At 35.4% G+C, this 60,948-nt stretch overlaps 2 protein-coding genes across 4 annotated transcripts; one reads left to right on the top strand and one right to left on the bottom strand.

Moving 5' to 3' along the window:
- Positions 1 to 251: 251 nt before the first annotated feature.
- LOC104897151 (cysteine-rich receptor-like protein kinase 8) lies at positions 252 to 38,912 on the top strand. 3 transcript variants are annotated; one of them, XM_019250379.3, is made up of 7 exons: positions 252 to 1,102; positions 11,706 to 11,837; positions 14,473 to 14,594; positions 28,415 to 28,625; positions 32,366 to 32,597; positions 38,206 to 38,356; positions 38,452 to 38,912. In XM_019250379.3, exons 1-7 carry the CDS (start codon positions 313 to 315, stop codon positions 38,761 to 38,763), a joined length of 1,950 nt encoding a protein of 649 aa, XP_019105924.2. In that variant the 5' UTR covers positions 252 to 312; the 3' UTR covers positions 38,764 to 38,912. The 3 variants fall into 3 exon arrangements, with proteins under 3 accessions (XP_019105924.2, XP_010682279.2, XP_010682278.2); XM_010683976.4 differs by having other exon boundaries at positions 254 to 1,102; positions 32,360 to 32,597; XM_010683977.4 differs by lacking the exon at positions 11,706 to 11,837 and having other exon boundaries at positions 253 to 1,102; positions 32,360 to 32,597.
- Positions 38,913 to 46,133: 7,221 nt separating this feature from the next.
- LOC104897153 (hypothetical protein) lies at positions 46,134 to 57,499 on the bottom strand. Its single transcript, XM_010683978.4, has 3 exons — positions 56,194 to 57,499; positions 54,404 to 54,838; positions 46,134 to 46,474 (listed from the first exon to the last, which is right to left on the bottom strand). Exons 1-3 carry the CDS (start codon positions 57,324 to 57,326, stop codon positions 46,450 to 46,452), a joined length of 1,593 nt encoding a protein of 530 aa, XP_010682280.2. The 5' UTR covers positions 57,327 to 57,499; the 3' UTR covers positions 46,134 to 46,449.
- Positions 57,500 to 60,948: the final 3,449 nt, after the last annotated feature.

Below are 60,948 nucleotides of genomic sequence, written 5' to 3'. Positions count from 1 at the left end.
ATAATAATTTAAGTTGTTCATTGAACATGAAACTCTAATTTTCGCTTACCCAAGCTTATTATATTTAAATATATGAATAACTCTATTTTTTTTATAAAAATTGATGACATGACAATCCTATGTGGAGTGTTTTATGTTTCCGAAAAGTTCCTCCTTTATATATATATATATATTGATTGATTGATGAATATTGATTGGTTGATATTGATTGATTGATTATGTTGAAAATGTCAAGAGGTCGTCAGGAAGGTACAAACCACTACGTGAATACAAAGTTCACCACTAGTACATTACCTCAAAAAGATATACAAAATGAAAAAGTTCACTAATTATCTGCAGTTCATCATGTTGCCTTTCTTGATTATGCTACTATGTTTGCTTGATACTACAGCTTCTCTTCCAGTAACAATAAACTACAATGATTCCGATTGCTACAACTCCTCCACTTACGCTCTTCATAGCTCATACGAAACCAATCTCAAACATCTTCTCTCCACTTTACTATCCCAAATTTCGATCCCCAAACATATTTTCTCTACACACATACAAGGGTCACAAACTCAAGATCCTGCTTACGGCCTTGCCTTGTGCCGAGGTGACCTGAATTCTCAGGACTGCCACAATTGTGTTCAGACGGCGAGCAAGCAATTGAAAAATTCTTGTCCAAGGGCAACACAAGCTATATTGTGGAAGGAACATTGTATGATTCGTTACTCAAACAACTCCTTTTTCGGCGCTTTACAAGAAATTCCAAACAGGGTGCGATACAACGAGAACCGTGTGATCGACATAGACCGTTGGCCTAAATTTCTCCAGGATGCATTAAAAGAGGTTATATCTATGGCAGCCTCTAACTACACCGGCAACATGTTGGCCGCTAAGGAGGCGATGTTTTTGCCCATGAACAAGACTTTGTATATTTTGGCTCAATGTACACCTGATTTGAGCATGGAGAATTGCTCCAAGTGTCTTACTATAGCTCAATCTAAGTTTGTTAACATGTTGCAAAATGGAGAAGTTGTGCTGATGCCTAGTTGTAACCTTAGGTACGAGATTTATAAGTTCGATTACGTATTGCAAACGGTGGCTCCTACTCCTACAGGTACTTCTATAGTTCTATGATATGTGCTGATTGCTTAACTCCTAAGATGATAGTGAATATAAACCAAAATGTTTAGATGTAGACATGTAGTAAGTAAGAATTAGTTTCAATGAAGAAAAAATTAGTTTCAGTCAGTAAGATGGAGTTGTACTAAGTAGTAAATTCAGTTTTGATCAGTAAAAATTGATTGATATAGAAAAACACAACCGTAAATATGATATGTGAAAAAAATTATTTTCTATTATTTTTTAATGAGTAAAATATACTCCATCCGTTTTTTAATAGGTACTCCCTCTGTTTCACAATATAAAGCATGCACGATGTTCAAGGCTGAACTTTGACCGTTAATTACTCTTAATTTATGTTGATAAAAAATTTAAAAAGATAATATTATTATAGTATTTTTCAAAACGAATCCAACGCTATAGTTTTTATAATTTTTATTTATCGTATTTGAGAGATATTTGTGGTCAAAGAAAATTTTCGTAAAGCGTGAATGCCTTATATTTTGAAATAGAGGGAGTATAACATCTAACTCTTCACACTTGTCGAGACACAAGTTTGACCCGTAATATCTCTAATTATATAATTGTAAAAACTATAAAAATTACATATTTCAAATATATAAAGAGACTTATCCAACAAAATACCACATAACTATATTTTTTCATATATATAAATAACAATTAATAGTCAAAGTAAATTGTATGAATAGTGTCAAAAAATCAACATATTACATCGAAAAAAGAACAGATGGAATATAGTTTTAATCCTTAAGAATTAGTTTCAACCACTAAATTTTAGTCCTTAGCAATAAATTTAATTAAAATTTATAAGTAAAAGTAAGATGACAAGAACACTACAGAGAAGGGCAATGGAAATATTAAGTTGGAACTGTCAAGGGCTTGGCAACCCTCGCACAGTTAACACCCTCCGTGAGTGGTGTTGGAGAGATAGGCCGAATTTAGTTTTTTTGATGGAGACGATGATCGATAAAAATGTGTTGGAAAAAGCTCGGAATAAGTGTGGCTATGAGGCGGGTGTTTGTATCGGAAGCATTGGTTTGTCTGGTGGCATGGGTTTCTGGTGGAAGGATTTAAATATGAGGGTGTAATCCTTTTCGTCTCACCACTTTGCAGCGGATGTGTGTGATGAGAACAACAACCCGATGTGGCGTGCATTTGGTATATACGATTGGCCTGAGGCTGTCCACAAGCATCTTACTTGGCAACTTATGATTCAGCTGTGTACGGAAACATCTCTTCCAGTGGTGATGTTTGGGGATTTTAACGAGATTGTGAGTATGAATGAGAAGTGGGGAGGGGCTGTTAGGGGGGAGAGGCAAATGGATGGCTTTAGGGATGCGTTGGATAGGTGTAATGTGATGGATCTTGGTTTCAAGGGGAGCATTTTCACTTGGCAAAGGGGAAAATCTATGGAAACGTTAGTTCGGGAGCGGCTTGATCGGTTCGTAGCTAACCAAGATCGGTGCTCAATGTTTGCTTACTCGGATGTTATACACTTGCCTATATATAAATTGGATCGTTGTCCGATATTGCTGAAGTTTGGGAAGGAGCGCACAAGATATAGAAAGGGCAAATTATTCAAGTTCGAAGCTATGTGGCTTTCGGATAATAAGTGCGAGCAAGTGGTGTCAAATGGGTGGAAGGATGGTGTTGATGAACACATTACAACTTGTGTTGCTAGTGTGGCGGGTTCATTATCAAGATGGGCAAGCGAGACTTTTGGTAACGTGCAAAAAAGAATTATTGCTGCCGAAAGATTACTTCATAACCTGTAGGAAAAACCTCCGGATGGTGCTGCCCTTGCCCAGTGCCAACATGTTGCAGATGAGCTTGATGAATTGTATCGGTTGAAAGAGTCTCATTGGTATGCGCGAGCTAGAACAAATGAACTGAGATATGGTGATAAAAGCACCCAATATTTCCATCATAAGGCCAGCCAGAGAAGAAAAAGAAATGAAATCAAGGGGTTATACAATGAAGCGGGAAAATGGAAGACGCCAAACGAGGAGTTGGAAGGTATCATTTGTGATTATTTTGATGATCTGTTTGGTAGCAGTAACCCGAGTGGCTTTGAAGAAGCTACAACAGGCCTAGAGTCTCGTGTTTCCAATGAAATAAACAGGGATTTGCTTCGGGAACCAAGTGGAGAAGAAATTCGTGATGCGCTTTTCCAGATGCATCCAAACAAAGCTCCTGGCATCGATGGTGTGCACGCTATTTTTTTTCAAAAGTTTTGGCATGTTGTGGGCCCGGATATTATTAGTTTTGTCAAAATTGGTGGCGGGAGGATGTTGATCTAAAAGAGGTTAATCAGACATGTATTGTTCTCATTCCTAAGGTCTCGATGCCAACAAAAATGTCAGAGTTCCGTCCTATCTGTTTATGCAATGTTTTGTACAAAATCATCTCAAAAACTCTGGCTATTAAACTGAAGGGGTGTCTGGGAGATTTAATTTCTGTCAACCAGAGTGCATTTGTGCCAAAAAGATTGATAACAGATAATGCTCTTATTGCTTTTGAGATTTTCCATTACATGAAACGGAAGGGAGAAGGGAAGGATGGTACTGTTGCTTTGAAATTGGACATGAGTAAGGCTTACGACAGGGTTGAGTGGAATTTTTTAGAACATGTGATGTTGGAATTTAGGTTTGATGCTCGATGGACACAGAAAATAATGGAGTGCTTGCATAGTGTGTCTTTTTCTTTTAAGATAAATAACATCGTGGCCTGCAACCGTATTCCAAGTCGCGGACTCCGACAAGGTGACCCCATTTCACCTTATTTATTTCTGTTATGTGCTGATGCTTTTTCTACGTTGATTTCTAAGGCGGCATGGGAGCATGCCATCCACGGAGTAAAAATTTTTCATGGTGCCCCGAGGATTTCTCAACTTTTCTTTACTGATGACAGCATACTGTTTGCTAGACCAAATTTGCAAGAAAGCTCTGTGGTTGCTGATATTATCAGTAAATATGAGAGAGCTTCCGACCAAAAAGTCAAATCTTAGCAAAACTAAAGTAGCTTTTAGCAAAAAAGTGTCTGTAGAGAGGAGAAAGGAAATTGTGGATACTATTGAGGTGCGAGAGGTGGACAAACATGAGAAGTATTTGGGCCTTCCGACGATTATAGGAAGATCTAAGAAAAGTGTGTTTGCTTGTCTAAAGGCTACAATTTGGAAAAAATTGCAAGGGTGGAAAGAAAAATTCCTCTCTCGTCCGGGAAAGGAGATTCTGATAAAAGCAGTAGCACAAGCAATCCCGACATACATGATGAGTATCTTTCGGTTTCCGGATGGTTTATTGGATGAAATACACTCACTATTGGCAAAATTTTAGTGGGGAAACTCGAATACAGGTGGTAAACTTCATTGGCACGGTTTGGCTTCTCTTTGTTTACCAAAGAGCATGGGAGGAATGGGGTTTTGGGGATCTCAAATGTTTCAATCAAGCCCTGTTGGCAAAACAAGGGTGGAGGCTCTATAGAGACACAAACTCCCTACTCCATCAAGTTCTTAAAGCTCGCTATTTTAAACATAGTGACTTTGTCCATTGCGTTGAGGGGGTATGACCCCAGTTATTCATGGAGGAGTATTTGGGGGAGCCAAATATGTATTACTTGAAGGTTTGAAATGGTGTGTTGGTAATGGGACAAATATAAGAGTGTGGGATGATGCCTGGTTGCCAGGGGATGGTACTCAACGTGTGCCAACTTCGAGAATGGACAGTGATCTTGACATGCGTGTAATGGACCTGATTGATTTTGAAAATAGTGGGTGGAATGCTGTTGTTGAAAATTCGTGTTTTCTGCCTGAAGATGCTGCACTAATTTATAATATTCCGTTGTCAAAATTTTGGCCCAGGGATAGTAGATATTGGTGGCCCCAATCTGACGACATGTTTTCTAGTTAAGTCAGCATACTGGCTAGGCATGCTTGGGCATACACGCACTTGGAAACTCAACAATGGTCAACATGAGAATGATTTGTGGCGTTCGGTTTGGTCTATTAATGGTCCGCCCAAATTGAAACACTTTGTTTGGCGAGCCTGTAAGGGTAGTCTTGCTGGCAAAGAACGCCTATGTTACAGACACATAACTGCAGATAATTTGTGTCAAATATGTGGGAAGGCTGAAACCATACTCCATTCTCTTGAGGGTAAGCATGCTGCAAGTATATGGCAATATAGCGAGTTTGCTGGGTTTATATATATTTGGTGGACCTTCTTCCTCTTTTGCTGATTTTTTATTGTGGCTGGTGGGAAAATTAACTAAGCCTGAATTACGCAAATTCCTAACTCTTGCGTGGGTTGCCTGGCATTGTAGAAACAAAGCAATTTTTAAAGCTACTCCTCCGTCTATTCATGTTGCCACTGGATTCTGTAAGATGGTTGAGGATTACATCACCTACAACAATAATGTGTGCAAAAAGACATCTGCTCTCTCACCTCTTTCATCTGCAACATGGGGTAAACCCCCTTCTGGTTTGGCGAAAGTGAATGCCGATGCTTATATAAGCGCTGATAATGGTGTGGGGTTGGGAGTGATTGTCCGTGGCAGTGATGGTAGACTCATTGCAGCTGCAGCTATGCGCCTAGGAGTATCATGGGATGCTAGAACAGGTGAAGCTGCAGCAGTACGTTATGGCGTGATGGTGGCTCGCAGATTGGGTCTCTCTAAGGTGTGGCTTGGATGTGATGCTTTGATGGTAGCCTCGACTATCTCGTATTAAGTTGAGGGAGTATCCCCTATTTTTCTCCTGTTGAAAGATACTATTGCTCTGAGTAAGGCTTTTGTTAGTTTTAAATGTAGTCATGTTAGGAGAGCGGGAAATATCGTTACTCATTGGATGACAAGATGGAATGTTGGCCTCAATGAGGAATTTCTGTGTACGAACTCTTTTCCCCAAATTATCACAACTTTGGTGGAGCTTGACTTAGTTTGATAAAACGGTTTCTCGCATTACCCCTCAAAAAAAGAACACTACAGAGAAAAGTTTACACATTTATTATAGTACATGATAGTTAAGTGGTCAAAGTATCTTTCACGGTTTTAAGAGATTTTTTGGGATCGATTTTCACCCTTCACTTTGATATTCCATTTACTCCCTCAACTTGTTAAAGTTTCTCTTTATCATATGGCATATATATATTCTCTTTGTAAAATAAAAAAAAAATTGTCTACCTAGTGAATAATCTACTCATTAGAGATAATAATTAGTGGAATCCTATTTAACAGAACTAATTAATTTTTAACGATCTTACTATTTAATGTAGTAATAACAATACAAGGAGAGTAAAAAAAGGACCTTTTTGTTTATCTTAATAGGTTTTAAAATTTGTTTATGAGATAATGTAAAATTAAGTGGGTCTAACAAATTAGGTAATTTACCTTTACCAAATATGAATAAAATAAAGGATTTTTTAACAAAAATAATACAAACTTTTGCCCGTCGTCCTCTTCTAATAATACAAACTTTTGATTATTTTTTAATAATATAAACTTTTGATCAAAATTCCTCCAGTAAGGCAATACCGATTGTTAACTTGCTGTCGGAGGTAACAAGTTGAGGTGGTTCAGGTGGGTGGAGGGTTGGGGAGGATGGAGAAAGATCATTTTGTAATTTTTTTGACCTATTTTTACCGGTTCCAAGTCAACTTGACCTACTAGAGGAATTTTGATCTAATGTTTGTATTAATAAAAAAATAATCAAAATTTTGTATTATTGTAAGAGAACGGGAAAGAATTTGTATTATTGTAGTTAAAAAAATTAGTAAAAGAGGGGGTGTGTGAATAATGCAAAAGTCAAAATATTGCACTTAAAAAGAAATTCAAAAACATATATATCAACTTTTTATAATTTTTACAAATACATAATTAGAAATAATAATTGTTAAAGTTGTAAACTGGTATTTTTGGCAAGCGTAATAGTCAAATTGTTGCACTTATTTAGAAACAAAGGAAGTATAAGAGTAGCTATATATACCAATAAGAATGAATGACGTTTATAACTACAAATTATTAGCACAAAACTACTCTCCCAGTTTCAAATGTTATTCTAATTTTCCTAAGTACTACCTCCGTCTCCTAAAGAGCTTCCTTGTTACTGTTACTACAAATACCAATGAGAATTAATTTGTGTTGGGTGTGGGGTGGGTAAAGTAGGAGAGAGAAAGGGATTAAGATAAATAAAAAAATAAAAAGAGGTTAAAGTAGGAGAGAGAAAGGAAGTAAAATTGAATTAATAATGTAATGGTGGACCATATGATAGGGACATGAGAAGGTAAAAAGGGGAAAAAAATTTCCAAATAAGGAATAAAGTAAAAGAGGAAAGATCTTTTGGAAACGCACTTAAACGAAAAGAGGGAAGATCTTTAGGAAACGGAGGGAGTAACAGTTAGAATATCGTGTCTTATCTTGGATTAGTCCTTATGATAAATTTCACCTGGCCAAACACAAATATACACGGGAGGCAGGCCCGGCCTGGGGCGGGGCTGACGGGGCTCCTGCCCAGGGCCCATAAATTGAAACTGGATAAGTATTTAATTCAGAGATAAAAATGCAAATATCAAGCTTGGCAAATATGGTAGTTATTTATGTGAGGCATTGAAATGCTGAATACACGCGGGTTCGAATCCTAATTCATAGCTTTCTTTCATTTTATTTCTTTTTCCTTTTATTTGGATGATAGAGTATATTTTTTTTCAATATCCCGCTTTTATTTGTCCAATTATCAATTTATCTAGTTTATTACATATTACTCCATCTGTCTCACAATAGTTTGAACACTTTTGTTTTTTGTTTGTTCCTTTTTATTTTTGAACACTTTTATTTTTGGCATGGTCCTACTATTATTATGTGATTTTTCTCTTTTTCAATAAAAAAATACCCACCAACTCCTATCACATCTATTTTTTGATATAAGAATACCATTTGATAACCACACTACAACTTATCACATTAAACAAAGTGACGCAACAAGTGTTCAAATTTTTCTAGGATGGAGAGAGTATTATATATTATATTAATCATATATATGAAAAAAAAAAATTTGAAGAAATAGTTTCTGATAAATATGAGTTAGTCAATTCTAAATTAGTTTTTATCCTATAACGTGCATATTTTACTAAATTTCTTATACATTAGGGGGCCCTTTTTTCATATATTGCCCTGGGCCCAATAATATGCAGGAACGGTCCTGACGGGAGGTAAGTCTAACCATATATAGCTCGGCAAGAGAGTGAAGGGTAGCCTAGTGGTTAGAGCTTCCTTTTTGGTTCCACGAGGTTTTGGGATCGATTCTCACCCTTGACAAGTTGGGATCCCCTTCATCCCCCAACTCGTCAAGGTTTCATATATCCTAAAAGCCATTAGCAATATAGACTTATGCTAGTATCCTTCCTCATTCTTTAACGTGGAATTATATATATATATATGTATATATATATATATGTATATGTATATATATATATACATATACATATATATATATATATATATATATGTATATAACATATATATATATATTATACATATACATATATATATATATACATATACATATATATATATACATATACATATATATATAATACATATACATATATAATATATACATATACATATATATATATATATATATATATACAATATATATATACATATACATATATATATATACATATACATATTATATATTATACATATACATATATATTTATATATAATATAATATATATATAATATATATATATATATTATTAATATATATATATATATATATAATTCAAAGCAAAAATATTGCCACATGTACTCCCCCTTCCCCCATACAATAACATGACATATTTATCTATACAAATATATTAAAAGGCGTGCGTAATAATGTATGCACGCCAAGTGGTACCTCTGTTACTCCACTAGAATTGTCCAATGTGTACGTAAGTCATGTTAATTAACAAAAGTAAAATTAGGCTGCAACAAGATTTGAACCCATGACCTCTTGCTATTATACGTGACACAATTACCATCTCAACCAACTTTTAATCATGCTTTAAGTGTCCATATTATTATAATTGTACTTTTTTAAATGTTGAGTTTTCCTTAGTATATTTTAGTGGGAGTGGAAAAAAATGCATATCAAGTCGGAAACACAATACCAACCCGGGGCAACGCCCGGGCCCAAATACTAGTTAAATAATAAAAATGTGCGTTATATGCCTCGAACCATTTGAGATATAAGTGCACTAATCAACTACTCTACAATCTCATGTTAGTCTTTATGAGAAAAAAATATATTTGAAGACAATATATTTCTATGTTTAAGATAATTAAATACAAATGTATATATTAATACTCATCAAGTTAATGTTAGTAATAGCATGTCCTACTCTTAACACTACTATACCATTTCATTGCATCGGTTGTATTCTTACACATCAACCTACGCTAAAAAAGAGATTGTATTATATTTTTTATATTTAATTATATATTTATATATATATGTACTCTCTTCAAACCGAGGTTATATTGATGGATAATTCATATTTTAATTTAATATGCAGAAAATTTAAAAAAAAACTCGAAGATCAATTAATTTCCTAAGCACAATACAATGCGTGTAACTCTTTTTTCTACTTTTCTCAAGTGTTTGATTTAAGAATTCAAATTCACATTGATAAATGATTAGGGGCATAACCCTAGCCAACAATTAGTTTAACTCTAAAAACCTAACACCTCGGGTAAGGTAGAGGAAAGAGAATGGGTTGAGATTAGGGATGGTAACTAGTCATATCTAAATATGGTTTTCATGTATCCAAATTCAGATCTATTTTCAGAGACAAAATTCGAATTTGAATCAGACCCAGGCACAATGTAGACATATTTTTATTGCATGCATGGTATGAGCGCAGATTTGACTATTATCTTATTGCAGATTTGGTTGGTGGTGTTGGATGGAGGAGAGAGAGATAAAAGGAAGTAGTGAAAGTGAGTTAGGGTTTCATTTAATCAATTGATTTGATATATTTTTTATTTAATTTTAAATATTAAAACTAGCTTTTAAAATAAAAGAACGGGTCTAAGAATTTGGGTCCGGGTCCTAGCATCATATCCTGCTCCGCATTCTGACCACAAGATCCGAATCTAGCCTGAATCCATCGTATTTATATATAATGTTGGGATCCATATGCTAAAATACGAATTCAAATTTACGAATTTGGGTAGCGTCGAACATTTATTGTCATCCCTAAACTTGAGTGTAAGATGTATTGTGAGAGCAAATGACACATGTATTTCAGATCACAAATAGGGACAAATATTCAGTTTCAATTATTGTACTATGCAAAGATACAACTACTTTAGCAAGGGAATGATCATTCGGTAGCAAATCCTCATTTATATGAATCAAATATGCTATTAAATTTTCCAAGTAACTAAATTGTATATTGAGGATCACGGACTAATTTTACAAAGGTATATTCTTTTAATATTAATAGTTTTTTGTCAGAAACAACCTTTTAAAAGTATCATTTTGTCATAAATAACCTTATAAATTTTTTTTTGTGAAAAACAACCTTTAAACTCAATTTTTTTGTAAGATCAGACCTGGTGCCTATTTTCCGACATTGACTGGATTTTCCGGCCTTGACTTTTTTTTTACCCCCTCCCTCTCTTTTTTTTTACTTGATATTAACTTTCTCTCCAATTTCTTTCTTATAACCCCACCTTATATAACTACTTCTTCCCTCCTCCAAACTTAACCACTTCTTCTCTCTCTTCCACATTAACCCCAAATTCGAAAATTTCCCAAAAATAATCCCTAAATTTTCTGTATTTTAGGGTTCTCAATTGGTAAGTTTATGATTTTTCATCTCAATTAATTTCTTCTTGTTCATAATATTTAGGGTTATCTTTTCAATTGAATTAGGGCTTATCTTATCAATTGATCGAATTAGGACATTCCTTTAAACTTAATCTGTAATTTTCTTCGTTTTAGTGCTATGATGAAATGCGGTTGTTGATTTTGCATTTGTGTTTTACTTCTGTAATTATTGTGAGTTTCATGTTTGTGAAAGTGTTTGCTTAAGTTAGGAGATTTTAACAGTTAAGAGAGAGAGAGAGAGAGAGAGAATTACAGAAGAAAAAGAGAAATAATTTACTGAAGAGAGAGAAATTGCAGCCGGGATTTTTAAATTCTCTTACTTGCTGTTGCAGAGTAGCATTCAATTGCAGCCCAAGCCTTCAATGCTTCCACAGTTCCAAAGAGAGGAGAGAGAAAAATAGGATGGGTTGGTTTTGAAATAGGGTAGGTTATAAGAATGGAATTGGAGGAAAAGTTAATACCAAGTAAAATAAAAAAGAGGGAGGGGGGTAAAAAAAAAAGTCAAGGCCGGAAAATCCCAGTCAATGCCGGAAAATAGGCACCAGGTCTGATCTTACAAAAAAAATTGAGTTTAAATGTTGTTTTTCACAACAAAAAATTTATAAGATTGTTTCTCACAAAATGACATTTTTAGAAGGTTGTTTCTGACAAAAAACTCTATTAGCTTTAATTCTTGACACTCATTTATTATATGCCTGCGCAGGAAAGAAGTCTGTAACCAAATTGGTCATTGCAATCACTGTGCCATTAGCTATCTTGGGGATGCTAATTGTCTTAGGCACTTATCTCTTTAAAAAGAAAGCAAAGAAATCCCCTTCTCTGGACGTGAAAAATGGTAATAATTCAACTCTCATTGCATAAAATATTTTGCCTTGGATTTATGTAATCACAATCTAACTTTGAGCGTAATAACAGATGATAAACTAATTAATGTAATGATGATTATTTTAAATGATCTACAAAAATAGTCTCATACTGATTTTTTTTTTGGCCCATTTTCGAAAACTCGTGATAAGATGAATTTCCTCTTAGATGTCCTCTCATAGGACCACTCACCCAGAGGTCCAACAAGCTCCAAACCATATAAATAAGTTGTAAATTCAAATAATATTTATACAGATAAATTTTGTTGGAGTTAAGGCTTGAAAAAGCCTTGGCTTCTTTTGTTGTTTGTCCCACATTGCTTGTGGGAGAGAATGTCTCCTTGTTTATTTATTCCCTCCCTCCTTCCTACTATTGGGTTAGTACTTGAGATGCTTTTGTGGTTGGATGTCATGTTTAGTTTGGGCTTGCTATCACACACGCGCGCGCCGCCCGGGACTGCGCGTGTGTGACCGTTGGACCATGGGCTTTGGGCTTTGGGGAATAAACTTAACTAAAGTTTTGGACCCGGGACTGCGTGTGTGTGACCGTTGGAATTCTGTAACGTTTTGACCGTTACAGGATTGATGGCAATCCCTTGTGATCTGGCCATTTATTGTCGTCCGTTTTTCTGGCCTGATTCTCTCCTATAAATCAGTGCCTCTGCTCAGTTTATGAGATACACACAAAAACAAACACTCTCTTCCTTCTCTTTTCTTCTTCTTCTTTCTTTTTCTGGGTTTCGTGCTTTTCTCCAAAGCTTAGTATGCTAGTGGTGGCAGTCTAGGCTACTGTGTTAACCTTGGGGAGCGTTCCGGCCAAGATCGATTACCACCGTTGTCGAACCGTAATTGCTTTCAAGTCAGTGGTCTCCTACCACGGCACAGTCTTGAAAGATTTCTCTTCTGCCATTGCGCAATCGGTTTCTAACAAATTTGAATTAACTCCAATTAATTTTAATAAGTTATATATATTATACAAAGCTTTGGTAAGTCATCAATATGTTTAGATAAGAGCCAATTAATATAAATCATAGAAAATTTATAAGATTTATAAGCTAAGTTCCCACACACAATAATAATGTAATAATAGTTATTACTATTATCATTACTAATAGTAAAACAACAAGATATATTAGTTTTTTTTTGTTGACCATCAAAAAGATAATTAACAAATCATCATGTAAGGCTATTGTATTTATAAATTTCATTGTTATTATTAACTAAATAAATATTATTATTTCCCTTAATAATAAAAAATTCATTACAGTTTCAACAATTCTTAATAAGTTATGATAACTTTAGTTGAGTTTTAGACCCTGTTCTTTTCAACTTATTTTAAAGATAAGATAAGATCAGATTAAATCAGATCAAATAAGATAAGATAAGATCAGATTAAATCAGATAAAATAAGATAAGATAAGATCAGATAAAATAAAATAAGATAAAGAAATGTTCAACTTATTTTCACTCATTTTAGAAAAAGATAAGATAAGATAAGATTAGATCACATAAGTTCAGATAAAATAAGATAAAACAAAATAAGTTGAATCAAAGAGAAATTTGAGATAAGGTAGGCAACACAAAATAGTCAAATCATATTCAATTAAACAGTAGACATGAAGGTATTATCATTACCATTATATATTTATTTACTTAACATGCTATAAATATTAGAGTTTTTTGTCAGAAACAACCTTTTAAAAGTGGCATTCTATGACAAACAGCCTTATAATTTTTTTTTTTTTAGAACAACCTTTAAGCTCTATTTTCTTGTCAGATCAAACCTGTCAACCATTTCCCGAAAATGATTGATTTTTCCGGCATTGACTTTCTTAACCCCTCTTCCCTATCTTTTATTGTGTTTTGGAGTTTCATTTCCCTCCATATATAACCTTTTTTCCCTCTCTTCCACACTTAACCACTCTTTTCCAGACCCGAATCCAAACTTTTCCAAAGAAATCCCCTCAATCAAGATCTTTAATTGGTAACTTTAGGATTCTTGATTCCTAAATCTTCTTTGCTGCTATGTTTTATAGTCTCACGTCTCAATTCATAAAATTTATTTAACACAATTAGGGCTTTTCTTTTTAATTAATTATGGCATCTTGCAAACTTAATTTATGGTTTTCAAAATAATATGCATGGTGAATTATGATTTTCAAGAGAGAAATGAACCGTACGAGAAGAGAGAGTAATGAATTACTAGAAAGGGGAGGGGAGATTTAATGTTTCTTACTTGTTGTTGCAGACAATATTAATTATTGTCGAATGAGAGACTTCAATGATGTTCTTTAATGCTAAGGAAGTGTAAGAGAGTAGAAATAGAATAATTTACTTAGGTTTGAAAGAGGGTAGTTCTGTAAGACATAAACTGGAGGGAAAATGAGGAGATTAGGGGATAAAAAAAAGTCAATGTTACGTTGGAAAAATCCAGTTAATGTCGGAAAATGGTTGATTTGACAAGAAAATAGAGTTTAAAGGTTGTTTATCACAAAGACAAATTTATAAGGTTGTTTCTCACAAAATTTTCTAAAAGATTGTTTTTGAAAAAAAAAACTCTAATTATTATTATCATGGAGTGGTCTCATGAAATTTATGTTGCTATAGTGCTTGATGATTTAGCAACTGAGGAATCCTTGATGTTCGAACTGGGTGTACTTGAAGCGGCCACTAATAACTTTTCAGATGATCAAAAGCTTGGGCAAGGCGGATTTGGAGCTGTTTATAAGGTAAATTCATGAATTTTTCTTTTTATATATATATAAAGTGTAAAAAGTATACATGTTTAGTTTTGAAAAAATGCGAAAAAGTCCGTCCCATCCATCTCATTTATACGAAAACTCCTCATCCTTCGTATTTGACATTTTTCTTATTTAATCCTAGATCTCTCTTTCTTTCTCTTTGTAATAGTGTATATTTGCCTCATATCTACACTATCACTATTAGATAATGTCATAGCAATATTTGGTTTCAAACTTTTTTGATGAAACCTCACTCAAAAAAAATTATTTGATGAAAAAAATACTATATAACTACTAATTAAATTGTTTAATTGTTGATTAAACAAAATCAAGATTGAAGCCTTAAGGGATTAGCTGGCTATAAGTCTAATCAGTTTTCTTATAATATCATTATAATTCATGCTTAAGAGTTTTTTTGTAACCTTTGTTCCAAAATAGAGGGTTGTCCATTTATATTTCCAATATTAAAATTTTATCAACTTTTACCATATTATTTCATTAATAAATGACTAAAATGGTTATTACTCAAATCATCTCAGATCTTTGTGTATTTTCAAAATGCAGAGTTTTAAAATTTGTGCTAAGTGTTATAATTATATTAAGTAAAAGTTTAGATGTATCTTGGAGATCCTGTAACGAATAAATGCATCTATTTCCTCCGTCCCAATTTATCAATACTTGTTTCTCATTATGTACAAGAATTAAGGAAATCATTATATGCTTTAATTTGTGGAGTAGTACTTTCATTGAAAAGATAAAGATTTGCATTGGAAATTATAAATATTCAATGTGGCAATAACTTTTCATGTAAAAAGTAAGGATAAATATTAAATGTAAATTAAGTGGCTACAATTTTCCATGTAAATTGAGTTCAAAATAGAAATAAAATTTGTTTGCTAATGATACTTCAGAATAAAGTACAATTTCAAAAATAGAAGCAAGAAGAACATTTTAAGACACCCAATAAAATCGACATTAAAATCGACACTCAAAGAAAACTACCAAAAATACCAAAAATAAATTACAAAAGGAATGTCAACATTAAAATCGACACTACCAAAAATAAATTTACAACACTCACTCACAAATCACTTAAAAAAAGAAACTTTACAAATCACCCATACAATTGAGAAAATCACGTTATAAAAATCACGCAAATCACTCAAATAATCAGGAAACTTTATTAAAAGTTAAAATTAGTATACAAACTAAAACTAGCTAATAACCTAGAACGTCAATACATACAAAAACATTTACAAAAATTTACTTACAAATCACTATTCTCAAGAACCATTCACAATTAATGGTGGGTCATGATAAAAAATAGAGGTGTATTTGTAGTGAAATCAGAATTTAGAAGTTAGACAAGGAAAAAAATTATTTACTTTTTTATATTGTTACTATATATAATGAAACTTTTACATATATTTGGACCTATTTTTTTCTATTATATAATAGCGATTAATTATCAAGGTAAAAAGGTTTATGTAAAATATCTTAGATTAAGTATATTCAAGAAAAGTACAACATATCTCTATTATATAGAAGGGGGAACTATGGTGTCCCCGAATGAAGAGACTATGTTACCCCTTCCCATTCTAAATTACAAATTCACTTAAAATAAAGGGGCTTCAAAAATATCAAAAATAATTATAACAATCACTCACAAGTCAACTAAAATCATAAAATTGCATAATTTACGTTATGCAAATCACTAAAATGAGGAAACTTTACAAAAACTTAAAAATTCACTTACAAACTACAACCTATGAAAAAATTGACTTGAAATCAAAGTGTCTACTTTCTTTACAATTTATGAAGTTTGTACTTAATTCAAAAATCAACTAAAAAATTATAATATTAGAAATCATAATAAATTCAATAAAATTTCTATTTTGTTCATAGAATTTAACTTTGAAAAGTAAAAAAAAAAAAAAAACAAAAAAGAATGGTGAGAGACTTAAGTGACAGAAACTAAACCAATCAAATTTTGCAACTAAAAACAATTATACTTCGTATGTCTAATTAATGTTCAAATTTTGACTCTTATGCTGAAGAAAATCGAGCTTCTTTTTCGAAAAAAAATTCAAGCACGCATCGCGTGCAAAATATTCTAGTATATATATAAGTAAAGGGGGGGGGGGATGGTGTCCCTCAATTAAATGACTATAATACCTTATTTTTTTAATTACATCAATTTTGTTTAAATTTTTAAAATAATAATGGATAGTCAGTCAATCAATATATTTGCCATTTAAAACAACTAAAATTAGAATAAATTAAAAATTAGGTTTAAAAAAAAGAAAGACTAAAAAGTTTGCAAATAAAAAAACAAAGATAATAAATTATCAAAATCTTCCATTAAAAGGAAACATTATCAAAATAAAAAAAAATCAACAATATACTTCCATAATATTATAGTAATGTAAAGAAATGGTCATTTTATTGGATTTATATAATTTCAATTTGTGTAAGTCAATTACATATAGATAAAGGTCAGATCAAGACAATGTACTACATTTGAATTTTAGCTATACTAACAATGATAGGTAAATAAATGTTAGAATTGAATTGTTCACTACTAAAAAGAAAAGCACAAAAAATGTGAAGGTAATCTTTGCAATTATGGAGAACATAACTTTGAATCAAATTTGGGAATTAAAAAAGCAAAAAATAAAGAAAAGAAAGATTCTTTTTTCATTTGATTTCCACAAAGATAAATATATTTGTAATTATGAACTAATTTTCTAATCAAATTAGATAAACTTGACAAAAGAGGTGATTATGCAATAATTTTATGGACATCTTTTTGTACAATGTTGAAAATATTAATTAGAAGTGCATGATTTCTTTAACTACGTTGGTTCCGTTCTATTCAACTTATTTTGCTTATCTGATCAATTGATCTGAACTTATTTCTGCTGAAAATAACTTCTAATAAGTTGAAAAAAACAGAGTCTTTAAGCCCTTATTATGTTCAAGTTATTTTAACTTATTTAACATAAGATAAGATAAACTAAGTTAAGATAAGATAAGATAAATAAGATGTTCTGTTCAATTAAACTTATCTTCACTCATTTCAGAAAAAAAAAATAAGATCAGATCAAATAAGATAAGATAAGATAAGTTGAATCAAACGAATCCTAAGTAGGCAATGAGAAAAAGTTGAATAATTGAAAATCCATTTTGTAATTTGGCATCATTCACATACTTTATTTTGACCAGCATATGAAATTCATACGTAAAGAATAATTTAATCATTTTGTATCTTGTTAGATTCATCTTAGCACTATTTTCAAATGTCAAGTATTTAGAAAATTTACTTTTGTTATTAAAGATACTAATAGTCAAAATTTTCTATTGGTAAGTGTAATAATAAAACTGTGTAGATTAAATAGAAATATTGGTAGTATTATGGAAGGAATAAATATTGTAACTTTAAATTTTGTTTATAGAAATTAAATAGGAATATTGGGAAATATTTTTAAGAGGGTTACATGTGTCCTTTGAGGTGGTTGTTTATTTTATTTTATTTTTGAAAGAGAAATTTCATTAATTGAAGGCCAAACGGCATCTACAATAGGTATTAAAGTAAGACGAGATACAATTAAACAAGACTAAATCAAATTCGTCTTCGAAGAAACTACAATGAACCAGATCAAACAATACAACACAGTCCTCTTGTATTTGCTGAATCAAGCAGCTATTGATGAGGAAGTCTATCATTCTGATATATTTTGGGAAGACCATTCTTGATCGAGTTAGGTTGACCGCATCTGAGATTCCAATACCTTCATGTTGAGTCTCGAACTTCAACGAATGAGAATAATTTCTCATACATAAAAATAAAAGAACCATACTCACAACTCCCATAGGGGAGAAAGAGATTTCCAGAACAGAAACTAAAAACCCCATAACAGGGTTTGAGAAAATCTCATAAAGAGATACTAATTTGTTGAACAAAACAAGAAAATAAATTAAAAACTGTAAATAAAAGGGGAAAAGAGGCTTACCATGGACGAAAACATCCATGACAGCCCCTAATTGATGAAGAAGGGGTAGGAGAGGCTAGGGTTTGAGAGAGAGAAAAAGAGAGGCGAGGCTAGGGTTTTTGAGGTGATTGTTTATAATCACTCATTTCGTTCTCGTTTATTCAACTTGTATTTCCTATTGGAAAATTTCATATTATTCTTTCTATTTCGAATATTCCTATATAAAACCTAAATTTTAGACGTAATTAAATAACCTCATACAAATTTTTTAATTCTAGCTTTGTCTTAGGTTATAGTTGGGTGGGTACCTTTTATTTAATGTTTTCATTGATTCACTCTCTTTCCTCGTCATATTACTTTCTCTCTCTCTATTTTTTCCTTCTGAAAAACTTCTCTCTCTCCTCAATTTCATCAAGCTTTTAACAACTTGTCTATCTTATACCCCCTAATTGTGTTCCTCCCTAATCTACACTAGTGCCTCGCCGGACCGACCGCCGTGTCGCACCTCGCCTCTCACTGCCACTTGCTTGCATAACCCTGCCCCTATTCTTCTCTCGCTCGCTACACTCTTTGGCTCCGTTTGATAAGGCGTAAAACATTTTCCTGAAAAACTATTTTTCTCTATTTTCAATTTTACATTGTTTGGTGTGCAAAAGGGTGTTAAACCATTTTTCATAGGAGTAAAATTGTTCTTCCAATAATGGAAAATCATTTTCCCTTTAAAATGGATGGAAAACCATTTTCCTTCCTTTTTCTTATCTCTCTTGTACACTCCTCTCAGTACCTCCTTACTTTTCCTTTCATTTTCCTTTCTTTTCATCATTTTTCTCACATGAAACCAAACAACGGAAAACTAATTTTGAAATTGTGTTTTCCATTGTGAATTGTTTTCTATGAAAATCATTTTATAGTGAAAATGTTTTACACCCAACCAAACAGAGCCTTTATCTCTCTCGTTTCTTCCTTTTGTCGTTGCACCTACGAGTCAACAAAAGTCGAAACAGAGTAAGTCTATTTTCAAAATCATGAGGATATGGGCCATCTTTTTTCATAAATAGGAGGTTGAAACAATTTAAATCTTATGGCAAGAGGAATCTTGCAAAATCAGAATCAAAGGATTTTTGTCAATTTAATGAATTTTGCTGACCGAAACCAATTAAAACTAACTTTTGTCAACCGAAACTAACGATAGAAGACTCGGAGGATTTTTTATTTACTTTTTGGTTGAAGAATAAATAGAGGAGGAAGAAGACCGTTCGGCACTTTCACAGAAAGTAGAGGAAGGAGAAAGATGTGATTTTCAAGGGTTTTATTGTTTTCTCTCCCTTCAAAGATGTACTGTGATATTTTTTTTTAAGTGTGGAATCTAAGCAAACTTTAAATCTATATAAATATACTAAAATTTTAACCACTAGGCTAAGTCGTATTTAGTATTATTATCATAAAGTATTATATTAATAAATGAAATTTTTTCTTATTACCCGGGGCATAGCCCGGGCCTAATAACTAGTGTTGTATTGATTCCTCGCCTGATTCCAAATCAGAAAGAACAAAAGATTCCGCAAGGAGTATTATATAAATCCAACATGGATATAACAGAATAACTATTTTTTAGGCCCTATGTGTGTTAGAGCGTAAGGAAAATTTTTATTTATTAATATTTTACTTTAAAATATGCTAACGACAAATATTATGATGCGAAATTGAACTCCTCTCACGTGTGTGTTTAGAAGAACCAATAACACAATGCAGCGGAAAACGAACGAACAATGGATATAGACTTTTAGTCGAAAGAAAAGCTCTTAAAACTAAAAGAATTGTTGATAAACACAAACTCAATGAAGAATGGTTTTAGGTAGTATGAACTATAAGCTAAAAGACTCCTCTTAAGCTTCTAATTCGGTTTTAGCTAAGGAAGTGAATCTCCACTCTCAACCTTAACTAAGGGCGGTTTAATCTAGGAAGTGAATCTCCACTCTCTTCTTAGATTAAGGGTTTTAATTAACAAAATAAGTGAATCACTCTCTAATCTTGTTAATTGGTTTGAAATACTTGTAGTTTTACCTCCCAAGTAGTTCGTGCAAAGGATAGAACATAAAACACTCGGTTTTAAGTCTTTAAACACGACGGTTTGTAAACTTTGTTTTTCAACTCAATAATCTCTGATTTTTCATTGATGCTTAAGTTACATAATATAGTACATAAATAAAAACACTTACTACAGCAAAAACTAAGCTAATACATACTAAGGGGATTAAACAAAGCAAAAAACTCCTAAAGATCCCCTAAAGGCTGATGTAGCCTTCTCCTTTGCTTCCCTTGGATGTGAAGCTTCATTTAGAGGTCCAATGGGGTGGTTTCCTTCACTTGAAGACTCCTCCTTTCAAGGGAACTCATCATTGCTGCAGCTCACCTACTTGGACATCCAACTTGGCACAAATACATCCTAAGCTAAGTAATAGAATAACCGAAATACATGGGAAGTGTTACAAAAACTGATTTTAGGAGCTAAGTGTTTAACTATTACAATTAGTGCAAGTAAAGAAGTTTAGGACTAAACTAACACTAATTAAACATAAGCACCTCAAGCACACACCTCCCTAACTCCCTTGGGCAGCTGCTTGCTTCTTCACTTAGTTTCCATCCTTTGTTACTTAGCATGATCAAACTAGCACTAATCTTTAACCCATGAAGCTCTCCTTTGTTGTAATTAAGATTAGTACTTTAATAAAACTTGTAACACTTGATCCTATACCAAGATATAAGCCATATCCAACGGATCTTGTTAGTAGATATAGAATAGGTGATACTACATCTAGAATAAGAATGATCATCTTAGCCATCCTTAATAGTCTTGGTACTCTCCTATATCGTACCATTCTCCCTTTCTTCAAAAGAATTCGACCTCGAATTCTGTTGTTGGAGCTTGAAGGTTGTGCATAGTCTTCCTTGTTCACCTCCATGCTCTTTAGAATTGGTGTTACATCATTTTGTGGTGTTAGGGTGGTGGTAGTTGTTCTATAACAACAACATCCAATAAGACTTCCCTCAAATCAGGATATTCTACCTCCACTCCCTCATTTGTATTTGCATCCAATTCACACACATTTGTATGTTCTTCTTCTTGATCAACACTAACTTCACTTTCTCCTTCTGATTGATGCTTCTCCATTAATAGAGACACCTTCTCCTTGTGAAGTTTTTGTTTCTTATCTTCTTGCATTTGTTCCATTAATAGAGACACCTTTTGAGTAGCTTCTTGCATTCGTACAAAAGCTTCAACTAGTGCATCCATATTAACAACAATACAACTTATAGAAGGTCACAATGAACTACTATGACAATGAATACAAACGAAAGAAAGAAAAAAAATTCTGCCTAGAAACTGCCCAGAATTGGACTATAACTTCGAATTTCAAAACCTAATCAAATCAACTCCAAATTGAATGAAATTTTGTGAGAACGTACATCTATATGTCCCCAACCCTCTACAAAAATTTCACATGAAAACTACAAGACAATTGATTTCAGTTTCAATTTTCGTACAACTGATCCAGATTAATCCGGTTTTGGACCACTTAAGAAAAACGCACTGATTATGCTATCAAATGATCACCAAAAGTTATGAAATTTTACAGACACAAACTAGACATAAAAATAACCACTTTCAAAAAAAGAATCACCCAAAAACACGATCTGAGATGTGAGAACCTCGCGTTCAAAGTTACCTCAAAAATCTGTCTCTTACGGGTTGCTTCTTCTACTTCTTTTTTTTTTTGTTTTCTTCTTCTCCAAGAACGTCTAAGTACCAAGAGGACTTAGATGCCTTAGCTCTGATACCACTTGATGCGAAATTGAACTCCTCTCACGTGTGTGTTTAGAAGAACCAATAACACAATGCAGCGGAAAACGAACGAACAATGGATATAGACTTTTAGTCGAAAGAAAAGCTCTTAAAACTAAAAGAATTGTTTGATAAACACAACTCAATGAAGAATGTGTTTAGGATAGTATGAACTATAAGCTAAAAGACTCCTCTTTAAGCTTCTAATTCGGTTTTAGCTAAGGAAGTGAATCTCCACTCTCAACCTTAACTAAGGGTCGGTTTTAATCTAGGAAGTGAATCTCCACTCTCTTCTTAGATTAAGGGTTTTAATTAACAAAATAAGTGAATCACTCTCTAATCTTGTTAATTGGTTTGAAATACTTGTAGTTTTACCTCCCAAGTAGTTCGTGCAAAGGATAGAACATAAAACACTCGGTTTTAAGTCTTTAAACACGACGGTTTGTAAACTTTGTTTTTCAACTCAATAATCTCTCCTTTTCATTCATGCTTAAGTTACATATATATAGTACATAAATAAAACACTTACTACAGCAAAAACTAAGCTAATACATACTAAGGGGATTAAACAAAGCAAAAAACTCCTAAAGATCCCCTAAAGGCTGATGTAGCCTTCTCCTTTGCTTCCCTTGGATGTGAAGCTTCATTTAGAGGTCCAATGGGGTGGTTTCCTTCACTTGAAGACTCCTCCTTTCAAGGGAACTCATCATTGCTGCAGCTCACCTACTTGGACATCCAACTTGGCACAAATACATCCTAAGCTAAGTAATAGAATAACCGAAATACATGGGAAGTGTTACAAAAACTGATTTTAGGAGCTAAGTGTTTAACTATTACAATTAGTGCAAGTAAAGCAAGTTTAGGACTAAACTAACACTAATTAAACATAAGCACCTCAAGCACACACCTCCCTAACTCCCTTGGGCAGCTGCTTGCTTCTTCACTTAGTTTCTCCTCCTTTGTTACTTAGCATGATCAAACTAGCACTAATCTTTAACCCATGAAGCTCTCCTTTGTTGTAATTAAGATTAGTACTTTAATAAAACTTGTAACACTTGATCCTATACCAAGATATAAGCCATATCCAACGGATCTTGTTAGGTAGAATAGGTGATACTACATCTAGAATAAGAATGATCATGTTAGCCATCCTTAATAGTCTTGGTACTCTCCTATATCGTACCATATTACGACATTAAGTATTATACAATGCAATTTCTATTTTTTAATATGTGGCTTACATGGAGTATACTTTACTTAGGTTGTATTATAATTTGCTCTAATCTGAACTCCTGGATATGTAATTAGATCTCCATAGAACTCGTTCTTTAAAGCTTATTTTTAAAAAAATTAAGAAATGACATGCTTGGTAGCACTCCCTATGCTCTCCATGCTTAGTTGACGCTAGGGGTGTTAACGAGCCGAACTGAGACCGAACATACTCAGGCTCGGCTCGGCTCGAGAATGAATGAGTTCGAGCTCGAGCCGAGCTCGAAACGAACAAAACCAGGCTCGGCTCGGCTCGTGAAATTAAATTTTTAAAAATTGAAAGAATATTTAGCTTAACATTAACCAAGACTTTAGATATAGCCCAATGTTTTGCCAAACTTTTTATAAGTATGGATGTCAGGCTAATTTTCATTAAATAATGCAAGCCCAACCACCATACATTGTACTCCTATCTATACCTCATATATAATACAAGAGGTCCCTTATTATTCTTGTTTTCTCCCCAATGTGGGACTTTTAAAATCACAACAAAGGAACTTACTTAGGCTCTATAGCGAGCAGCGAGAAAAAGAAGAGATGGGTGCTTTAGATTTTTCTATCATGCGCCTTTTATATTTGGAGATGTGAAGTTTTGCTTTTGCCTCACCGATGTGGGACTTATAAACCTTAACTAAATAAGTTCAACATTATGTTTTGTCAAACTCTTTATAAGTATGGATGTTAGGCTAATTTTCATTGAATATGACAAGCCCAACAACCATACATTGTACTTCTATCTATGCATGCCCATATAATACAAAAGACCCCTTGTTACTCTTGCTTCCTCCCCAATGTGGGACTTTCAAAATCCTAACAAAGGGACCCACTTAGGCTCTACAACGGGTACAAGAAGAGATGGGTGTGGTTGTTTTCCACATCATGCACATTTCATGTTTGGAGATGTGAAGTTTTGCTTTTGCCTCACCGATGTGGGACTTATAAAACTTAACTAAATAATTCACAAACACTGTGCATTATTCCTCATATTCCCAATGGGTAGAAGAAAGTTGATAGAATTATATATAGTAATAGAATTAATTTTATGCTAATCCAAGTTTCTAGGCTTTGCATATTTAATGATTGTCCAACATTATAAAATAAGACAAATCAAACAAGAATTATAATGAACTTAAAGGGTAATAAGATTATATAGGAAAAACAAGGTTGGTGTTTACTTTTTCTATCGATGTGGGACAATACTTTTTTACATAAAGCCTATCTAAAACATTTTACGAACATGTTTGCGAACTTTCGAGCCGAACTCTACTAGGCTCAGGCTCGGCTCGCTAAGGCCACGAGCCAATCTCAAACTCAAGTCGAGCCCTCCTGAGCCGAGCTTTGACCGATCTTTGACCGAGCCGAGCTCGAACAGTTTGCGAGCCACCCTGGCTCATTCACACCCTTAGTTGACGCTTTATGCGCTCCAAATATTCTTTTTTTTAAAAACTTATAGATATTAAATATAATTAAAATTTTCAATTTTTGACTTCAAAACTCTATGGAACCTTTGGTATGATCAATGGAAACATAATAGAAAGGATTTGGATAAGAAGGAAAAATGAAAATAATAATTGTTAACTTTAGTAGTTGTTTGGCATTCTTATGGAATGAAAACAATTGAGAGGTTTATGATTGAGGAAGGAAACGTGATTTGTTTTTACTAATTTGATAAGGGTAACAAATAGGGGGATTATGTTTCCTTCTGTAAACGGTATTTGTTACTTAACACTCATACCAAACAATTAGAAATAAAAACGCTTATTTTAATATGTTTCCTACATCAAATTTTATATACCAAGTACCCTCTAAATAGGTAAAATATAAGCGAGAGGATTACGGAAGATAAGGACAAGGAGTGTGTTGCTTTAGACTAGCAATTTTCTGGACTTCCATATTCTTAAGTGGTTGTTTGGTATACAAAATATAATGTATACAATAGAAATTCCTATGATTTTCTTATTTGATTAGTTGTTTAGTTGACATAAATTGAGGAAAACGGAGGCAACAAAAATTCCTGGGAAATTGAAATTCTGGAATTTTTTCAAACCTCCCCTCTGGTCATTCAAAATTCTCATATCAATTCATGAGAATTACAAATTCCTTGGTCTCAACCAAACGTTTCTACTTTCCTAGGAATGACATAATGAAAATAACTTCTCAGGAAATGAAACTTCCCATAGAAGTTTAAGTTTCAATTATTTATTAAAGATATCTATTTTTGGGTTCTTTCAAGAATCGATTTTCAAAAGTAAATCTAGACATCTATATATATATATATATATATATATATTATTATATAAGAGAGAGAGAGAGAGAGAGAGAGAGAGAGAGAGAGAGAGAGAGAGGCAGGATCACATGAGAATGCTCCTTACATGAGAAATGAGATTGAATCTCAACCACACGATTGGTTTAGAATTACAACACTTATTCATTAGAGTTATATCCCTCTAAAAAAATTTGAATTCAAAAAAAAAAATTATATTTTTGAATTTTTTTTTCAAATATTTTATTTTTGGAGTTACATCACTTTTTCATTAGAGTTACATCACTTATACATAAGAGTTATAGCGTGTAAAATTCATTCTCATTTCTCATATAAGTATGCATTTTCATATGAACTCACTTCTATATATATATATATATATATATATATATATATATATATATATTCCCCAAGACAAACAAATATCATGTTGTCACATGTACTCTTCCCTCCCTCACACAATCAAATAAGACATTAAATAATAAAAATGTGTGTTTTAAGACTCGAACCCATAACCTCTCATTTGATATGCTAATGCAATAACCAACTACTCCCTCCGTTTCCTAAAGATCTTCCCTCTTTCCGTTTAAGTGTGTTTTCAAAAGATCTTCCCTCTTTTACTTTATTCCTTATTTGGAATTTTTTTCCCTTTTTACCCTATCATGTCCCTATCATATGGTCCACTATTACATTATTAATTCAATTTACTCCGTTTCTCTCTCCTACTTAATCCCTTTTTATTTGTTTATTTATCTTAACCCATTTCTCTCTCCTACTTTATCCATCCCACACAAATAGATCCTCCTTGGTATTTGTAGGAATAATAACAAGTAGGGATGGCAATGGGTTGGATCCATTTATAGAGTCTGGATTCAGATCCGCCACGCCTGGAAAATTAGGACACGGATCCAAATACAGCGGATCCCACGGATCTGGGTCCCAAATGGATCCAAAACGGATCTGTTTGTTTTTACATTATTTTGCCTACTTTACCACAAATTCACCCACAAATTCGCCACAAAATTAAGAAACTTAACCATAAATTCGCCATAAAATTAAGCAATAAACCACAAATTCAACAACAGTAAGGAAAATTCAATTAAGCTAATTCAATAACAAACTAACATAATATCTAACAAAAATTTGAAACTTCGAAAACGTGGATGAACAAAATTCAGTAACAAAACGTGAAAGTTAGGGTGTTGGCCCTAATGGCCATTGTGGCTGGTGGTCTTGTGTTCTTCGATGGTTTTCCTGAGTCGTGACGAGACCGCGGGTGGCAGCTAGTGGCGTGGATGGTGGCTGCTCGCTGGTGGTCGAGAGAGCGAGATTGCGAGAGAGAGAATCTGACTGGTGGTCGAACTTCGGAGAGAGCATGGCCGGATGGTGGGCTTTCGATGTTCGCCGGTAGGTGTTGGGTGTTGGCCGGTGGGTTTTGGGGGTTCGATGGTGGAGTCTGGAGAAAAGGGTCACCGTGGGAATTAGGGTTTTAGGGAGAGAAAGAAGAGTGTTTGTGAAAATGCTATACGTGTATTGTCTTTAAATGGCCTTAGAGTTGGACGGCCCAGCCCAGCTTCTTTTTTTAAAAACGGATCTGCGAATCAGGGCCCGGATGTTGAGTCAGATCCAGATTCAGATACGTAATTTGGTGGCAGGACCCAGATTCGACCCGGATGCAACGGGTCTGAGATTTTAGGACCCAGATCCGAAAAAACGGATCCGGGCCGGGTCCGGGATCCATTGCCATCCCTAGTAACAAGGAAGATCTTTAGGAAACGGAGGGAGTACACTACAATGCTCATTTTGGTATTTGTCGGGGGAAAAATCATTTAAAGACAAATATTTATGTTTTTGAAGACTTCAAATGCATATAAGTAAATAATTCGAGGGGTATGGCCCGAGACAAGAACTAGTTTATATCTAAAAATTTATATCCATCTCCATTCCTATCTCCCTAGTATGGTTATCATCATGTGTATTACTCCTTTCTTCTCATAATATAATACTTTTTTTTTTTACGGGAACTAATGTATGCGGACATGAAATGATAATTAAATAATATTGTGGAAAAAAAAAACTAGTTTTAGGTGAGAGGATAGAGAATAATGGGTGAAAAATCATTATATATGTGACTAATTCAACACTTGGGTTGAATTAGTCAAGAAAAACTAATTTAAATGAGAAAATAAATGATGGTGGCATGGTTTTCTTAGGCAAATCATGAAAAATGTAGAATTAAAAAAGAAACAAAATCAATATTTTAAAATACTTAATAAAAAATTTACAATCACTATATTATGGGACGCATGAAGTAAGTAATATTTTTTTTTAGATTTTAGGTGAATGTAACACTTTTTTAAAAATTACATTGATTGTTTTTACTTTAAACATTATTAATTAGTTTCGTTTATACTTGTAATTGATTGTCTTTGTACCTTAGGGAACTCTGCCAAACGGACAAGAAATAGCAGTTAAAAGATTATCAAAGATCTCTAGCCAAGGAGTGGAAGAATTTAAGAATGAGGTTGTATTGATAGCCAATCTCCAACATAGAAATCTCGTCAGGTTGTTGGGCTTTTGCTTAGCAGGGAAGGAGAAATTATTAGTATACGAATTTATTCCCAACAAAAGCCTCAACTACTTTTTATTCGGTATGTTCCTTCATCCACTGGTAGCCTTTTATTCTTGATTTTTTAATGTTAGATTTTAATTGCTTACTGTACCCTAGAGTTTCAAAATATGTTTTTAACTAGTACTCAAAGTCTCAAACTTCTTCCCCGTCAAAAACAAAAAAAAGTCTCAAGATTCTTGAAATTGCATTGTGCTCCCCTAAAATTTATTTGCAACAAAAATTACCATACGTCATTAGTGATGAGATGACCAATGGAATGTGACTTTTTTAGCTATCCACTGGTAGTGACTAGTGAGACTATCAAACCAGGAACCCTTATTGATACATATGACCAGTAGTCCCACATTGAAAATGATGAAAGAAAAAAACTATGGTTTTTTCACCAAATGTCTCGGAGTTTTCACGAAATTCACCGGGCATCCTTGTATTTTTGAAAATACACTTGATATCCCTCAGTTTGAACCTAATAGACCCAAATACTCTTAATGACTAACGGCGTTAACTGTCGTTAGTCATTAACTCTAATTAAACCCTAATTAGCCATAGTTAACCTAACTAAACCCTAATTTTTAACCTTACCCTAACCCCTAACCCCTAACCCTCCCCCACCCTCCCGGCAGCCCTCTCTCGCCACCCCTTCCCCCACCGTTTTAGTAGCCCCCCTCCCCTACCCCAGCCACCCCCTCTCCTACCGCCCCCTCCCACCACCGCCCAGCAGCCCCCCAACCTTGCGCATCCTCTGCCTGTCTCCCACCCCCACGCAGATTTCCCCACCCTTCTTCCACCCCACTCGATTTTCGTACCCTCCTCCCCAACCCTAGTCGATTTCAGCACCCAAACCCCCACCCCCGTAGATGAACAACCCAGAAGCCCACACGCAATCCCAGAAGTCGATGGGGGTGGGAGGTTTGCGAACGAAAATCGATTGGGGTGGGGGGAGGGTGCGAAAATCAACGGGGGTGGGGGAGGGGTGGGGAAAACACCGAGGGTGCTTCGGGAGGTGGGGAAAACACCGGGGGTGCTGGGGTGGGGGAGGGGCAGGGGCTGCGGGAGGTTAGGGAGGGGGGCTCCTGGGCGGTGGTAGAAGGGGTGGGGGCTGCTGGGAGGGTGGGGGAGGGGGTGGTGAGAGAGGGTTAGGGTTAGGGATTAGAATTAGGGTTAGGATTAGGGGATAATTAGGGTTTAAAGTAGAAAATTAGGATTATTAATGACTAACGACAGTTAATGCCATTAGTCACTAAGGATATTTGAGTGTATTATGTTAAAACTGAGGGATACCAGGTGTATTTTCAAAAGTTACGAGGATACTCGGGGAATTTCGTGAAAACTCGAGAGCATTTGGTGATAAAACCGAAAAAACTATTTTAAAAGCTAGACGAACTACTCCTTCAATATGGTGTAAAATTCTTTCTAGTTGTAAGTGATCCAAACCCGCTTTCACACTTATGAGTATCTAATCTCTTTTTTTAGTTTTTATCATCAAAATAAAACTAGAGCCATATTTTGTTCTTCCGTAGTTATAAGTTATAACAATGTCTTTAGGCCAACTCCATTTACAACGTTAATGAAGTAACTTCGAGTTCTCAATGTATTTGGGCCACATTTTTTCCAATGTTATTTTACTTAATAAATGTTTTTACAATATAATTATAAAGTAGAAAAAATTCCGTAGTCATAAAACTGTATGACAATGTTATAACAAGAATATTAAGATAAGCCACATTTCTATAAAATGTTCACAAAATTTTTTTCCATAGTTATAAGCCACATTTTGCCAGCTCCATTTACAATGTGATTAAGTAAAAGAATTCCATAGTTATAACAATATTACAACTTATTAAGAACTCGAAATTGCTTTATTAACATTTGTTAAGTGCCTAACCGGATCAGTTTATGTCTTTGGGCCAGCTCCCCTTATTGTCTCACTCCTCTCCAATCACTTAACTGATCCGCCTGATCAAAATGACCCAACAAAACTGTATGATTTATCGTTTCTAGTTTGTTGCTTTGGAACTTGTTTTTGTAAAGTTTCTAGTGGCATTTTTAGAAAAACCTTTGTATTTTTTTGTTGTTTGCTGGAAGGTTATAAGTCTTTTTCTTCTTAACCCAACAAAACTTATCCGGCTTTTTTGGTGAAAAACGGACCGGTTACTCATTAAATGATGTGGTGTAACTAATCTGGTGTAAATGATTCGATTTTCATCAAAAATCGGATCTTTTACCCATTAACAAATCAGATTTTGGTGAAAACTCATCCAATTTTTGTCAACGGCTTGATCCCAACTAATTCGAGTCAATATCGAATCAGCTAACGCAAATTGACTGGATTAGTTGGACTTTCTTCTACTAGAATTAAAGATTTTGAAGCGTTGGATCCTTAACGATAAGAGAACCTAAACTTTAGTTCCTTAATGATAACTAGATCATAACTATGTGTATGTATTAATAATTATTGTATTTTTATACGCGCGGTTATATTTGAACATATTTGATTGAATGTAGGGTCATCTTGCACAATTTAGTGGCCCTGTATGAAATTAAATTATGAGGCCCTACTAGATAAAAACGATGATGTCATACATATCATACTTAAGCCAAATTTTCATTAACTAATAAAAGTTGTTTTTTTAAAACAAATTCAACGGTTTCAACTTATACCACATACAAATTCTAATTGAAAAGTCAACATATATTACATTCATATTACAAGACACTCAAAACCAATCAAACCAGCAACGTGTCACCTAAAAAACAACAACACCAACAAATTATAATTTAAAAAAACTCAACAACACCTCCAACAATTCAAAATAATTCAAAATGACCGTAAAAAGAACATCATCTAACTATTTAAAAAAACATTTTATGCCACATTATGTGTATAAATTGCAAACACCGAAAAAGGTGTATAATTGGACATTAATTAAGATACAAAATTGGAGAAGAACTAAGAAGTTGACTTACAAAATTGAAGAATGTGACAATAATTCCAATTTATTTCTTCCTTCACGTACTTTGTTCCTGTAGAAGAGGATCATGATTGCTTCTTCCTCCACTTTCTTGTAGAAGGGAATCATGCATGCTTCTTCCTCCACTTTATTATTCTCTATCACCATCTTCTTACTTCACTAGTCCCCTTTTTGTTATTGTGAAGTGCAGGATTTTGGGTTCAAGTTCAATTGAATTAGAAAAGGAATATGAAAGTTTCAATCAAACTCAAAAGAGGCTATTTTTTCTCTTTGGAAAGTAGGGGTTAGAGATTTAGTGCTGTAATTGGAAAATTAAAAATTTTGGGAGTCTTAGAACAGGAAGACGGAGGAACCGAGGAGTTAGAGTTCTGGGGAATCGGAAGAAATCACGTGTGAGAATGTGAGATTACAATAATTAATTTTTTTTTAACATTGGGCAAACAAAACACAATTGGACCCTTATATTTTGGGGGCATATGGAGTTGCTCACCAGGGCCTTAGCCGGGCTTGATTAAATGAGCTAGAAAACCAAAAAAACTCATTATCAACAAAACTCATTAATGAAGTAGACATGAGTAATAAACTAACCAAACACGACTTAACCTGGATTTAATCAGTAATTCGTAAACCATAAGTCAAGCCCAAACAAATTATCGATCTCAACTGATAGGTTCAAATCAATAAACTAAACCTAAAAAAGATTGTACTCGCCTCAACTTGGTTAATTTTGTCTGCTAGCAATAAACCATATATGAAACATTATATTATGAGATACATATCGTAGATGCAGGAAAACAAGGAGAACTAAATTGGCCTAAGCGCTACGACATTATAAGAGGCGTTGCTAGGGGATTGCTTTATCTTCATGAAGACTCTCGCCCAAGAATCATCCACCGTGACCTTAAATCAGGAAATATTTTGCTTGATGCATATATGAATCCAAAAATCTCAGATTTTGGTTTGGCGAGGATTTTTAAGGTTGAACAAACGGAGGACGACACTAGCAAAGTTGTCGGAACTTAGTAAGTTCTACTTCTTCTTTTTTCCTTATATCGTTTCTTATTGTACATCAGTGTGAATTTCCAATCCTTTCGTTTTTAAATTTTCCAATCATGTAACATATGTTATATAATAAACTTAGAATTTCTTGTAGCAGTAAGTATATGGCCAAATTGTCTGACACTTAAGTCTTGAGCTAACAGTCAGATGGCTAAGTCATCAAACTGATCGACGTCATAACTTTTACGCCCAAAACTGGCAAAACAGCAACTATTAGAGAACTTTAATTATTGAACAAAAATTCATAATTTCCTAGAAATCATGACAATTAGAGAATCATAATTATTAACCAAAAATCCTGCATGACTATTTACCTAGAACCATAACTATTAACTTGAAACCGTGATCTCCATTGAATTGAAATGGCATGCTTTTCGGTTAATAGCTATAAAGACAAAAAGTAGCTGAAGAGAGAGAAAATATCCAGAGAGAGATAAAGTAGTACAAAAAGAGGACAATCTCCACCACTATAATACACCCCAACACCACAACTAACACCGCACCACTTAATCGTTTAGCTACCGGAGAACTAATAGTGATAGTTGTCAATGTTGTATCTCATCCTCCATCCTCTCTCTAGAATACTTGCTCATTCACACTCATTTTCCTTCATTTTTAAATGGTAATTTCAAAGCTAGAAGGTGGTAAGATTCTTTTGCTTGATCATGAAAGGGGAGGAAAATGAGAGATAGAGAAAAAGAAGAGTAGAGGAGCAAAGCATGAATTGTGCATTAGGGTGCACAATGATCATTGTGCACTCGAAAGAATATACTCTCTCTATTTTTTTTTATCTTTCTCACTTTCATGTGCACATCTCCCAATGCACATCTTTGAACTTAAATATCTTTCATTATATATTAGTAAAAATTATAACGATTGAATATTAATAATGTACTAATTGAGACGAATCAAACAAGACCCCACATAACTATATTTTTTCTTATAAATTGAAAAAAAATTGAAAAGATTCTCTCTAAGTATGAATAGTGTCAAGATTCTAAGTGAAAACGATAAAAAAAAAAAGATGGAGTACCATTTATATAAAAAAATATATATTGATATGCAATGAGAAATTCAAAGACTTCAACAACGTCTAGGACGTTACTAAGGTGAAAAAATCCATTCCATCAATCAGATGAAGAAATATTAGATGATGAAAATGAAGAGTTGAATATATTTCACCAGTCCGAAAGTGAATCATCAGTATCATATATTGTTCGACGAAGTCATCATCCCCATCACCATGAGAAACAATTTGGAATAAAAATTTTAATTCCAAATTTTGGAGGAGGTATTCATCCAGATAAGTTTATCTCCACAATGTGGAGCGTGTCTTTGATTTCAAAGACATTTATGATAATCAAAAGGTTTAGTTGGTTGCTATATATTAAATTTAAAAAGCATTCAGCCACCTGGTGGGAGAATTTAAAAAGCCAACGAAAACGAGAAGGCCAATATGTTTCTCACGTTTCATCACCTGGAACAAAGAAACAAATTTGTGGCGGAGTATGCTGCTGAATTTGAAGAGAGACTCCTACTGGTGTATCTGTGATGCGTGATATTTAACTTTGTATTGACTTTGTTCCTAGTGCACTTATTCCAAATAAAGCTGCGTGTCGAAGGAGTCCGAAAGAGCATGAAGAGCTTTAGAGGCAAGTAATTGAGCTCATGCAAAAGGGTTTGGTATGTGAAAGTATAAGTCCATGTGCAGTTCTAGCACTTCTTGTTTCAAAGAAAGATGGATCGTGGCGAATGTGCAATTACAGTCATGTTGTCAATCAGATCACTATTAAGTAACACTTTTATATCCCTCGATTTGATGCCATAATAGATCAAATGCATGATGTTATGGTATTTTCCAAGATTGATCTACGAAGTGGTTATCATGATATTCGAATGCGACCTGGAGATGAATGGAATACCGCTTTTAAATCCAGAGATGTATTATATGAATGGATGGTCATTCCATTTGGTCTCTATAATGCTCCTGCCACCTTCATGTGACTCACGAATAAGGTATTCCATCCTTTCATTGGCAAGTTTGTTGTCGTTTATTTTTGATGACATAATTATATATAGTTGGAATAATTCTGAAGAGCACTTTAGAGCATTTGCAACAACTTTTTCAAGTTCTTCATGAACAAAAGTTGCATGCTAACTTGATTTCTTGACCGACAAAGATGTCTTCCTTGGATTTATTGTCTCAAGTAATGGAATTGAGATGGATCCTAGCAAGGTTGAAGTTGTCACTAGCTGGCCAAGCCCTCAATCATTACATGATTTTCGCAGTTTGCATGGGCTAGCATCTTATTGTCGACGATTTGTCAAGAATTTCAGCATCATTACTGCGCTAATCATAGAGGTATTAAAGAAAGAGAAGTTTGAGTGAATCCCATCAGCCCAACGAAGTTTTGAGGAGCTCAAGAAAACAGTCACAAGAGCACCAATCTAACCTTGCCAGACTTTGAGAAGCTCTTTAAAGTAGATTGTGATGCTTTAAGATTTGGTATAAGGGCAATTCTTAGTCAAGAAGGTCTACCAATTGCTTTGTTCTGTGAGAAACTCAATGAGTCAAGGCTTAAGTACTCAACTTAAGAAAAAGAATTTTATGCAATCGTACGAGCCTTGGATCATTAGAGCCATTACTTGCTCCTAAGGAGTTTGTGCTGTCCTCTGATCATGTCACCTAAGTATATTCATAGTCAACAAAAACACCAACGTCGTCATGCAAAGTGGAGTGAGTTTCTATCCCTTTTTCACTTTGTTCTGAAGCGTAAATCGGGAACACAAAACAATTTTGCTGATGCTTTAAGTAGATGGCATGCTTTGCTTTCCACTCTTCAAATTAAGGTCACTAGTTTTGAGGTTCTTAAAGATTTTATATGATGACAATGAGCACTTTGGAGAGCTTTGGAAAAAGTATGTTGAAGGTTCTCGTTGTTAGTTTCATCGACAAGATGGATACTTATTCAAGGGAAATCAATTGTATTTACCTAGGTGTTCATTGCGTGAGATGATACTTAATATGTATCATGCTGGTGGTCTTGCTGGACCTTTTGGTCGAGACAAGAGATTGAGCATCGTTGCAGAAAACTTCTATTGGCCACAGATCATCTGAGATAATCATCGATATGTTACGAGATGTACGTCATCCATTTCATATTGCGAAGGCTCGTGGTCAAAAAACTGGTCTTTACGCGCCATGCTAGTGCCTGATGCTCCATGGGAAGATGCTAGCATAGATTGTGTTGTTGGATGACCTCGTACCCAATGAAACAAATGGAATTTCAAATGGTAGATCGATTTTAAAAAATGGCTCACTTTGTTCTATGCAACAAGACTAATGATGCCACACAAATTGCTAATGCTCTTTATTTCTGTTGTACGTTTACATGGAATTTCAAAGACCATCACATCAGATCGAGATGTCAAGTTCTTGGAATTGGGAACTAAGCTACAATTTAGCTTTACAACACATCCTCAAGCTGATGATTAAACTGAAGCAGTCAACAAGACACTTGGAAACATGTTGAGAAGTCTTGTTAATAAGAATCTCCGACAATGGGACGTGATGCTACCTCAAGCTGAATTCGCCTATAATTGCTCCCCTAGTCAAGCTACTGGTGAAAGTCCTTTCAAAACCGTATATGGTAAGGATCCAACTATACCGGTTGATATAGCTCCGTTACCTTCCCCTCACCACATTAGTAGTGACGTTGATGAATGAGCTAAAGAGGTTAAGAGTTTACACGAGAAAGTTGGAGCCCAAATCCTAAGGCAAAATCAATGTTATTAATCGCAAGAGAATAAATTTTGCAAAGTAGCTGGTAAGGAAGGCGATTTTGTTTGGATTCACATGAGATTGGAAAGGTTTCCAAAAGTACCACATGATAAGATGAAATCTAGAGCTGATGGACCGTCCAAGGTGTTAGAACGGTTTGAAGAAAATACATAAAAGATTGAGCTTCCAGGGGAATATAATATTTCCCAACCTTCAATGTTGCAGATTTGTCTCCATATTATGAAGATGAGGAAGAGAAAAGACTTGAGGTCGAGTCTTCTTCAATAGGGGGAGTTTGAAAATGAAGAACACCACATTCGACAAATTAGCACATCCTTATGTTTGATATGGTAGAAAATTGCTTTTCGTAGCACAACTATGTTCACTTTGTACTTCCCCTATCATATTATGAATTAATCATGTAGTTGTAATAGTAATTGAACTAAGGCTATAAATAGTCATGGATGTAAACAACGTAAGGCAAGTTGTTTTGTATCAAAAATCATCAAACACATTGAGTGTTGTTTAGGTTGAGTGTAATCTTCCTACCCCTTGGTGTGTTCAGGATCCAAAAAAATTTCTCTATTAATTTCTAATGGTGTTTCTATATCTAGAAATTGTAGAGCTGTTTTATCAAAGTTGCCAACCGGTGTGGTGTTTTGGTTAACTTTATCCTACCCCTACCTAGTACGGTGTCACAATATTTTCTTAAAATCATGTACTCTTAAAATATTAAAATTATGTCGTAGCAGAGGGTCAGGAAGAGGTACCAGATGGATGTTGACAAGATGAGAAATATGGTTCAATGGTTGGGACTATATGATGAGAAAGAGAGATGAAAATGGTGGGAGGCGAGAAAATAATGGATCATAACTAAGAATGGATCATGTACATACATAGTAATGTGAGGCATAATCGCATAATGGACTTGGGCCAGACTTGTCTAATGTAAAGCTTAACATTAAGCCGTTTTTCTTTTGCAAGAAGTTGTGTTCTCGTGTTTAATAATTTCATGTTTATCTTGAAAATTGACAATTGAAAACAAGGAAATTACTTGTTTTTGTTTCCATATTTTATACTTATTTTAGAAATTTGAAAATTGGATAAAATTATGGTGAACCAAGCCTGACCTATAAGTTTTATCTTTGTTTCTGAAAAGATAAATCAGGAACGTGCTCTTACGTTTACAAACTATTCAACTCAAAAATGATTTTCCTTCCAATTGGACATAACTTATTCTTCCATAGATGGCTCTTAGATGCTCCTTCTCGTTATCATGTTATTCCTTTATTTTTCAAGACGTAGTTTTGGAAGATAAGTTGTCATTATTTGACTATCAATTTCAATTCTATTGAAAAGGTAGATGTGATAGTAGTTAATAGGGTTTGTTAATTGTTATATTTAGAGACGAGAGAGAGAGTGGCGTGACATGCTTGGAAGTATAAAGATCTAAATGATTGTGGGTCATGTTCGAAAAATAGAAGTAGCAAGAGTACTATGGGATAAGTGGACTAGTAGAGTATAATATCTTGTCATGGTAAAATGTGCTGATAATAAGAGTAGATCTTTTAGTTTATAAAATGGGTTATTCTCTTCTTTTCTCCAATGTAGAACAATTCACACATAGGTACAAATGAATTTCTAGTGACCATCATATTTGACATTTCATACATGTGAAACTTTTTGTATTTTTTACTTTTCAACACAAATTAAACTCTATATAAATAAGGTATGTCTTTAATGTTTATTGTATTATTTTAGTTTTCATAATTATTTTCAATGCACTACAGTGGTTACATGGCTCCAGAATACGCCATGTATGGACAATTTTCGGTAAAATCAGATGTATACAGTTTTGGCGTGTTAGTTTTGGAGATTGTAAGCGGCAAGAAGATTAGTGCAAGATTCCACCCAACTGAAAACGGAGACTTATTGAGTCATGTGAGTATATAAGCTACTCAGTTATGCTGAATCCTTCATATAAATAAATATCTATGCAAATCCAATTTACTCCTATATGACATGAATGCTCTTAGGCCTGGAAAAGTTTGACGGAAGAAAAACCCTTGGAATTCATGGACTCGACGTTGAAAGATTCATACTCGGTTGCTGAAGTCTTGAAATGCATTCAGATAGGATTATGGTGTGCACAAGAGAACACAGATAATAGACCAACCATGTCAACAGTTGTGCATATGCTCAACACAGACTCTTCTACCAAAACAATACCAACGCCTCAATGTCCTCGATCCTTCTATACTGATAGTACAGAATCATCTCTTGTGTCAGGGTTGGGTCCGAAATCAACGACAACAACGAGCACAAATGATTCAATAATGTCAGTGTAATAGATGTACCATTAACAATACTCCCTCTCTTTTTTCGTTTGTTGTTGCTGTATCTATTATTGAGAAATTTCAATATGTTGTTCTTAATTTGAATCTTTCTATACATAGTGTAATTTATAAATTAAATTTCTCATTAGTTTTAAGTTGCAGTAAGTGTATTCACACTATTGATTAGTCATTTTTTACTTTTTTTTACCACCTAAGACTTTTGTCTCAATGGTGGCCTGATATAAAGTAACTCAAGGACAATAAATGTGTTCACTCTAGTTTATAATCATTTTTTACTCTTTTATCCTTCAATCTTTTGTGTCATTGATTGTTTTACATAGAATAACTCAAAGGGCTAGAATCTATATTTTTAGTTAATTTAATTTTATTTAAAGTTGTGGAATCTTACCTATCGTTTGAGTTACATTGGTTTTCCGGTTCCAAATAGGAACAACTAAAGAAAACGGAGGAGTATCTACTAGTATATGAGTTAATCTATACAAATATATTAAAAAGTGTTCCTAAGTAAGTTTGTGTGTCACGTGGCACTCTCCTCTAATGCTTTAAGGCAAATGCTTTATTTCCAAGTTAAATCGTCAATTAAGTAATAATGTTGTTTAGTTATAAGGTATTGAGCACGTACCCTTTGAAATTAAAAGTGAAAGGTTAACCACTAATCCAACATAACACTATTATTTAGTATTTCAAAATAAAATATTATAAGGTCTTATAATTATATCTCATTAAAATATTTGCACAAGTAGTTAGATAACTAAATTTTTTATGATAATAATATGAGTCTATTATAGATATATTCCTTCTCAAATTTCTTGTAAAAAGTTAAGCTATTGCTTTCATCCCCAAACTTAAAGGGTTAATTTTAAAAAAACATGCAATTACTTATCATGTCATCAAACCAATTTTTCACATGAAAAAAAGTTAAGAAAAATGACAATCCAAAGCATCGCTTGGGATACTCACTAATTAATACTTATTAGTTGCATAGTTGATTTCCCTTTGATACGTATGGGATGCATACATAATTGCATATCATGTCATAACTCATGCATCATGCATCACATGTTCATTTGATCATTTGTCCTATGTATCATCCATAGGTTTGTTCTCGCCTTTTGGCAATCTAAAAATCGTCCTAAATATTGTATTAGCCACGTGTCGTTTGTTTAGCATTCTTTTGCCAACTAGATTTATATCTAACTAGTTATTAGGCCCGGGCTATGCTCCGGGTAAGAAAAAATTTCATTCATTAATATAATACTTTATGATAATAACACTAAATACAACCTAGTGTGGTGGTTAAAGCTTTAGCATATGTACTTGAGGTCTTGGGATCAAATCTTATATTATGCAATTTCTTAATTTTTTTTTTTATTGTACATGGATCACATGAACTAAAACTCCCTAGGGAGAGCGCCACGTGGCACATTTTCTTGTTTTCGCACGCCTTTTAATATATTTGTATAGATTGGCCATCTTTTAATCAAACTTCTCTCAATCACTTACAATCTTTAAAATATATAAACAAAACATGTACATGCTTACATCATAGGCAAGTTAATCGATTAATTCTAAATCATTTCCAATTATAAAATCGTGATTTAGGAATTAGTCAATTACATTTGGTTATGGATGGTTTTCCTAATTTAAAAAATCAAATTATTTTTTTTTGCACCATATACCCTTTCAACTTTTGAAAATCACCATATATCCCCACCTTTCAAAAATTACATCCACTTATCCTTTTTGTTGACGGACGTTAGGTACCCATTAGTGGCAAACTTATTTCATGATGTACCCCTACTATGGAAATTAATGCACCATATACCCCTAAATTATGTTTCTATTATAACATCTACTTTTCCAGTTTAAAAAAATAGCCGTTAGGAAGATTAAAGGCTTGCCATGTTTCTTTATAAAGTCATTCCTATGCAAAATGAATCCTTTAATAACATGAAGCATGAGTTCTCGTTCAAACACACTCTCGCAGAAAGCCCATGAACTGTGCAGCAAAAGAGAAGAAATATGCCACAAACTTTGGGGCAACACTTGCAGTGTTCCCAATCCAAGTCACAAGGGCATAAGACCCAGGATTGGTCTTTTTGATCAGCTCTGCATACATTCACAATTGTAACAGCTCGCTCTTCCAAGCTACTAGCGAAACACACTCAACTACTACAAACTAGAATTCAACTCTTAATTAGATAAAGTCGCAGCGGAGAAATATCCTTAAACACACCAATATCTCGACTAAAATTCCCAAAATGATATATACAATGAAAATATCTTTGAAAACTATTCGTAAATCAACTATTTAAAATACAAACGCAATCCTTAATCTAGGACGCCATCATAATCTTGCTCCACTTCCGATTCCGAGCTCACAACACCAAACTTGCAAATTCAGAGAAGAAATACAAAACAAATAAAATTTCAAAATGAGTGGAAAACTCATAACCTTTACTTCAGTCTGTTATAAACATTTTATTTGTCAAATCATTTCTTTCCTTTACAATGCTGGCATAACTCATTTTCTTAAACAAATCATTGGCAAATACAAGTTTTGGACAAACGATGCCTCCAAGGTTCGTTATGGAGCCCAACAATACTACCTCCTAGGGTCATTATGGAGCGTAGCCGACCGTATCAGGTCAAAAGAGTAAACATCCTCTACCCATACCTTGCCCACTTTCTATTTTCAATTCATAAACTAAGCCAGCAAAACAGTTGTGTATTCATAGTCAATCAATGACATTTCATCATCACATTCATATCTATGGCCATAGTACAAATTTAATTATCAAAAACAGAACAGAGAGATCCACACACAGAAGAGCATGAGTAAATGATTTTACTGAACATTAAAAGTTACCTGAACGCATTCCAATTCCAACAACACAATTTCCTTCATAACTCCAAATGAGATTCAATTCCATAATCATACTCCAACAATCACCTCACAACAATAACAATAATCAATAACCAATCTTAACTATTCTAAACTATAAAACATAATCATAACTAATTCCTAATTTAGAAATTATCAACCTTTAACATCCCAATTCCATAATCCTTAATTCATAATGAGAATTCTAATTATTGAACCAAACTAACTAAACTTAGGGAACTAACTAAACAAGTAAGATACTTATTTGGCTACTAATAATATAAAGAGAAGACAAAACTAACTTAGCTCATACAGAATTCTCAAGAACTGAAATCTATCTTGCAATCTTAATACTCAACCCAAACGAATTAACAACAACCAAAAGTTAGCTAAGAGTCTTACTCATCTCATAAGAGACCAATTCATAAAACAATTAGAAACAAAAGTAAACTAATTAAACATTTGCTAACACCAACTGGAAATCAGACTCACCAAAATAGGCAAGTCACGCACCAAATCAATAACACAGGAGGCAGAGGCGACAACCCCCACCTCCAAGCAAGAGCCAGCAACAGCAGCTCACAGAACCACCACCAGCAAGCCAGCATGGTGGCAGTGACAACCGCACCACAACAACACAGGAGACGGAAAAAAAGAACAGGACACCGACGCAGCAGCAACAACGACACAACAAGAGCAACAACAACCTAACAACAAAGCATAATTAACCAAAATATAATTAACTTAATAATTATAATTAGCTTCTAAATAAACGTTCTTAAAAACAGGACAATTACATAATAGTCCATAAGATTCCCCAAATCCCCCATAGATAAACTATTTGGACATCACTTTCACCTTGTACAGGAGCCTTGTTTTGATCCTCACCCTAAACCTCTCCAAAGCCAATTTCTACTGCCCCTCAATTAGTAAATCAAGGTTTGTGGATATGTGGCCATCAAGAAGTTTGCAGTGCCACAAAGAGCTCATCATAGGGTTATCTTTTAATATCCCACATGCCTTATGCTTCTTCTTCAATGTCGTGATTGCCCAACTGATTTATCAGCAAACACAAAGGCATGCATCCTCCAACTGCATCCATCCATTAAACAAGACGTTGTGAACTTCTCAGTGGCAACCTTCTCTACTATTGTTGCAAAACCCTCTTGGATGCAATAATCCCTGAGCATTTCCAGAGATAGTGCTTTGGTTGGAAATATCAACCATTCTTCTAGCTTGATAGACCCAAAAGGCGAATCAACCCAAACTTCCCATATTGGTACAATCTGTCCAAGGTAGTACTACCATCAAGGCGGTCCTCAAAGGTCTTATCAAGGCAACAATCCTCAACTTCAATCTCATCCTCCTTAACTACAAATTCACTCATCAAAATATCATCATCATCAATCTCTCCCTCAACTGACTCACAGTAAGTCCCATCAGATGAGTCATCACCCTCCAAATCACCAGACTCCTCATCCAAATACACAGGAACTATGACCTTCTTCTTCTTCTCTGTACCCTCCCTTCAAGTGCTCCTCTTTCTGGGCATGTAAGTCCTAAATTTCTTTGTTGTGCTCTTAGGCACCCCCTCAGGTCTGGTCCTTGGTGCTTTTTTTTATTTTGAATACGTTGGAATGTCATGTTCAGGGACTGTATATGTAGGTTGTGTATGTTGATCAGGAATTGAAGGTGCTTGTAGAGCTTCCTATGTGTGTGAGACAGGGGTCTGTGTTTGATTTCTTGTTCTAGGTCTCCTAACTGGGGTGGTTTTAACCCTTATCTTTTTCTAGGAGGGGGTATTTGACTGAGGTGGTGTTGTAGGGTCTATATGAGGTAAAGGAGGTGGTGTAGGTTGTGTTAGAGGTGAATGAGGTGGTGGTGTATGAGTTGTGGGTGGTGAATGAGGTGGTGTGTGTTGTTTAGGTGGTGAAGGTGGTGGTGTAGGTTGTTTAGGAGATGAAGGTGGTGGTGTAGGCTATTTGGTAGGTGAGGCAGTGGGGTGAGAAGGTCCTGGACAACACTTATCATCCCTCTCAGTTGAGTACACCCTAATGTATTCACATATCTGCACATCATCCACCAATAGGACATGCACCTCAATAGCAACACACAACCTCATTGCCTCCTCAACGTTCCTCTCTTCTTCCTCTTCTTTCCTTCTTCTCTCCTCTTCCTCTGCTTGCTTAATTCCTTTCTTCCTCTTCTTACTCTTTCCTTAGAATCTTTTACACTCTATTTATATTCTCCAGTTTTTCCTTCTCAGCTTGTTCCCTTAACTGAACATATGAGTTAAATACTATCCCAAGGTTGTTTGTTTCCTTCACCCACATCTCAATGGTGTATGTTCCCCTTCCAAAAGACCAAACCCTGCCTAAGTGCATGTCGCTCTCAATCTCTATTTTCCTATTAGTCCTAAGATTATGAACAAGTAATTTTAACTTACTCCTCCATTGCATCCTCATACAACCTAATTAATATAAGTGAAACAAGTCAGTGTATTCAACCCTCACATCAAAATCCTTACTGTTATAGTGCAAAAAAACCAAATAGACGTCACCTAACCAAATCAAATTTACAACATACATAAGCATAGTACTTTTGAATGAAATGAAAAAAATTCAAAATTTTGCTATGATTAACTAAAGAAATACTTCCGTAAAAAATTAAACAAACAAACCCGTTATCTCCGGCAAACTGATAGCTACCCGTCTAAGATGACAGTTGAATAATCAACATTGTGGGAAAAAAAACTCGAGTCTTTCTGTTATGCAAGTTGAATACTTGTTATGCGCACACTGATCAATTTCAGATGAATAGATGGTGCAACCTTCAGCTGTTCTAATGTGCATGGTCATGAAAAAGTTTATCCCAAGGCTAGCAGTTCTTTCTGTTATTCCATATAGCAGTTTTACCCACTTGTTTTGGGTTCTCTTATATAAACAACAATATCAGATTCAAAGTGACCAGGTGAATATGTGATCAGGTGCATGAGTTGATATTTTATCTCCGGTGGTCATCAACATAATCCCTCGGCTTTCATTCTATTCTACCAAGCATAATACGCTCTCACAGGCCTAATTGCTTCACATAATTCCCCTTCAAGTCATCTTAGGCTTCCTCGACTTATTCTATCCCAACCTTCCACTATTTTAGTGGAGCAAACTCTAGAGGATGCCTTACATGCTCAAATCACCACAACCCGTTATCTCTGACCTTCATAGTCAATGTCTGCAACTCTACCGCTCATCTAAATATTCATGTTCCAAATTCTACCTCTTGATACATTACCATACATCCATCTCACTCAACATGCACATCTTATTAATATAATCCTTCATATATGCCCATATAATAACAAAATCACCCATATTTTTTTCAAGATTTTCCTAAACTACCACTCTATCTCTCTCCTACTCTCACTCTCATTCTCACCTCAACCCAACCACCCCCCAACCACCATAGCAACCACCACCACCAAAACCACCACCGTGAGACCCACCCCATCGCCACCACCACAACATGTCGGAAAAGCACGAGTTTTTGTTATTTCTTCGCCAGAAAAATCCGCCACCCCATTGTTAGTACGTAACACGCCAGAAAAATTTGTTTAGTTTCCTCCACCGAATACTTTTTCCGTTTCCTCCAATGAGGAAATGAAACAGATCTTCGTCTCCTCCATGCAGGGAACGAAAATCCATTACGGAAACGAAATGAAATTTTGTCTCCTCCATTTTTCGTTCTCCACGGAGGAAACGAAAAAACAGTTCGATACCGTGCTTTGGTGGCGGAATTTTTTTAAAAAAGATTAACCACATTCCGTTGGTGGTTGTTCGCGACAGTGAGGCAGTCCTCCGGTGGTGGTGGTCCGCAGTGGTGGTGGTGCGCGAGTGTAGCTCCGATGGCGGTTGTCCGTCGGTGGAGGTGGTTCGCGGTGATGGTGGTACACTGGTGGTAGAGGTCTGAAAGATGGAATGAGGTGAAGTTGGATGAGAGATGAAAGAGTAAGAGTGGGGTAAAAGGGGAGGAATATGGGGGATATTTCAAGGAAAAATTACGAGCGATTTTTAGTAAATATAGACGGTAGTAGCAATTGGATTAGTGTATTGGTGAGGCCAAGAGTCTTAGTCTTTGGATCCAATAAGATTAAAGCTCCCTATTAGTCTATGCTTTCCATCTTTTGTCATTCTCCATCAGAATTAATCTAATTCTCACATTTATAACAATTACAATTTACAAACTAACCCCCCCCCCCCCCCCCCCAAAACCCAGGTTTTGAAATTCTTCTCAAGAACAAAGCTTGAAATGTTATATTCATATGAAGTATAGACCTGGAGGTCAAAGGCTACCCACAGACCGTTTATTATCACGCTACACTCCACGGTATCCGAAGCTCCATCACAAACGCATTCAACATTGCATATAACAAACAAATTACAAGTTCCTCAAAGTTCACATATGAAGAGGCAAAGCCACATGAAGCCTTTAAAAAGACCGTCTTTTTAAGGAAAGGACCCAAGAATATAACATAATGTTTCATTACAAGTCAGTCTAAGAACAACACAAGATCCTTGCCTTAATACAGACCAAAAAATGGCAATTTTACAAGGTATCAAAAATTAACAGTTAATTAACAAGAGTCACCAGCGCTACAGCCAAGCCGTGAATAATTTGACAAAGACTTAAACAAATTAAACAAAATATTATTTTCCGGTTGCTTGGTGAATGTCAAAGGAGAGCTGTGAAGAATCCACACTGAGTTCAATAATAACCCAAAAACAAAAAGAAATGATTCACCATCTCTCTCTTGACCTAGACCTGCCGACGCAAAGTTAAAACACTAATCAGTCAATGCCTGCAGTTTACGCAGCAGCTAAAAAAACCAGAGTGAAGCTTATGTAATGTGCATTCAGGAAAAGGGATAACAGAAGACAACAGCAAAACAAAATCAAACTTCATCATGCATAGGCAGAAAAGGTGAGCTATCAATTTTTAGAATTGACTATTGATGCAAAAGACAACTTTAAATTATATCCAGAAAATCAAACTCCCTTTTTTTAAATTAAATGTAACGCTTGACAATTTGACATAGTAAATTGTCTCAAGACAAATTTAACACATCCTTTTCTCCCGCATGAATCCTCGTTATCTCTCTCCTCATCTAAAAGCAAGTCTTTCATAAGAAGTGGACTCAGACAAAGTGTCGCGTCTTTGCTTAATAAGAAAAGGACGAGCTATTACTACTAATAACAGTTTGTTCTCTTCACTTTATGCTCCCTTATCATAACTAAGCCCTCAGTTAGCCCTTGTTTGAGTAAATTTAAAACTTATTAGCCCGGAACTTATCATAACTTAATTTTCAGATATACGTGAAAATAAGGTGAGCAAAACATAGCCTAAGCCAGGTCAACGTAAACTAATGATATGCTGATAGTCTAGCCAGTCCATAGAGTGAAACTGCAAAATCACTCCATTAACGTATTCACGTATGGTTCACTGTTCTTGGAGGTGTCTAACGGGAATGGAATAACTGATTCCTGCTATGAACTGATATTTAGGAGAGGGTAATTTAGGTATTATCATAATTAGTAGCTTGGGAAATAAGCTAGGTAGTTGTGCTAGGTTAATCACACTATATATAGGGATAATTAGAGGGAGAAAAATGTTGAAAATTATTGAGAATATTAGGGAGCTTTTAAGAGTTCATTTGGGAGTGTGTCAAGTCACTCGAATACTTGGCAATCTATCCTTTATTTCTGTAATTTTCAGTTTATCAATCAAATCTTCATCTTCTTCCTCAATTTCTGCCATTAAAGTGTCCAAGCTATGTTAATTCATAGCAAATGGTATCAGAGCAAACGATTTTGGGAGACTGATTGCTGATTATCAGATTTTGATATATATATATAAAAAAATAAAATAAAAAAAAGAGAGAGAAATCTGCCATGGACGTTGCAGGCAGAAATGTAATGCAAAGATGGATCTGTGAAGAGTTTGCCTACATCACACAAAAAAGAGATGAAGGAATCTCAGATCTCGAAGAAGAACAAAGAATCCGGCGAGAGCTTCAACTCCCTGAGTTTAATGGAAGAAATATGGAGGAATGGATTGAGGATTTGGAAGAATTTTTTCATTTCTTCCGATTAAATGAGGAGTCGAAGTTTAAGGCTGCCATAATCGCACTTGCTGGCGACGCACAACAATGGTTTGAAAGGGAACACCGGTGGTGGCCTTTCACCGAGTGGCAGCAACTGGAAAAACAACTGAAGCTACGTTATGGGTCTTCACATATACATTTTAAGAGGTTAGAGGAAACCCTAGATCTATGGAGGAAGGAGATTCAAATAACGGTAATAACCTCTAGTTACCCAGTAGAAAAGAAAGAGGTGAAGGAAGATGTGCGCCCAACTCACGGCCAGGTTAGCCCCACCATACCTAATGTCGAAGTGATTGTGGCTGCTGAAGAGACGCACAATCAGGTTTCAGATCGGGTGAAAAGCATAAAGGGTGATGGTTTGGGGTTGGTCGTCGCCGGAAAGTATGGAGATGAAACCAAGGAAAACATGACCACCATTAATGTGGACAAACTTTTAAAAACAAGAGGTGTCACTGGTGGTAGATCCGGCAATGCTCTTGACCCAAAAAGAGGATTATTTCAGAAGGGAGGTGCCGGAGGAAGTGGATCGGGTGGTGGCCCAGGTTCCTTTACCGGCGAGTCTAGGGTTGGTGGGGGAACCACAACTCAAGGTAGCACGGATAAAGAAGGATTTGTAAAAAGTAGCTCTAAGGCGAGTGGACTAAAAAAAAATTCCACAGTTTACTCCGGCAGTGGGCTAACTTTCATTGCCGGCGGCAGATTTTGTGGTGGAGCAGTCAATGATGTTCTTCAGAAGAAAGTTCTAGAAACAGAGCATGAAAGAGAAGTGTATGTGGGAAGTTTTGATGAGTCATTCATTGGCTTGAAGAAGAAGCCACATGAAGAGGATGTCATTAAGGGTAATTTGGTCAATGACCAAAAATTTAATATCAGTGATGGAAGTTGGCTATTGGGGCCACGTGATGCACCTGAGGTCTTGCAGTTAGTAAGGGAATTGGAGGGGCCACAGACTAACAACTCCTTTCACCCACCCTTTAATGAATTGAGGCCCATGTCTATGATTTTAGAATTTCAGCCCAATTCATCAACCCAAACCTTAGGAAATCCCTCCACTCAATTTCTAAACTCCATTTCCCTTTACTCCTATCCTAAATCAGCCCAACTTCCTGCCCAAATTTTGCCACCCAAATTCCACACTGCACAACTTAATCATCCACTCAGCCCATATTTCATTAAACCCACCCAACTTTCTTTCCAGCCTCATCTCCTTTATGATTCTCCTAACCCAATTTTTCCACATACCTTCCACCAGCCTTCCAGCTCAAACAACCAACATTCTTCTAAACTCAACTGTCCACCCACTTTTCCCACCAACAAAACACCACCTCCAAGACCAGATGTACAAGGACTCACCAATGAGGAGCTCAAACGCCAGTGGAAGCCGGGCATCAATTCTCAAACGGACAGTGCTAATTGTTGCCAAGGCCGGGAATTTCGTGCTAATTACTATCCACCTTGAGGACAAGGTGGAAGTTTGGGGGGCCGGTAATGCTATGAACTGATATTTAGGAGAGGGTAATTTAGGTATTATCATAATTAGTAGCTTGGGAAATAAGCTAGGTAGTTGTGCTAGGTTAATCACACTATATATAGGGATAATTAGAGGGAGAAAAGTATGTTGAAAATTATTGAGAATATTAGGGAGCTTTTAAGAGTTCATTTGGGAGTGTGTCAAGTCACTCGAATACTTGGCAATCTATCCTTTATTTCTGTAATTTTCAGTTTATCAATCAAATCTTCATCTTCTTTCTCAATTTCTGCCATTAAAGTGTCCAAGCTATGTTAATTCATAGCAATTCCCCTATCCACACTGATTACATTTCTGCAACTAATTTCAAATCCTTCAAACTGTACACATTAACTTCTCTAAGGTTTCGATTGCATTTTCGGCAACAATACAAAGCCAAATAATCATCACCGTCTACCTCCAATGCCAGCGCTACCCACTAACACATCACCGAACTGTTCTTGGAGGTGTCTAACTGTAATGGAATAACTGATTCCCTATCCACTGATTACAATTCTGCAACTAATTTCAAATCCTTCAAATAGGAAACATTAACTTCTCTAATGTGTCTAACTGTAATGGAATAACTGATTCCCCTATCGTCAAATAGTACACATTAACTTCTCTAAGGTTTCAGTTGCAGCAATACAAAGCCAAATAATCATCACCGTCTACCTCCAATGCCACTATGCCAGCGCTAGCCGCTAACATATCACCAAACACCAGGACCACAACGGCTAAACCTATGGCTAACAACAAGCTTTTCATTTCATTCTCATCAGACCAAGCCCACCACGTAACCCAACCTATCTTCTCCCCTATATATCCTAAATCAATCATTATTCATTAGTCATTACCACCAGAAAACATGAGATTTTGAGAAATGAAAGGGGGGAAGGGGGGGCTCAAAGTTAAGGCTAATCCAAATGATCAAAGGGAAGCGCAAGAGAGTAAAAGAAACATACTATATAAACAACATCCATGCATGGCTGTAATTCAAAAACCAAGCAAATAAACCACTGAAAGGATAACATTCAACATCATCAAGGTCAAATCAGGACATGTGCGAGATGGATCAAAAACAGCATCAATGCCGGATAATGTGGTGTATCTACTAGAAGATGTGAAGAAAGAGTGCCAGTAGTAAGGCTGCGAATTGGATGGGATGAATTGGATTTTGCCAGGCACAAGTTCAATCCAATATATCTTGGACTCAGAAATGTGTATTCAAACTTCAAATACAGTCGAAAGTTTTCACAAGTCCCACTACAGTCCATGCAAAAGTTCTTAGCCCCCCCCCCCCTCCCACACACGCGCGTACTCATTGAATTGGATTTTGCCAAGCGCAAGTTCAATCCAATATATCTTGGACTCAAAAATGTGTATTCGAAATTTCAAACTTCAAATACAGTCGAAAGTTTTCACAAGTCCCACTACAGTCCATGCAAAAGTTCTTAGCCCCCCCCCCTCCCACACACGCGCGTACTCATTGAATTGGATTTTGCCAAGCGCAAGTTCAATCCAATATATCTTGGACTCAAAAATGTGTATTCGAAATTTCAAGCTTCAAATACAGATGAAAGTTTTCACAAGTCCCACTCCTGTCCATGCAAAAGTTCTTAGGTCCAAACACACCCCGCCCCCCAACGCACATACAAACAAGCAAGCACACGCACCCAGACACGCAAGGCAACGGCCACGGCCACACCCAAAGCCACAGAGTAGCTACTTGAAGGGGTGAAAAGGTTGAGAGCCTTAAGATATTCCATCCAACAATTAATAGTTATCGAGTATTTATGGTATACAGGACTACTAAAAGACTAGCTAGCTAAAGGAAAAAATAGAAATAAATAAGCTAAGTTCTGCAGCCCCATTCTCTCTTCCTCCTTATCGAACTTCCAACAGTAAACCTACATGACTGCATCTCATAGAGTTGTTCAATAGCATTCTTTTTTAGTGTTATAGATTAAGGCAGCTTTGTTATCTGTGGATCGATATACTTTCAACAATATTCAAGTTCCTCCGACATGCTAATAAAAAAATGTAACTCCTTGCCATTAACTATCCATATCAGGAAAGTTGAAACTTGCTCTCATCATTTAATATGTCCTCCTTCAAAGGTATATCGAGTAACTGCTACAGATACATCAAGCCAATAAATACATCAAATCTCAGTTACAAGTACCCTAACGAATTTAAATACATCAAATTTACAACACAGATATCAGAATCCTACTATAGATACATCTATGACATCTTAGAAAACATCATAGACATGAAAAGATCTAAACCTTGATTGGTAATTGAAACCAAAGATCAGCTATATAAATTCACAATTTAGATCAGAAACCAAAAAACATTAGGGTTTCTTAGTTGACATATGGGAAAAGAAAAACAAGAAAGGGAAATATTATGAAAAGGAAACAAGAAATTGTAAGTTCTATTGACTATCAATCTAGAAATAATAGCAAACAATACTAAAACAACAAATAACAAAGCAAGAAAGAACAGGCAAGAATTTTACGTGGAAACCCAAGAACTGGCAGAAAAACCACAAAATATGCACTAGGAATCGATGAATATTCAAGAAAGATTACAAAAGCGCTCAAGAACTCTCTCTATAGCTTTTTCTCTCTATAATCTGTGAATAATGATGAATAATACAATTAATGACGAATTAGGGCATCTATTTATACTCCTCCTTCGAGAAAACACGTTTTACGGACTAAATGCCGAACCGCCCGAGCGAAATCTGCCCGACTGGGCGGTATTTCACTTTTCCAAAACAGCTTGCACGCCCGACTGAAAGTCAGGCGAAATCCGCCCGACCTGCCCGGGTGATACGCAAGACGAAACAGTTTCGTCAGTTCTTCGTAAAACAGTCATAACTTTCTCGTTTCTTAGCAGAATTGGGCATATGACCTATCGTTGGAAAGCTCTTGGAACAAGCTATCACCTCCAATTTGAATCACATTAAAACTATTTATAGATTAAGAGATATGTGCATTCAAAGTCAATCTTATATCCCAGATGACGTTTTCCCTCTACGCAACCTCATCTCCACACCCATACACCTGCATGAGCTCCATATGATGCCATATACCCAACAAAAATGGTGAAATGAGAAAAGGAAACTAGCCATATCCAACCATCTTTCCCACAACTGGAACATGAATTAACACCCAGCCATATCAAGTGCGTTGCTGTAGGAGTGTTATTCAACCATGAACTTGTTCCCTTCTCATAAAACTTTAGGTAGTCATTTTCGTTGTCTTTGACATGCGTCTTAGTCCTCGAGAGTCTTCCATTCTGATGTTTGTGTTGGTTGTGTGTGGGTCGCAGTAGTGTCGAATTTGTGGAGGCAGCGCTGGGTTGTGGTTCGCTTGACATAAGCCAAGAAGGTTGGTGTAAAGTGGTGTGTCGTCGTTGACTAGCCATATAGGTGATGCGGGGTAGTGGCTAGGTCATTGGTGTAGAGTGAGTGTTGTTGGCATTATAGATGGATGATGATTTTAAAAAGTTGAAATACTATAGAGGAATTTTGAGATGTTCAAATCCCACGAGATAGGTGGGGAATCAAGAAACTAGATGTGGGGTGTCTTCAGACTGGAAACAGGTGAAAGGGAATTTACAAAAATGGTCAACCAAACATCAACAAGGGATAAATAATGCACTTTCCCTTTCCTTCTTGATCACCCCCAAAATGCTCCCTTAAGCTTGTAAATAACGAAATTTAGGCTCTTTCACCATTTAGCAATTAACCATGGTACCCCATATCATGGGAGCTTTCACTACAGGTATGAGAAGATGAGAGGAAAAAATGGAGATGAGGGTTGCCAATAGATCATTTGTGAATTGTTTCCGCCAACCTAGAAAACTTCCATGGTTAAAACATGAGTAGCATTAGAATTGTCGCAAAGAAAAGGTGAAGGGGAAGAAGAGAGGAGAAAAAATTGTGAAACTTTGTTGTGCTTTGAGGTTTGGGTTGGGTCTAGTAGCACTATAAGTATGAGTTCAACAAAGTAAAGTTACAGAGACTATATAAAGTCCTTAGATGGCAAAGCAAGATAAGAGCCACTAGATCTCCAAATTCTATGGCCCAAGAGTTTTCTTACCCTTCTCATCTAATTTATCCTTCACATGAGCCTACTTCTATATACATAAATACACCTCATCTCATTGAAGCTATAAATGTTCTATTTTGGTGGTTTGGCCGGTAAAATACAAACTTCAGCATATAGATTGGGGGTTTATTTACGCAAACATGCAAACAACCCATCACTCTTACTAGAAGTTACCATTTTTCTAAACATCATATTGATATAACTTAAAAACTTCTACACTGACTTTAAATATCAAATCCCACTGCTCCACGCCAGCATCCGTAAAGGAAGGGAAAGGTGAGGGAACATTTCAGAGAGCACAGTAACCCACTGACCATTGTTCCAGGTTTTCCCTTAACCTAGGCACAAACCATATATCAGCTGAAGCCCAGAATATTACATGGGGACATATTATAGAGGATTAAATAACAGAAACAACCTATTCCAGCAAACTAGAGCTACTATACTGGCCTAAAGGATACAGTGAACTGCGTTATCAATAATCAATATGGGGAAGAAGATCCATGAGTCACAACTGAATGAGATATCATAAGGCCACGCATTGAACATCGAGGAAGTCATAAAGAGCAACATGCGCAATTCAACTACCCAAAATGGAAAAAAAAAGTCATATCTAAGGGTCAAACTAGATCCAATCATTTTTACAAACATACAAAGTATGCACATGCAGCACAAAATGCAAACTCGCCTTGTCACACCAAGAGCCAAACAAACAACATAAGAGAGAAAACTTCACTTAGCTAGACATACATAGCTAGAAAACTCAGGATGGTATTGAAGATTCCTAAGATAAAATGCAACATGCGATCATTTTACAAACAAAAACACTATAACATTAGCAGCACCAGCTGCTAGATACTTACCTAGTTTTCACATAAGAGACAAACATCCAACAGCAAAGAGGCATCTCACTCAACTAAACATTTAACATTATTGCTGAAAAATCTAAGATAAATTACCTGTCAAAGTCTCTACTTCCGAGAAATCCTCCTCTATCTCTGCCACCTTGAAAGCCTCCTCTTCTATCTTCACCTGGTCGTGTCCATACATCTCCTGTTCCCCGTGACCGGGGCCTGTCCATCGCTTCTGTACCTCGTACATCATCAAAAGCTCCTGACTGGGACGGCGGTCTCTCAGGAAAACTAGTAAATCTCCCAGCTCCAGAACCTGGCCTTGATCCAGGCCTGTCAACAGCTTTCTGACCAAACCTGACCTTGTCGTCCAAATCCCTTATTAGAACTTCCAGATCTCTCTCCTTGCTCTGTAAGAGATCACGTAGACTGATTTGTTCAACTTCAGTCTCTTGCGGGACATCATTACCAGAATCTTTCTCGAGGTCTTTTCTTAGATTCTCAATTTCTTCCTTCAGAGCCTTCTCTTCCTCTGTCTCAGGCCTATAACAAATTGAAAATGATCAGCATAAGCTGAAAAGCCACACAAAAATTAATGTCCTAAAACCATGTGACCACGCTGCAGGAATTGAAGAAAAGGCAGAACACTATCTATAACATAATACATTTGACATTCTCCTAGTTAAATCATCCACACCACAAATTTTAAAACTTTGCCTACAACGCCTCATACCAAAGGGGAATATCATAAAATAACAACTATAATCTCTCCTGGGAAACAAAGATTCATGCAATTGTCCAGGACTAGATTTGCATCAGCAAATAATAGGGAAAAACTACTCCAGAATGGAACTAATCTTAATGCACATGAATGAAAGGAACCCTCACTACAAAAATTACATCTTTTGTCACACAGCAAAATCTACTTAATCAGTTAATTGAAATCAAAGATTGCAGAGCTGCAACTGATCTTTGTAAAAACAAGCAAAAAAATATGATGCTCTCAAGGTTCTATACAATTGCCTCTGGGCCTACTAGGAATAGGATAAACTGCCTTATATATCTGTATGAACTTGTTTTTGTCAGCATACTTTCTAGGTGGAATGAAGGATCAGTCTATTAATGAACATATTAGATGATTGCTTGAGAGGTAGGATAAGGCACCTTAGAGGTAGGTCGAAACTCGAAAATGACATGGACTGAGAATCAAGGTCACAAATCAGAACCTTCTACAAAAACTTGCTAGTCTGCTACCACAGGCTGGCTAACTCATGATTCAAAATATAGATATATAAGATAGGAGGGGAATTATCACAGGCTGGCAGCCCTAGTTGGTTCCAACTTATCTTGTGAGCCAAGCACACATAAAAAATAGGAGGGAATTATCTCGAACATCAGCTTCATCCATCATAAGAACAAATTGTTTACTCCACTATGCCTCCCGATATTACATTCAAATATTACTAGTAGCACAATTTTTAATCAACCGGCATCAATCACAATGCTTAAATGTCAATCATCCTATATGCATCACTTTGATGCAGCAATGGAAGGTGAATAAGAGGACAACTGAAGGTAACAAAAGAATCTAGTAAGACGAAATAAAAAGGTTTAAAAACACATAAAGTTGCAACATTCACAATAGCCAGAGTGTTTCAACCTTCCTATGTAGGCAATCTGTCTACCTTAAAAACTAAAGCCTTCACAGTTCACACACTCAAGCACAGAACATATTTAATGAAAAACATGGTTAATTACTTTCTAGAAAGTCAAGCAAAACTACCATAAGAGAACTACAGATACAGAATAAGGTAATTAGGAACGTCATTCATTCGCACACTAAGTAGCATAAAACACTTTTTTTCCTAGTCATAAAACTCAAGATGAAAACGACAAACCTATCAACACGGCGATGCTCTAAATCAAGATCAATCTTCCTCCAATCCAAACCCTTCTGTTCCAATAAAAGCTCCCTAGGCTTAGCATCCCCAAAAGGATTCACCTTCGGCCTAGGCTTCATCTCCCCCAATCCACCACCACCACCACCTACACTATCCGGCCCACGATTACTCTGCGAGCTAGTAGGCCGACTTCCTTGCGAACTTGTAGGCCTACTCCCACTACTACTCCCCCCACCAACACCAACTCCCACCACCTTCTTAGCCTCAATCTCTAAATCCAACTTTTTCCAATCCAATCCCTTCTCAGCCAACACCTCCTCTCTAGGCCTCGCCACCCCGAATGGATTCGCCTTACTTGTGACCGCCTTCACCACATTCTCCCCATTCCTCTCTATAGTAGGAGGATCCAATACCAACCTAGGCCTCCCCAATTCCCTCTCCACACTCACTTCCCCACCTCCCCTCCTCCAATCCGAACCCGAATCACGAAACCCTGAACCAAACGTACTCGATCTTCCTCCCATTACGGGACCCGGACCCGCCTGCGATTTCTTCCCGAAACTCCAATTATCTACCTCATCAGCCCTGGACCCACCACCACCAACACCAACACCCAAAGACCCATACCTAGAACTACTACTACTCCCACCCCTCCCACTCTCTACCATCATAGAAATGGGCTTCTTCATAGAAGCCCAATTATCAACCTCATCAGCCCTAGAAGGGGGAGGTGGCATAGACTCAAAATCCCCTCTTTTTTGTCTCCTATCATCGTCGAACCCACGACGTGAGGATCTCCGATCATCACCATAACTTGAAAAGCCACCACCAAGGCGGGGCCCAGAGAAGTCATCGTCAGAACGAGGTTTGGGAGCAGTGGGTAACTGGAGCATTTCAGCTGGTGTTAAACGGGTGGATCCGGAAGAAACGGGTCCACCTGATGACCCGTAAGAAGCGAACTCTGAAAGAGTCATCTTTTTCTTCTTGGGTTTTGCAGTGATGGCTTCTCTAAGAGAAGGGAAGCTTTGGGTTGTGGTTGTGGTTGTGGTTGTGGCATTTTCTCTCTCCTCGGCTTCTTCGCGTTCGGCTTCGGCGGCCCAAGAGCCGATACCACCCCAAGGTTTCGACATCGGAGAAAATGGTGCGGAAACTGTAAAGCTAATTGGGAAGATCTGGTGTGTGTCTGTGTGTGTTAGATGAAGCTAATGAATAAGGGTTGAGAAAATGGGGAGTTGAAGAGGCGTAAAGTCAGAAAATAGAGGGGGAATTTTTTAGGATTTTTTTGTTTTATTGGAATTTTTGGTGGTTTTATAATTTTCGAATTTTTATGTGTTTTTGCATGAGTCACTTATAAACAACAAACTAGTTTTTAGGCCCGGGCTATGTCCCGGGTAAGAAAATTTTCATTTATTAATATTGTACTTTGATATGATAGAACTAAATATAACTTGGTTTAGTGGTTAAAACTTTAGTTCATGATCTTAAGGTCACGGGATCAAAACCTATACTATGCAATTTCTAATTTTTTAAAATTCCCTAGAGAGAGCGCCACGTGGCACCGTTTCTGGTTTACGCACGTCTTTTAATATATTAGTATAGATGTTTCAAAGCCTTCTTTTATGTTTCGCCTACCTATGAGTCACTTATATATATATATATATATATAGAGAGAGAGAGGGGGGGAGAGAGGCAGGATCATGTGAGAAATGAGAATGAATAACTACCCTTAGATTAGATCCTGTCAACGGCCAAGATTAAGTAACTAATGTTAACTTTAAACTACATATGCTTTTGTTTTTTCGAAAATTAGTTTATAATTATATGACGAAATTCGCTTCATGGGAAATTCGCTGCATAATTCATATTGTGTATTCCTGGAGGATTTCATGAGTTACTCTTCAATGCTCCACGCATGTTAGGAGTATTACTTAAGCTTTCCTGCATCTATGTGAGATCTAAAAATAAAGTATTCGTTATGATCATGTGCTCTAAAATATTAGTTGCATTTTGCTGTATATGATATGATGCATTGTGTCAATTATGGACCTCGGGTTTTGCGTTTCTTGGTTTCAGTTGTCTGTCTCTTTCAAAAATAGAAATAAAAACGAAACTGCTACTTCATTGGCGATTTCAGATCTTGTGATTACACTGATGTTCACCTTCTAATTAGAGTTGTAGTAGTATTTGATAAGAGTTATACGAATTACTAATTAGAGTTATAGGGGTACTTTGAGTAGTCATAAGAGTTATAATTATAGTTATAGCATTATTTGATATGTACGTCTTATTTAGAGTTATAGGTTTATTTGATAAGAGTTATAGAAATTACTATTTAGAGTTATAAGAATTTCATATTTTGCAAACTAATGTTCACCTTCTAATTAGAGTTGTAGTAGTATTTGATATGAGTTATACGAATTACTAATTAGAGTTGTAGGGGTATTTTGAGTAGTCATAAGAGTAATAATTATATGTATAGCATAATCTGGTATGTACGTCTTATTTAGAGTTATAGGAATTACTGATTAGAGTTATAGGAAATTCATATTTTGCAAACTAATGTTCACCTTCTAATTAGAGTTGTAGTAGTATTTAATAAGAGTTATACGAATTACTAATTAGAGTTATAGGGTATTTTGAGTAGTCATAAGAGTTAAAATTATAGTTATAGCATTATTTGGTATGTACGTCTTAATTAGAGTTATAAGTTTATTTGATAAGAGTTATAGGAATTACTAATTAGAGTTATAGGAAATTCATATTTTGCAAACTAATGTTCACCTTCTAATTAGAGTTGTAGTAGTATTTAATAAGAGTTATACGAATTACTAATTAGAGTTATAGGGGTATTTTGAGTAGTCATAAGAGTTAAAATTATAGTTATAGCATTCTTTGGTATGTACGTCTTAATTAGAGTTATAGGTTTATTTGATAAGAGTTATAGGAATTATTAATTAGAGTTATAGGAAATTCATATTTTGCAAACTAATGTTCACCTTCTAATTAGAGTTGTAGTAGTATTTAATAAGAGTTATTTATAGGGGTATTTTGAGTAGTCATAAGAGTTAAAATTATAGTTATAGCATTATTTGGTATGTACGTCTTAATTACAGTTATAGGTTTATTTGATAAGAGTTATAGGAATTACTAATTAGAGTTATATGACTATTTGACATGTCATAATAGATGTAATTATAGTTATGGCATTTCTTGTTATGTACGTTCTAATTAGAGTTATAGGAATAATTGATTAGAGTTATATGAATTACTAATTAGAGTTACATGAGTATTTGACTAGTGATAAGAGTTCCAATTATAATTATGGCATTACTAATTATATGGCAAGACTTCTTTACAGTTAGTGAGTAGTTAGAGTGATATGAAATAATTATTACAGTTATAGACACTCTTGATTAGAGTTATAGAAATTTATGTGTGCAATACTTTGAGTTCTAAATCGTTGACTTACAATTTATACCTATTTAATATGCAGAGGCAGGAACTAGTAACTCTACGCAAAGCATAAACATTGCCTCATTAAATCTGTCTACACCACCTAAGCAAAGTACGAACATCACCCCATGCGGAGAACATGAGTTCACTCGAGTTGTTCCAGCAGAATTAATTCCTAAAGATGGGCAGATTTTCGACAGTCTTAAAGATGCAATAGACTTTTATAATATATATGCTGTAGCATGTGGATTTAATACTAGAATGTCTACCGAGACTCGAGCAAAGGATGGCACTATTATATTCAAATACATTTTGTGTAACAGGCAAGGAGTGAAGGCAGTGGCTGCAGCAAATCACACAACTAATATTGAGTCGGTTGAGCCAATTTCCCCAACTCAAAAGACGAGGAAAAAAACTTACACGGGTTGGTAGGTAGTAGTATTTAAGAGTTAAGAGTTATAACAATGCTTGTTAAGAGTTATAGGATGTACATATTAGAATTATGGCAATCCTCTTTAGAGTTATACGAATGAATAGTTAACTTTACAGAAATACCTATTAGAGTGATGCTAATACATGTTTAAAAGATGTAATCAATTATCATTAAGATGATTGATAATTACAAGCTCCAGAGAGTATATACATGAGGTAAAAAAAGTCTCAAACTCCAAACTGGTAAAAAATTATACAAACAATGATGAAGTAATTAATGCTAAGAATGTCAATATTGAATACAACACTAAACAAATTCAACGTCTATGTCAAAGTTATCGCTACCACCCATCAACAAGAGCTTCTCTTTCATCCTCTCTCTATATCGAACACAAAACACAAACCCCTGAAAATGCACACATCAACAAGCACAATGTTCATATCTTCTAACAGTGTTCACTAGAGATCAAACAACCTAACTGACAGCAGGATCCAGTGACATGGTTATGGATATTGACACTTCATTACGGATCAAAATCAATGTAACTTTTAATTAATTATTTGAGTTTGGCACTTGGACACATTTATTTGTGTCAACACAAAGTAACCAAGTTGGAGAAACATGGTTCACTAGTCTCTATTTTACTATTTTTGCAGCTCAACTTTTGTTCTTGTGCCATGTGATTTGACTTCTTAGCTTTTGGTATGTCTTTTGGTGACATCCCTTTGATGATGAGAAGACTCGATCTGGATGAAGTCTTTGTTCTTCTTCATCCTCAGTAGCTTGATAATTAAGCGAGATTAAGGGTATAAAAAATCTAATGACATTCTTATCTTGTCCGAGTGTTTTCTTCAATGTTCACCAAT

The sequence above is a fragment of the Beta vulgaris genome, chromosome 6 (genome assembly GCF_026745355.1).
Source record: "Beta vulgaris subsp. vulgaris cultivar EL10 chromosome 6, EL10.2, whole genome shotgun sequence".
Classification (NCBI taxonomy): Eukaryota; Viridiplantae; Streptophyta; class Magnoliopsida; order Caryophyllales; family Amaranthaceae; genus Beta; species Beta vulgaris.
Note: the sequence above shows the minus strand (reverse complement) of the source record. Positions and strands in the feature narration are given on the sequence as shown.

Coding starts and splice junctions, on each gene's coding strand:
- LOC104897153 (XM_010683978.4), bottom strand. CDS start 57,326: ATGTCGAAACCTTGGGGTGGTATCGGCTCTTGGGCCGCCGAAGCCGAA. Junction 54,839..56,193: donor GAGCATCGCCGTGTTGATAG/GTTTGTCGTTTT, acceptor AATTTGTTATAG/GCCTGAGACAGAGGAAGAGA. Junction 46,475..54,403: donor GGAAGTAGAGACTTTGACAG/GTAATTTATCTT, acceptor TTGCGTCGGCAG/GTCTAGGTCAAGAGAGAGAT.
- LOC104897151 (XM_010683976.4), top strand. CDS start 313: ATGAAAAAGTTCACTAATTATCTGCAGTTCATCATGTTGCCTTTCTTG. Junction 14,595..28,414: donor GATTTGGAGCTGTTTATAAG/GTAAATTCATGA, acceptor TTTGTACCTTAG/GGAACTCTGCCAAACGGACA. Junction 28,626..32,359: donor CCTCAACTACTTTTTATTCG/GTATGTTCCTTC, acceptor TACATATCGTAG/ATGCAGGAAAACAAGGAGAA.